At 35.2% G+C, this 72,089-nt stretch overlaps 2 protein-coding genes and 1 pseudogene across 2 annotated transcripts; 2 read left to right on the plus strand and 1 right to left on the minus strand.

Moving 5' to 3' along the window:
* The first annotated feature begins 24,421 nt into the window (after positions 1 to 24,421).
* LOC143633014 (uncharacterized) lies at positions 24,422 to 25,978 on the plus strand. The gene is made up of 3 exons (XM_077101395.1): positions 24,422 to 24,535; positions 24,647 to 24,713; positions 24,839 to 25,978. The coding sequence occupies exons 1-3, from the start codon at positions 24,458 to 24,460 to the stop codon at positions 25,645 to 25,647; spliced, it is 954 nt and encodes a 317-aa protein (XP_076957510.1). The 5' UTR covers positions 24,422 to 24,457; the 3' UTR covers positions 25,648 to 25,978.
* Positions 25,979 to 31,387: 5,409 nt separating this feature from the next.
* Positions 31,388 to 32,008, plus strand: LOC143633025 (uncharacterized). The gene is made up of 2 exons (XM_077101404.1): positions 31,388 to 31,699; positions 31,820 to 32,008. Exons 1-2 carry the CDS (start codon positions 31,388 to 31,390, stop codon positions 32,006 to 32,008), a joined length of 501 nt encoding a protein of 166 aa, XP_076957519.1.
* A 15,720-nt stretch (positions 32,009 to 47,728) lies between these two features.
* LOC143633026 (uncharacterized) lies at positions 47,729 to 59,666 on the minus strand (annotated as a pseudogene).
* Positions 59,667 to 72,089: the final 12,423 nt, after the last annotated feature.

The raw sequence follows: 72,089 nt of genomic DNA on the forward strand, positions 1-72,089 counted from the left end.
TTGTGGCCCCAGTCTCAAAAATATTTTGATTCGAGCGAATGATAACTTTATATCTTCAATTCAATTGATTTTTAACAAATTAGTGTTTGTAATTTGTGAAGGCCGAAAATAATTGAGATAATATAAATCTATATAAATCCTTAGATTATAGTAAACCAAGTAAAATGCAAGAGAAAAATATATTGGAAGGTTATTAAAGTGTCAATTTTTTATAACATTTTTATTAGTTTTGTTAATAAACATGAGATGGGGAAAGTTTATTTAACGGTTAATACCAGCCTTATAGTTTTATCATCGTTTTATCTTGATGTTGCGGCAAGTTTATTATAAAGATCCCTATGGAAGAATATGCATTTTTAGGTAGTGTTTGATAAGCGAGAATGAGAGATGGAATTGAATAGACTGTCGCGGAGAAAAGAACAAAGAGTGTTTGTTTGGTAAAGGAAATGAAATTACCCTACTTAGCCCCTTCTATAACACCCAAAATTCATTTACCCCTTGTTTTTTTCCTCATTCTATTCATCTAACCACCACCACCACCCTCCCACCACTGTCGTAACCGCCCACCCACCGTCACAATTCACCGTCACCACCAACCACTACCACTACCATTGCTTGCCACCCATCGTAGCCAACACCAACCACCCCCACCCACCACTAACCACCACCACCGCCACTCGCCACGCCAACCACCGCCCATCACCATCACCACCCACCACTACCACTACTGTCACCGTTACCATCACCACCACCTCCACCGCCTTTGCCAACCACCACTTGTCACACCCCGCCAAAGCAGAACGGCGAAGTGTAACGTTCATGGTTTTTCATAGTATATGATTATTGCAGACGTAAACATGTATTGGATGCCATTTATTAATAAGGTTCTACAAACCAAAACATTTATTTAAAATCCACAATATTTAAGATTTCTAAAAACATGACCCAACAAGTTGGGTTATATGAGTAAAAATCTTCAATGTGTATTCGAATTCGCATGCATATTTATCCTACTTATTTTCCTTGGTGCCAAGTTCAATTACCTTAAAAACATACTAAAATTTGCCAACAAAAAGTTGGTGAGTTCACAAGTTAAGTTAGTGGAAATATAGAAAACAGTTTCTTTTGTAGACTTTGATAATGATAATAGTAATTATGATAAGCAAAACAAGGTTGGTCGATTCTCACTGTCTAGCTAGGACCATGAGTATGAAATATACGAGCCTATAACCAAACCACGACAAGATAATAACGATGCCCATAAAATGTAGGTGGACAATATGCATTCATTTGATCATGCGGGACATAGCTTAGCGCGACTAACCATGATAGGGGGTGTCAATCCAATAGTACTCATGGTTATAAACATAGCTACTGGTTACAGTAGAAAAGTGGGACTTAACGAGCTCCGATACTTGATTATCTCATATAAACATAGATCGGGTTATGCCTCTTGTTGTTTTGTTATCGTGTGATTCAATAGATAGTATGTTTTCCCCCAAAATGTAAAATAGAAAAAGGGGTCGTGAAAACTCACCTGAAAGTAATGATCTTGGGTCTAAATGATGAATCGGGTTGATTTGTATCCTAAACATGTATGGACACTTTAGGGTCTAGCGACATTCATTATTGCGTTGGTCATGTTCATCCAAGTATTTAATTTAGGGCGTGTGTTAACAAAACGTTTGACTCAAATAAATCATGGGTGGTTAACTTCACAAAGGATTTCCTTTTCATATGTAAACTCTTGTAGGCACATAAAAGGATATACTTAGTATTAATGACAACTATTAACAAGCTTTACTTATGCTACAAGGACCATAGTACAAATCAGAATTTCCAAGTTTAGTGTAGTCCCCGTTTAAAGTGTAACATGTATTTAATAGTTTCTAAGTTTTGTACCATATGTAAGCATGTGTCTTAGGTTTCAAAAAATGTAATATTCATAAATTTATCATATGTTTAAAGTACCCATGGTATATATATTCCAAAGCAGTGGTGGACCCAGGATTTTTTGCCAATTGGGTCCCAGTTTTTTCGGTTTAAAACATTTTAGGGTCGGTCGTTATTCGGGTTGGGTCAAGGCGAGGAACATAATAAAAGACGGACATATGGTGCAGTTGGAAACGAGTAAGTAGAAAGAGTCTAGATTAGAAACTAGATAGAATATAGACTTTTAATTCATTTTTATTCATACACGGAAAACATAAATGTAAGTTATATATATATATATATATATATATATATATATAGGGGACCCAGGATTTTTTGTCAATTGGGTCCCAGTTTTTTCGGTTTAAAACATTTTAGGGTCGGTCGTTATTCTGGTTGGGTCAAGGCGAGGAACATAATAAAAGACGGAAATATGGTGTAGTTGGAAACGAGTAAGTAGAAAGAATCTAGATTAGAAACTAGATAGAATATAGACTTTTAATTCATTTTTATTCATACACGGAAAAAATAAACGTAAGCTATATATATATATATATATATATATATATATATATATATATATATATATATATATATATATATATATATATATATATATATATATATATATATATATATATATATATAGGAGATGGATCTTGCGAGAAGTGATATTACAGCGAGAAGTGAATCTCATCCATTGATTTTGTTTTATCAATGGTCATTACTCAAAATGGCACTCTTGTAATTTATTTTCACCATTTTAATGAACTTTAATACCAAAATGGGTATGTTAGTAATTTTTATATACCATCATTAAAAACAAATGTGTAAATCATAATTAATTAACTAGTTAATTAAATCTTCTCATTAAAGCCACAACTAAATATCTCTTTTGAAAATCATTTAATATTTTTGGTGTACTATCATTTTGAAGGCTTACAAATGCTTCATCTAATCTTATGGACGATGAATATCCTTTTATTTGCAGGTGTACAGTGAAGAAACTGGTAAAAACCACTTGTATCCATATGAAGTGTAGGTACGTATGTACACACATACATACGTAGGTACGTATGTACCTACGTCCCTATGTGTGTACGCCCCTACGTACGCACAGACACACATACATACGTAGGTGCGTACCTACCTACGTCCCCATGTGCGGATAGACCTACATGCCTATGTACGTACGTCCCTACGTGCGTAGGTACCTATGTGCCTACGTATGCACATGCCTTTGTAGTTATGTAAATACATACATTCATAAAGTGTATGGCGTACGTATGAGTTTCATATAATTGGAAAACATGATAATTTTATAATAATTATTAAAAATTCATGTAAAATATATGTGTCATCTAACAAACAAAATAAAGTAAATAAAGGTTAATATTCAAATAAAATTTAAGTTTCAATATTCTATTTTTTAACTTACTAATAGTAATTAATAGTTACCACAAAAAGAAAATTGTTCACTTGACTAACATGCCCTTATAATTAATAATTAAATAAATAAGAAGAAAAATTATGATTGGTTCTGATCACTTCTCACACTTCTCGCCCTAAAAATACTTCTGAAAAGAACCAAATCATATATGTATATATATATATATATATATATGACCAAAACATGAAAAATTAACTCTAACACAAATAAATGATTAATTATAATATACATAAACATGATAAATAATAAAAGAATATGCAAGCATGTTGAGGCTTGAACCTACAACCTCTCAAAGAAAAAACAAGTGATTTCTCACTAGAGCAATTGAACCTTTATGGTATGGGTTTCAAGTATTAATTTTTTTGGGGTCCTTACAAAATTTAATATACCGCCTCTAAGTAATTTTTAAAAAACATTGATGTCCCGGGACCCTAATCGGACCTATGTGGGTCCACCCCTGTTCCAAAGAAAGGTCAGCAATGTACTTTCTCCTGTGTACTTTACGAAAATAGTGTTTTTAAGGTTTCTAGAATTGATATTATGTCAAGGGCTTATATAGGTTTAATAAACAGCTCATATTATGAAATTTATAAAGAAAAACCAAGTCTTTTAGCCTAGTCATGAATAAGTTAAGATTTTTTTTTATTAGGACATAGTAAACTATCCAAAATTGACAGCTTTGACCTTTGGTCATATAATCGGCTGTAGAGGGTTCATTTAATATCCAAATTTCATAAAACTTTTTGGGTTAGAAACTTAACTCAAGGTAGTATATTTTAGGCTTAAAAATTGATCAAAAATTGTTTTGATATGGCCGAGATATAACCTTGTGAACTCAGACCTGGTTTCTACCAGCACTATTTTGAGCTTTAGTCAACTACATAATTTCTCTTTGATATATAATCATAAGCCTTCAATATAACATGTTAGTAATATAATACCATGGAATATATTTAGTACTCTCCTTAACACAAAATATTCATTACAAACCGACTATAGTCCTGGTTTTGCTTTATAAAGTTATAAAAGTATGTTGTTAACATGTAGTTGGATCCTTAAGTTTTCTTTTAATTACAACCACTTGGATGAACAAGGTATGTCATAAGGAATGATTCTAAAGAGTGATCTTACCTCCAATTACTTTGTAAGAATGTAGGAACGCAGATCTTGAAACCTGTCTACAAGGTTGCTTACTTGGTGCTAGATAGATTTTTAAAGAAAGATGAAAAAGAACAAGTTAGGGGCTGTTTCTAAGCACGATAAATATGGATATCATAAGGGATGAACTTACCATATAATAGTCTATTCTTAGAGCTAAAAATAAACATGAGAGAAAATGGTTGATATAGGGCTGCACTTAGTGATGATGTTGGTGTATTCAAACTAGTGTGTTCTTGAGGGTTTGCATCAACCCATAGTTATGAGATAGATATGGCTGAAATGTGTGTTTTGTGGTGTGAAAAATGTGACATTCTTCAGTTTAGGCTCCTGACTGATATTGATGACAACTTGATAATTAACTCTTATATGACTACTTGAATGCATATTGAATGAAATGCTTGAAGTTAGAGTTGATTATTATGTGAATATGTGATTATGTGATTTAATTTAAGAATATTGTTCTACGATTTCGTGGTTAGTGATAAGACCAAGATCATGAGGCACCGTGAGACTAATATGTGATAAGTTTCTGGAGTGCAAACGACAAAATGATTGAATTATGAATACTAGAGATGTGCTTATGCACTATGATCATAGAATGAAACATGTGGTTAATGAGTGAATATCACGAGTTAAGGAATAGTGTGTTAAGAGAAACGAATGCATACACACATGGACTATACGATTGTATATGCTTATATGATAGAAATTTTATGTTACTTGTATGGCTAATAATTATGGAAAAATTATTACAAGTAAATAACCAATGTTTATGTCATCCCAAACATATAATATAACAATGCGATGTATAGAATGATCTAGATATAACTTTGAATGGTAATTCGCGTTAAAACATACATAATAGAATTAACACCATACATTGTATACATTGTAAATAAAGGACATATAAACGAGATTAAGAAAACAATGTCCATACCAATTACAAGTTATGATGCAACTTTATGAAATTATGACATCTAAATTAACTAAGGCTAACCAAATAAATACACAAGGAATGTCGTTTTCGGTTGTTTTAGTGTATAAAGAACAAGACTAGCCAGGTTAATGTGCCACTATTAAATTATGTGTACACAACACCTTGAACCAACTCAATTGATTCCCTTAGACTCAACTAAACTAACCCCTACTACAAGTAATAAGAGAGATCTATTTTGGCTAAGTCAAAGGCATACTTTATGCTTGTATCTTTCAAGGAAGTCTTGAATGTGTAAAACTCAGCTTAGGGTAAGAAATAGGATCCAGATGTGACACCAATATAGAAAGATTCTAATCCCAAGACACTAAAACAAGCTACACCCTTTCCTTACCTGGATATCCAAACCATCGCTATCCTAGGCATAAAAGGAAGCATCAAAATTTGGTTTTATGATGTAAGAAGTGTAAGTAAGATGAATGCATGTGTAATAGCATAAATTATGACTTTTTATTATATCATCATAAATGACACCCATGAGCGGAAAACATGTCTATGATAAGTCCCTATTTACCTAGGAGAAACAAACAAGCACAAACAACTCACCAAAACCCACGGTTTTGAGAATATAAAGAAGCACAAAGTGTGACATTCGTCAATTTTGGGTCTTGTTTGTATTTGTTTATTATGTAAACCGACCCGATTTGTAAGCCGAAACTTATGTTATAATAAAAATGATGGATTTATGTTACAATATTGTTTCACACTTGTTGGGTCTTGAAAACATCCTATTTTTATTTTTATTTATTTATTTATTATTTTTTTTTTGTTTTGTGTTTTTGTCTTGATCCATTTTGCATGAAAACTCTTGTGTCTCACACCCATATTTGACCACCAACATTACCCTATATATACACCACCTTTCCTCTTCATTTTCCCTTGCTACAACTCAAAAAAAAAAAAAAACTCTCTCAAACATCAAAGATTCAAGGTTATCTTCTTAAGTGTTCTTGAAGGTTTTTAATCTTTCATCTTAATTAGTTTATGTAGCCTTATTAATACTTGTTTATGGTTGTGCAACATATATATAATATACACCCCTTGTTTACCTTTGGTAGTTACTTCTCCAATTCCGTTCGGTGAGGTTTCGGACCTCATAAGGCAAGACTTCATGGAGGACTTCGTGTCCTTGATATATATACATCTAATATAACTTGTTCATACATATTAATCTTGCTTATTTTAGTTTGTTGGTCATGTTTACAAGTTCCATGGTTATGGGTTTTTAAGAGTCTATGCTTCGGTTTAACCGTAAATAGCTCTAAACCGTAAACCAAACTTTGTTACTAGTTTTGTTAAATAATTGTTTAAACATACTTATTGTTAGATCTAAGTTTCTAAAATCATTTTTACAAATTCTATGGTTATGGGTTTGTAGAATCTTACCTCGGTCTTAACCCGAAACACGATCCGAACCGTAAGTCGAACTTTTGTTTAAGGACTTTATTGTTAACTTTTGGTTGTAAAACTTAAAGTATTTTTATTTGTACATTATTATACAAGTTCTTTAGTGTTTGGACATGTGGAAACCATCTATGAACTTGTTGTGAGATGGAAACCGAACCAAACCGATTCTTACTCGCTTAAGACACACAAGTGTGTTTTTTTTAGCCATCAAGACTTGTATATTTCTTTAAAAATAGTTACAAATTGATTTTTAAATATTTTCTTAAGTACTTGGAAATGTTGGATCCAACTTGATCTCATAACAAAGTTTGGACCGACAAAACCGAACACTCGCTTAACGTGCGTTATTAGTTCTAAAACAATGGAACTACATACTTGGTTAAGTCTTATTAAATTTTATTGAGTTATCTCATAACATTCAATATTTTGGAAAGTTGACTTTGGGTTTGATCAATTATCAAGACCCAAACCGACAACCCGAACACTCGATAAGAAAAACCGTTTTAGTATCTTTATTCCAAAGGGATTTGCATTCTTGCATTTTACCCACCTTATTACTTAACATAGGTTGAGTAAATATTAAGGTTAGATACTTTAACCCGGTTTCGAGCAAACTTACATTTTTAAAGGGTTATTATTATAAATTCTTAAATAGTTACATTTTAAAACCTTGAACTTTAATTATTTACGTTTCTCAACATTTATTTTGTTTAAAGACCTTCAATACAACCTTTCTAAATTCAAGACTTCTTTTCTTTTCAGGCATTGTGCGTTAAACTCGTCGTTCCAACAAATCTCCAAATTATCATCTTTCAAGTTTACTACTTGAAGGTGAGTACTTCATACCCCATTTTCCATCTTTTATTTTGGGGGTGACATTTCATACTTATTCAACAAAATGCTTTATATTTGAATCTTAAACCACAAACGTAGTTGTATACTTTACCTAAATAATTGCTCGATTTGGTGTTCTATGCTTATATGCCTATGTGTTTATCGCTTTTGGTTGGTGGAACTATAAAATCCTAGACTATTTGGCTTCCCCTTATAGCAAGGTATCGTTAACGTAATGCAATTAACGATAACTATAAAATCCTAGACTATTTGGCATCCCTTTATAGCTAGGTGTCGCTAATATGTTTAGCGATATCTATTTATCCAAATTACCACTTTTATTTATCGTTTCGTATGCAAGTTTTGTGGCTATCTTTATTATATACTAATATGATTAAACTTATGAATTGCTCACCAACCTTTGTGTTGACAAACTTTATTTTGTGAAATGTTGCAGGTTTGCATCTTGGTTGATTTATGATTGTGAAGAAAACGACATCAAAGACCTTAGGATATTAGTAAAAATGAACAATATCAAATTTGCCATATTTTGTGATATCTTGTTTATGGTTATTTTATGGATAATTGTTATGTGACATTTTCGATGTTGTGAAATGTAATGAGTTTATTAAATACTGTCACTTTAATTAGTGTCATGTGCTTATGGACAATCGTTACACCTTGGCATGTTCCGCCGCCTTTGATCGGGGTGTGACACAAAGTGCAGTTGTGAATAAGGACCCTTGGATCAGATTTTAGATCCACCAATGAGATGCAAGGAAAAGGATCAAGCTCTCCTATAACTACAAGGCCTTAGTTCACTTCATTCTTGCACCACACCTCACTAAAACTATTCTACCTCCATTTCTGCTTCTGTTTAGAAAATAATTCTAGTGGAAAGGATTATAAATCTCTATCCACGAACCCAAATTCTGATCTACCACTTGGAGATGAAGCTCACACCTCTTCCTTAAAACCTCCAACTGGAATCACTCAATTTGGATGAGTTTTAGACCACCGAACCATCTGTGAGATAGAATTGCGCAGATCCAGAGCTGCACACCTATCTTTTGTTCATCTCTTTGTTTGAAGTACCAAACGAACTCCGAATCACTTGATTCTTTTTCCTAAGTTCTTGGAATTCATTTAAGTATAGCATATCCATAAATAAAAGGCATTGGAGCCTTTTTGAACCCCCCAACCTTGCCTCACATGATACACCTTTCTGCATATACTTAGCCTCTTCATTTCGGTTAGCAAGAAAGGATCGAGCCAGGAGAAAGAAGAAAGGATAACTAGGAGGTGCTGAACAAACTCGTGGCTCATCATCAACACACCTTAAACCACCTTAGTTGATCCAAGTAGATTGTGCACCTTGTTAGTCTTGAGGAATATTCGGAATCAAAAGAACCAAAAGGTGAGTTCGTAGCCCCCTTTTCTCTTTTTAGTTTTCAACTCAGAGGAGAACAAGCTTAATATAGATATAAATTGTTTTATTGATACGTGAATACTATATGAGTTATATTACTATACTGTTTGTGAATACGTAAACTTTGACTGAAATGCATACATACATATATATATTTAAAGCTTTGGTCGGGATTATAAGGATTACCTATGTTTTTGAGAAAGAAAATTAGTTATGTAATTGATTCAAAATTATGTGAAGGATATGCTCAATGTCGGATGTTTATACTTAAGATGAATGATGATTGAATGATTGCATAAGTTAGAATTATTGTTTTAAGTCCCCTAATTTATTGTTATGTAACAGTTAACTCTTTGTTGATATGAGCCGGTGTTGATTGGGATAGTACTATTGGGGACACCCACCCCATTCACGGTTGGTCGCGCAAACTATGTAAATGTGAAATTATTGTCATTTTGTGTTTGTGTACTAACGTTCCGTGATAAAGCGTTAGAGCTAACTGGCCCGGAAAGGCGCTAGCGGGGGCAGAGACGAATCAGCTAGGTTACAGGCTTATGCTAGATTTTGAAAGAAGTTATTTATTGCATATTAGCATGACATATAATGAGCATAGAATCCATACATAATACGAAATGATATTTTATTGGATTTTGAAACTATATTATTTATATTTTGAGTTGGATTTATGATGAAGGAATTTGAGGATAAATAATTAGTATTTAACCTGGAATTGTGACATAGACATGGGAATGTCAATTTCACGTATTTTTTGAAATGAAATTGTGAACATAGACATGGGAATGTGATGTCACATATGTTTTGAAATGGATTTTGAACTTAGACATGGGAATGTCAATGTCTCGAATGTTTTGAAATGGATTGTGAACTTAGACATGGGAATGTCAATGCCAATGCCACGAATGTTTTGAAATGAAATTGTGAACATAGACATGGGAATGTCGGTGTCACGCATGTTTTAAAGTGAAATTGTGAACATAGACATGTGAATGTCAACGTCACATATGTTTTGAAATGGATTTGTAAACTTAGACATGGCATCCAGGTCAAGTATGTTTTGAGATGAAATGCTGAACATTGACATGGAAATGTCAATGGCACTTATATTTATGAATTGGGTTTTGAGATCATGAATGGTGAAACTAAAGTTATTCTTTATATAATGATGTAAACGTTTTTAGAATAAATGTGTTTTGCTAACATACACGATTTAATGAAATTGTTTTATGGAAGAATTAAATCAATGTATGAAAGCTACTTTACCAGAAAATGTAAATGTTTTTACTAAAGATATTTTTGTGAAAACGTAAATCTACGAGCTCACCAACTATCTTTAGGTTACGTTTTCAAGCATGTTTTTCAGGATATTCAAATAGAGGACTGCTTGCTAGGATTATATGAGGAAGATTTAGAATTAGTACTTAGTTTCTTGGTTGAGCATCTTGTAACAGTTCTATATTTTGTAAGAATTGTAAGTTTAGAATGCATGTTTTGCATTCTCTTGTAAACAATGCGTTCTTAATGAATCAACATACTATGCATTCCCTGTTTCCGCCTTAGTGGGGTGTTACAAAAAAATGGTGAGTCAAGAGCTATTTATATAGGGTTAATTATTAACTAAGGTTTGTGGCTTAACTAGATGGGTTTACATGTTGGAATGTGTGTGTGTGATGAGGAGATTTTGCTGGACAGATTTGGAGAGAGTGACTCTCAAGAATGAATTTGTCATGTGTTGGAAAATAGTTGGCATGTATTTTCCAAGTACCATCAAATCTAAGTTTTAACTAATCTAGTAACTTTGTGTGGTGGGGATTAAATGTTTGAGGATTATTTGGTGTACTTGCAACATAAAATCGACGGGTATGAGCTGTTTTGGAAGATTTTAGGATCTTCTTTTACACTTGACTATTTTAATACAAGATCATGGTATGAAAATGTGGGGTTCTAAATTCTTAATACAAGATCATGGTATGAAAATGTGGGGTTCTAAATTGAAATGTTTGATAATATTTCATTTATCGAATGTACTAGGCTGTGAGAGTGGAAGGGGTGATATGCATGGGATTAGAAAATATACATTCAAGCAATTTATTAAGTGTAGGTGACACAAAACCTTGTTTGTAGGTTTCTTACCTGGAACAAATTTTTGTGCATTAAGGAACTAGAAGTTTTTGTGTTAATTTTTACATGGTAGAAGTGGTTATATACTTAAGATGACCAAGGTTTCAAACGGGTTTATAAAGTGTGGAACCAAGTCTTGTTAGTATCCATGATTTCGTTCGGTTTATATGGCTTTTTGGGGCTGAGTTGAAGTGAGGGAAATAAGTCAATAACCGGTTTGCAACATGTTTTATAATAACTATATTGGCACGGCGTATGCATGGGATCGCAAGGGTTTGCATGGGGTTTAAGTAGGTGGTCCTATGTAAGGAATTTCATCCAAAGGGTTTCCATGGTTTTAAGGCGGTCTCTAAAAGAATTCAAATTAAAATTGATATATCCTCGATCTTATGTTTGGACATAAATAACCAGGAAAATATTTTTATAACAGTTTTGCTTGGCGTTATTTTCATAACAGGTTTGCTTGGCGTTTTGTAAACTAGAACCCAAACAATAGACTCATGAATTTGCTTAACCCCCCTTTTTTTGTACTAATCGTGATTATGTATATAAAAAATTAACGTTGGGTTATAAAATAAAATATTTTATACCCTTCATCTTAGCATATATGAGCATACTTAGTGACGTTGAATTCTAAAAAGAGCATAATAAAACGAGTAAGAATATTAACTTTTGAGTGATGCACTAATAATTTGTCTAGCATAAATTATATAACAAGATTTCGTTGACAAGTTAGTACAGATTATTGACCTGAAATTTTTTGGTTGTCACCACTCATCACCAATTTTTTTATTCCTTCATTTTGATCTGTCTATCAAACAATACAAAGTAATAATTTATTTCATTCTTACATGGTAACCAAAACAAGAGAATGAAATTATAAATTGATAATGATCTATAAAATTACATCGTTCATTCCATTCCTTTATCAATTTTATTATCCCATACCAAATATACTCTTAAGGTTTTTACTGCAGGAGCCATAATAAACTAATTATTTATTTGGTTCGCATAATGCAATAGAATCAATATATGAGAAATAAAAGCAACATGTTAAAGAACGAATCCAAACTTACATTTAGTGTCGATTTTGAAGGAGGGCGGGTGGCTAATGGCCACCGGCCCGATCACCCGGCATACCCGATTTTTTAATTTATACATATTTTTATACAAAAAAATATCTATATTTAATGTTTAAATCCAATTATTCAACTCATTTAAGTCTATGTTCATAAAAACCAAGTAAGCCCATCTAAAAATTTAGTTGTTTAAACCCAACTAGGGGTGTTCATCGAATCGAATAACGAATTTTCAAGTTAAATCGAATCGAATAATCCGAATAATTGTTATTTTTCGCTAGTATTCGTATTCGATTAAAAGTTGAACTATTCGATTCGTATTCGTATTATATGCCCAATTCGAAATTCGATTCGAATTCGTATTTGAAACTCGAATTCGAAAAAGTTCGATTTTAATTCGAATAAATACGATCTAATTCAAGTTTGCCTATGCCAAAAATTCGAAAACCATAATCACAATTGCAAAACAAACATATAAATTTAAAGTATCTACAATACCACATTATAATAAATTCAAAACTAAAATAATCTAAAATTCAAAAATATTCAAAACGAGAAGTAAATGGCACCCATATTAGTATGAGCTAAGAAACAATAATGTTGCCTATTGGTTTTAATTAATTTGTAATTGGATATTTATTATTTATGGATTTGACATTAATAAATATAAATAATTATATATACACACACATATATGTATATATAATATATGTATATATAATTTGAATTCGAATTTCAAATCGAATCGAATAATAAATCATAAATTCGTATTCGATTAATATACTCGAATACGAATCGAATCGAATTCAAATTTTTTAAAACCGAATTCGAATCTTAATAATCGATTTTCAAATATTTCGAATGCGAATCAAATTCTAAACACCCCTAAACCCAACAAAAAAAAATTTTACTTAAGACCCAAAAATTTTTTAGTAATCAACCTCAAGAATTTTAACAATTCTTAAAGACGGTCATGGTTAGATTGCTTCAATGTTCAAGGTCAAGGAAAGAGTTGTGCAGCTCATCATTATGCCAATTTATTGGCATATGAATGTCACTTTAAGGAGTAATCCATGTAGGGTTTGAAGTCTGAAGTAATACACGTGTGCTTGAAGATCCAAAAAGGAAGAAAATATTCTACTTGGCACGATAAAGGTTGGCCTAACATGAAACAGAAGTATGAACACATCACATGCATGCTATAAATTGAAGTCACCAAACATTATGGTTAGCAAATCCACTCTACTAGTATCAATAAGACAAAAGAATATATATAGCTTTTTTATTATAAAAAATCCCTAAAGGCAATTGCACCATGGACAGAACTGATGCTATTAAAACGAAAACGGACACTATGTTTCTCAGCTCACTAGTATTGCCCTATTTTTTTATCTATGCCTTTTGATTTCTTCCTTGAATTAATTAAGCGATACCCTTTTATTGTAAGAGATTGTCAAATATTTGGTTTTCCAAATATACTAACGTTACGAGAGTATCACCGCCCTTTTCGTTTGTTTTCTTGAACTATGCTAGTGGCATGAATCTTGAGAATATCGCAAAACTTGAATGCATACACCAGGGAATCCTGCATCAGCTAGTCACAAATTACCATATTACTGATGCAACATAGAAAGGTAAGAAAATGTGATCAATTGATACCCTTTCTTATTCTCATAACGGACACCACTAAATTTCATAAATAGCCTTCCTTTATAGAGCATCTAACGTGGCAAGTCCACCCATTTTCGTTTTCCATCCAAGAAGATTAACCTTCATCGGGACCCACCTATTCCAATCTCTCAGACTGTGCGTTGCGGTCACTTTAGTGGCCTCGTGAGTGGTTGGAGCAAGCCACGTCATTGGCGCACACCGCAACTGGTTGCCGCGAGCGAGCCAACGCGATGGTGGTGGCGCGGGATAAAGTGGACCGATGGGGATAGAATGTGTTGCGGGATTTGACCATTGAGATTAATAGTTTTTTTTCTATAATTACCTATATAAAACTATCACACACCAGAAAACCTACAAAAAAATGCCCACCCAGTCTGCTTATTCTCTCCAATATACCTAATTACAAACCAAAAATACAATGGAATTCCTTTTCTTCGACCGACTCTTCAGAGGAAGACGGCCTTATTTTTTAAGCCGGGAGAATAGCAGTTAACTTGTTGGCTGAACGGTTTCAAGGACGACAAAGACTTCCAAGACAACCACCTCTTCGTCGTGATCGAGTGGGCGCTAATGAAACTTTGGTACGTCACTATTTTAGCACTGATCCCGTTTATGACGAAGAACATTTTAGGCGTCGTTTTCGAATAAGTAGACAACTATTCATGTGTTTATTAAATGATTTGTCGGATCAATATCCTTATTTTCAACAAAGAGAATATGCGAGGCGTAGACCGGGTTTCACGACCATCCAAAAATGTACAGCTGCTATTCGTCAACTAGCGTATGGAATTTCGTCATACGCAATGGATGAATACCTATAAATGTCTTGAAAGGTTTCGCAAGATTCACTTCATTTTTTCTGTCAAGGTATGCATATATGCATATATGTTTCGTTTAGTTATATTTTATATATTGTCCGAGGGTTTACTTGACAATGTTTATACACCGAGATATTTGTGCAAACCTACTTTGTATGATACCCAACGCATTTACGAGGTGCACGGTGAAAAACATGGTTTCCCCGCAATGCTCGGTAGCATCGACTGCACGCATGTTGGATGGGATATGTGTCATACAGCCTGGCAAGGACAGTTCCACCGGGGTGATCACCCCGGCCCCATTATTATACTTGAGGCGGTGGCCTCCAATGATCTTTGGTTTTGGCATGCGTTTTTTGGTGTTTCCGGGTCAAATAACGACATAAATTTTATTGAAGAGTTACCGATATTCGATGACATTATTGACGGAGTTGAGCCGACTCAATCGTTTTATGCGGCCGGGGTTCAATTCAAGAATGGCTACTACCTGGTTAATGGGATTTACAATGAATGGTCGACGCTTGTTCAAGCTTATGCATCTCCAATTGAAGACAAACAGAGTACTTTAACAAGAAGCAAGAATCGGCGCGTAAAGATATTAAAGGGCGTTTGGAGTTATAAAGAAAATTTTTCATTTAATTTCGAGGCCACTACGGTTTTGGTTAAGGGAGAAAATAATGGATGTCTTCTACATTTGTATAATTCTACATAACATAGTTCTTGAGGATCAAGGTATGGCTATTTATCACAACTACTAATGTGACGTCTCACGACCCGAATTAACAATCACCGATGACGAAAAACTCCAAAGCGTCTTATATATCAAGAACCGGGGGAGGTTCACGGAAACCTTCGTCATGAGTTGGTCGAGCATTTGTGGGCTAGACGTCCCGATGATCTTGTACTAAACTAGTATTATTATTGTTAATATTTTAATTTTAATTTAATATTAGTTATTAGTTTTCAAATTTAGAAGAAAAGATAAATAAATAAATAAGATAATTCGCTAAAGTCACCACTCGCCTGGACCACAACAGGCTCAGCAGCTTCAGCAGTGGCTTCAGCGAGTGTCCAGTCAACACTGCATGACACAATATTATTTGATGAATTCGAAACCCAATTTCAACAACAACACACAATCTCACAAAAGTGGATGTACATTAGTATATTCTTACCACACAATTCTTTTATAGAGAATCAACCATCCCCTTCATTACACCATTGCTACTTATCAGCTCGTTCCTCCAAAAGTGTTTTGAGTGAAATGAAAAACAAAATAATAAAAATAACATAATTTTACAAAGGGGGTTGTGCTGAGAACACCCCGAACAACCCCTAATACGTCGCGTATATATCTATACGTGGCGTATTAGGGTTTCTACAACCAAGACCTGCAAAAAGCAGTCCTAGGTTGTCACCTTGTATTATATATGCCCCGTATAGAGCTACACGGGTCGTATTAGGCCCATTTGAATTATTGGAGCCCGGATGCCCTTCACTCTCTCTCCTTTCTTTTTATTATTATATATACATGCGTCATGGTTCGGTGATGAGCATCAAACACACAAACAAACAACACAATTTTTGATAACATATACACACAATGTCGTGGTTCAACCATTTATTTCCATACTCGAATGAGGAGGAACCAGGTTACGCCATTGACGATCAGCCTAGCACGTCATGGTTACCGGACTTGAACCAGGTTTCGTTTTATATTTATTTAGTATGAAGTCGTTAGTTGCTTTTTTAACTAAGACATGTTACATTACGTTTTTGTTTGGTGTATGTCTGCTATGATATTCAGTCTGAACGATCTTACAGTCCGCCTAGCTTGCCAGCCTTACTAAATTTGAACCAGGTTTCGTTATATATATTTATTTAGTATGAAATCGTTAGTTGCTTTTTTAACTAAAACATGCTACATTACGCTTTGTTAGGAGCATATCGGATATTATATTCAGCCTGAACAGTTTTACGGTCACCCGAGCTCGCCAGACTTACCAAATTTAAATCAGGTTTCGTTATATATGTTTATTTGATATAAGTCGTTAGTTTTATTTTTAACTAACAAATGCTATGCTACTATTATCGTTATTGTTTATATTTTTATTATATTATTATTATTAGTAATAAAATATTATTATTATTATTAAAATATTATTGTTATTATTAAAATATTATTATTATTGTATTATTATGATTATCATTATTATATTAATATTATTATTATTAAAATTAAATTATTATATTATTATTATTATTATTATTTTTATATTATGATTATTATTAAAATATTATTGTTACATTATTATTATTATTATTATTATTACTGTTTGATTTCTAACTAATATATGTTAAGAGTATTTCGTGTCGGATTATGGAGGTCAGTTACTTGTTGTTTACGATAGTCAGCCGTCATATCAGTTACCTGCTGTCGGGTCGGATTTTGGAGTTCAATCTTCTTCTTCATACCAGATACCAGTAGTAAAGGACCCGTTTTGCGGAACACAATCTTCGTACCACGGGGGAAACGAGCATGATGAGGATAATCATGATGCTGAGGTAAACTTAAATGACGATGATGAGGATGCTGGGGGAAACCTAAATGACGAAGATAATTACGATGATGACTACATACGCGAGGCGACAATTTCGTATAAAACAGATAATGTAAGACACCGTATGTTTTGTTTAATTTACTATTATTTTATTGTACATTATTTAAAAAATAGCTTAAAATTGTTTCAGATTTTTGAGTCCCGCAATGAGTTGGAAGAATAGGCCAAAAAGAGAGGACGGGAGCATGGGTGTGTTATTGTGGTCCAGCGGTCAAGGAAAAACGGTGTGGACCTTGCATGTAATCGTAGAGGGGAACTGAAACTAAATGCCACAATCAGGCGTATCGGCAGTATTAAAAAATGTTGTTCGTTTAAACTCCTAGGCAGGTATGACTCGGCAGATGCATGTTGGAGGCTTGAAGTGTAAACGAGACACACAACCATGATCTCGTTGTCTATGAGGAGGGGTACGCGGAGCTGAGGAAAATGACCAGCGAAGAACTTGATCTGTTTGCGACGTTATACCGGAACGACGTGAAACCCCTTCAAATTCAAGCAGCCGAGGCCGAATAGTTTCCCGGTTGCCGACCCAAACTCAAGGACATATACAACTACTTGAGTAAGCTTAGAAATCAGGAGATAATTAGCGATACCCCCATGAAGGTAGTTGAAAACCTTCTTAGTTTTACTATATAGAGCCTGTGTTTATAATATTTATTAAATTTTTATTTCATCGAATGAAGGTGCTGGAAAACTTTCTCCGTGACAACGGTTTTGTGTACTATACCCGGGAGAATGGTGCTAACGACAGGACGGAGGATATTTTCTTCTGTCATAATAAGTCGCATAAAATGTGGCTTGTGTTCCCCGAGGTATTTTTGATTGACACGGCGTACAACACCAACATGTACAACTGGTCATTGGTTGAATTTGTCGGTGTAACGTCGACATCAAAGTCGTTTTGTATCGCCCACTCGTTTTTTATCAGGGAACAGGAGAGGAACTTCACGCGGTCTCTCGAGAAACTTAAAGGAATGCTCGATGATTGTTTGGAAGCACGCGTGATACTGGCTGATGCAGACCAAACCCTCATGAACTCCTGCGACGCAGTATTCCCTAATGCCACAAAAAATTTATGTAGGTGGCACATATCCAAGAATATAAAGAAATAATTTAAGAGTCTTTATAGAACAGATATAGGGACAGACTTCGTGTACTGATGGAAGGTCCTGTATCAGTCTCCGATGATACAAAAGTTCGACTATTTTTGCACGGGGATGGAACGTCATTTACGAGAATACGACAAAGAAGGAGAGTCTTTCATATCAGTTGACAGTTTTTAATAGTCTAGATAGACATCTTATTAACATTTTCCTTTATTTTGTCAGAGGCCTGGCATTAAATTCGTCACAACTGGTTGGATCCATACAAACACAAGTTTGTAGCTTGTTGGATTGAGGAACGACGAAACTACGCGAGCACACAACAAACCGAGTTGAGAGCCAGCACGCCAATTTGAAAAGGTACCTCAATGGAACCAACAATTCGCTCGACACCATTGCGAGGCGTGTCCTTAAAATGGTTAATGCACAGATGACAGAAATTGGTGGAACGTTTGAAGAGTCCCATTCTAAGGTCATGGAAGAACATCGACAGCACGCCTGGTTAAAAATGCTACTAAACGGGTGTCGATTAATGTTTTTTGTCTACTTGTAAACGAGTATCATTTGATAGACAAGATGTGTGACGACGGAGCTTCATGTGACCACTATTTGTTTACGTCTGCAAAGTTGCCGCGTGCTTATCGGCTGGAGGGATACATAGTAACGACAGATGTATTCCAATGTAAGGCCCCGTCACCGGTAACCCTACTTTCGTGTTGGATTTACTCATAAACGCAGTTCTAAATATCAGAGTTAATTAAAACATTCGCGGAATTTAAAAACTTTCATAAAACATTTCATAACAAAACACGTCTTGTCTTAAAACATCATTTTGTCTTTCAAAATAAACGAAACATTAAACTTAAACGTCTTGAGTCTTTCGATGCCAGCCTCTTATTCAGTGCCATGTGTCTCCTCAAGCGAGCTGCCTCATCCTACTCACCTGCGTGCATACTAAAAGTCAGTTACGCTGAGTGAGTTCTAGTTAATCACATAATCATACAATACATTCTTACATTTCATACTTAACCTCTTAACTTTCTTTCGTACACACCTAAGTGCATATACTTTCATTCTTACCTTCGTACTTTCTTTACATACATAATCATACGTTTTAAAGAGCCTTTCGCCCTCTAACCTCACAGATATTATAAGGGTCTGGTCCCTAACATCACAGATATTATAAGGGTCTGGTCCCTAACATCACAGATATTATAAGGGTCTGGTCCCTAACATCACAGATATTATAAGGATCTGGTCCCTAACATCACAGATATTATAAGGGTCTGGTCCCTAGTTCTCGAATATTCGTAGGGTTCGATTCCCTCTTCGTTACCATACAACCATACATCATACCTCGAGTATTATTAGGGCTCGGTACCCTTTTCGTAACCATGCAACCATACAACCATCTTTTCCTTCTTTTATTAACTTTATTACGTTCATACACATAAGCATACATATCATACTTACCTTATACATAGCGTTACAACCTGACAGTACGTGCAATATCCGAAGATCGTTCACGTACCATCAAGCAATCATTCATACATATCACATATATCACATATGGCATACACCTATCACTTAGGATAAATGTATTAACAACAAATCGAGTATGCACACAGCCCCGAAAACATAACAAGGAATGGGGCTAGAAACTCACCTGAACACGGTTACGTTCACCGTTAATCGTAATCCCTTTCTTCAGTTGTGCACGGCTGACTGTATAACAAGTATACGTATCAATTAACTATCACTTCTCATATTGCATTTCTATCTTTATATGACCCACAACGAACGGGGTCCGGGGGCAGCGCCCCTGGCAGCGGGGTCTAGGGGCGGCAGCCCCTAGCAGGGTCTAAAGGGCAGAGCCCCTGGCTGGGGTCGAGCTGCCAGGTCAGCTTGGAAAAATTTTATTTCCATTAACTGTCTTAACACATTTTTCATTAGGTTTTTAATTTATTTCCTAATCGAACTTGACTTTAAGCGAAGTTAAACCTTAGGCGAACTTAGCTTTAAGCGAAGTTAAACCTTAAGCGAACTTAGCTTTAGGCGAAGTTTTCAGTTAGGCGAACTTGGCCGTAAGCGAAGTTATCAATTAGGCGAACTTGGCCTCAGGCGAAGTTACCAGTTAGGCGAACTTGGCCGTAAGCAAAGTTATCAATTAGGCGAACTTGGCCTCAGGCGAAGTTATCGCTTTGAAGGCGAAGTTGCCCAGTTCAGCCGCTGTTTGGTTTCTATCAAGCATTTTTGGCGATTTTAACACCCTTGTTATGGTTCGACATCACCCACTACGCTCCCCAACCGTTTTCGGTCGTATAAACACTATAAAGCTTGGATCTTTAAACTTCAAAGATCAAGAATCATACCTTTTTGTGCTTGTTTGGATCTCGTTTAACTTGTTTAATCACAACTAATCGCTCACTCTCTCTCGGATCACGCTCGTTCCTCTCCCTCGGCCGCCGGCGGTGTGTGTGGTGTGGGTGTGTTTTGGAGTGTTAGAGAATAAGATGGAATGAGTGATGTTTTAGGGTTTAGGGGATATTTATATCCCTTAAGCCCATGGACCTAAGGCCCATTCTCATTTAACCCATCTCAATTAATCTAAGTCCATGATCCGCTCCTTACTCGATATTAAATAATCAATAACGCGAAATCATTAAACATAACTTTCTTTATTCAACCTTAAAATTTTAGGATGTTACATCCAATAAAGGATATAGACTCATTCTGGAGGAGGATTAATTTTGATCCAGCTATCCGCAGAATGAAGAACCAGACTATGAAGCAGGAGTACAGGACAACAAAAATACGCTTTCGTCAATAAAGGACCATAATCAAAATAAAAGTTTGTTCTCGAAGCTCATATATGCTCTTCCGGTGAGATCAATTAAGAAAGAGCCTGAAAAAAGATCAGATCCTTGGGAGCGTCTCAAAAAACCAGATCCCCCGAGGCACAGCTCCTACACCCCCTCCCCAGATCCCCCGAGACACAGCTCATACACCCCCTCCTCATCAAAGGTGCCCACACGTGAAACCCCCACCCCCTCGCTATTTCGTTTGCTGTCCCAGTCTCTGTCGCGGTTTAAAATTCCGAGCATGCGACCTAAGACATCGAAACGTTCATCTATTGAGAAACTTTCGAGAGCTCACCTCGGGTTTCATTTAATGGATTCTCCAGTGCTTGTACCATTAATAGAAAGGTTAAGAGCGTTATTCCCAGCAGGGCACACCCGTTCGTCTCAAACATCACTGACATAAACCCAGACGGTAATTGTGGTTTCCGAGTAGTCACCGTGGGTTTGAGGATGCATCAGAAAAGGTGGGATGATGTTAGGAGTGGATTGATGAATGAGATTGACACAGACGAAGCGTGGTGGAAGTCAATGTTCTAAAAAGAGGGTGATGATTACTATGATATGGTTCGTTCCAAACTAAGCTGGTTCAATACGGTTAGACCGGCACCAGAGAGTCGTTGGTTCCACGTACCCCCTCATGGGCAATCTGGTTGCTCAGGCATATGGGTGTGTGCTAGTTAATCTAAACGTCGGTGACAATGAATCTTATTTTTCGTTGAGACACGATCCTGACATGATTTCGAATCCTCCCGAGAGCATACACCAACTTCCGGATGACGACCCGCGGGGCTGGGGGAGCGTGATCAGCGACGAGCCATTCGAGGTTGGGGATAGGGCCACGAAGGCCAAGATCTCCACCTTTAGGGACATGCTGCATAGGTACGTTTCCAATGTGTATTATATTATATTATATTAGTGTTGTGTTGTGTTATGTTATGTTAAGTTATATTCATATTATACTAGTATCTACATAGACTGATTGCGACGTCTATTACGAGTCGTAATCAGGGCCCGTTGCACTACAACCTCAGTGACTTCTTTTTTTTAGGTGTCTGCTGACCAGCACGGGCTGCAACCTTGCTAGGGGATTTAAAGACTATTTTTTTGGGTATTACCACAGGCAGGTGCGAGGGTCTTTGATGGGTGGCCCATACGTCACCCAGCTTGCGATCTCGTAAGGCCACAGACACCTGGTGGACGGCTTGCCTATCGCATCAAACCCTTCGTGCCCACTGGACCACAGCCGTTGCACCAACATGCACATTGTACATTCGTTCAACGGGCCCAATGACCCTTACGACCGACTGGTGGCCGGGATTGGGGCACGTGCCCCTTACGTCTCGGTGCCTTTAGTCTAGCCTCCCCCACTCGCGGCAGCGGAGGTGGAGATTTTCGATCAGCCTGTCGACGAGGGGGCTGGGGGCGGGGATGCGAATGCTGGTGGTGACGCACCTCCGGATTCGGACGCACATGAGGTATGTTTCATTATATTATCATTTTACAGTTGCTTTTAATTTGTCTATTTATTAAACTTTTTTTATTGTTTTGTTATTAGTCGCCGCCGCAGCACGTCCATGTACATATCGCACGGTGCGTTTGGATCCCGCCACCGACTCCCGGTTACAGGCCGTTGAGGGTCGCTCGCTACGCATGGAGCAGGGGATGCTGCAGATGTCGCGCCCGATTAGCTGGATTGTTAGCTATCTGGGAGCGCATCTAGTTGGAAAGAGATACATCGTCCCCCCCCCCCCCCCCCGGCTCATTTTTTTACCATGAAGCAAGCACATCGGGCGTCAGACGCGGACGGGGTGACGACGTGGAGCCACCGGTTAGGGATCGGGGGCCAGGCGTAGGGCCGATGATGACGTCAACGTCCATGACGCGACATTTAGGGCCCCCGACGGCATAGACTTCGGGGGGTTTATGTAGATTTTTATATTTTGTTTTATTTGTTGTATTTAGTTTTATTTGTACGAACTCGTGGTTTTGTATATCAATCGACTAAGTTTTACATCAGTCGACTCGTATCCTATTTCCGAACAAAAACCCTAAAACAATAGTTTGAAATTCGGAAAAAAGTATAACGCCGTTAAGTCATTTTTAACGAAGGACCATTGGGTGGTAACTTTTTTAAATTTGGGACCGCTAGCGATGATAAAATGAATAGGGATTATTATTGGCCAATACCAATTAATAGGCTTCTGCTGATTGGTCTTAAGTTGGGCTTATGGGTTTGTCTTATGGGTTTGTCATGCCTTATATATACAAGAGAGGATAATTAACGTGATAATAGGCAGCATCATCTTCTCCATTTTTCATCTCTTATTCTTAATGATTGACGGTTACAACTTCCTTCTTCTTTCTGAACGGATTTTGTATTAAGTTCTTGGTCTTCATTAGATAAGTATGATGTTAGTCTTTGTTTGAATGGTTAGATGTTGTTCTTTGGGTTAGTATTTAGTATTTCTACGATTAGATTGATTCTTGTTTCGTTTTATTTGGATTTGTAAAACTCCAAGAATTGAAATTATGGTTTTGTGACATGGGATTATTAAAATCCAATAAACCAAAATTAAAATACGTCGCGTATAGTCCTATACAGTAGAAAAACCCTTGGTGTGTATAGAATTTCTTCATTTCCTTGTTGGAAATGACGTTTTTACCCTCGAAACTGATGGCAGAATGTGAAAATAAAAGCGACATAGAAGGGCAAAAGGGTACATATGTAGCTATAAAAGGAGGAGTAGAGGCCAAAGTCTGTTTCAAAAAGGGTGAACGAAGCAGAGCAAATTCCGTTATCCATCCATTCATCCACACCAAATAAACAAATATTCAATCTTTTTTCGATCTCTCAATTCTTTAAATCCACAACCCATATCTTCTTCGATTCCCCAGATTTCTTGTTTCTTTTCTTCTTCGATCCACGAATCTCATTTCTAGGGTTTTTTTTCATCAGCCATGGTTTACGATTCGATCGCCAATGCTTTGATCCCCACCGCCGGTTCAAATCCGAAAGAATTCGCCAAGAAAAAGCGGGTACATTGATTTTATTGTCTTTAATTTTGTGGGTTTTCGTTTGATTGATGAATTGATTCTGTTTTGTTGTGTTTTGAATTTTTTATTTGATTTTTCATGTGGGTTTTGAAGGTTAATCGGACTGCCAAATTGAAGCAGTGCAAGCTTGATGTTCGTCGCGAACAGTGGCTTTCTCAAGGTGAGTTTTTTATTTTAATTTCTAGGGTTTGTTTTTGGGTTTTTAGATTGTTTCGATTCAATTAGTGGTTACTATTAATTTGTTGTTACGATTTAATTTGAATTGGTTGTTTGATTTGTTTTCAGTGAAGAACAAGGGTTTTAAGGAGGGAAACCGAGGGGGTGGGCGTGCGAAATCGCCTGCGTCCGACATGCAGGCTGTGAACGAAGGGGAAAACCGAGGGATGGCGAAATTGGTGATTAATAATCCCGGTGGTGGTGAAGAGAATCATTACAGTGATTGGGAGTCGCCGTCGAACAGCCCGACCAGTCACACCAGTAGTTTAGCGAGTAACCGTTCGGTTACGAATTTCACTGGTGGGAGTAGTAGCAGGAGCAGCAGCAGTAGCAGTGGCGGATGTTATTCGGAAAGCATGACTGAAGAGGATGACGGTGATGACGGGTGTTTGGATGATTGGGAAGCAATCGCTGATGCTTTAGCGGCGGATGAGATTAAGACCAACCATAACGACCATAACACTAATCTGGAGCCTGAAATCCGTAACTTGGAGTCTGTGGAGACGATGAAAGACGAGATCAAAACTGATCACAACGTCAATCATCGAGCGTGGAGACCGGATGATGCTTTTCGTCCGCAAGGCCTTCCAAATCTGCTTAAACAGAACAGTTTCCCGATGAATTCAAACACTGCATGGGGTTTCAAGAATGTCGGGTTTACACCGACTGCATGTCCAATATGCTGTGAAGATCTTGATTTGACGGATTCAAGCTTTCTTCCGTGCCCGTGTGGTTACAGGCTCTGTCTTTTCTGTTACAAACGGATTGCTGAAGATAACGGTAGGTGTCCAGGGTGCAGGAAGCAGTATGAGCCGTTTGAGCAGGGGATTGCGAGTTTTAAACTGGCTCGTTCTTACAGTATGATCGCGAGGCGTTAGGTTGGGTATGTGGGGTTGGTTTGAAGTGTGTGTTTTGAATGTTAGAAACTGATATTAGTTTTAGGTAATGTGCTAGTGTTTGGGAAATATGTTCTTGTGAGTTTGTTGGATGTTGGTATGTGAATACATAAGGGCATATATAAATCAAATACATCGTCGTCATTTCAACTGCTTTGAATGCTGTCTTGTAGGCATTTCTATAAACTTTCTTGAGTTGATGGTTACTAGTATATCGAGTGTTTATGTATCCTCTATGTGTTAATAAGTTTATTAGCATATGAAACAATAACATGGCAATGCTTGCTGAGTGACTTGTGACTCGGTTGGATCTTTTATTTCCATTAAACTAATTGTCATTGATATTGATATCTTAACCTGCTGGTCATGGTTCTCATTTCTTGTGACATCTATTGGGATGCTTATTTAGCAGCATCTTATTATATCCACTCGGTTTTTAAGTTTATAATGTGGGATGCTTTCTGGCCTGCGGATCTTCTTACATGTGTTTGCAGGTGTGGAGAATGATCGTTACGAGGATGCTTGCTGGACTCCGATAAAGAATGAGTATCACTCATCTGTAAGTTTTTGAGGTAAGAATGCTAAGCCCGCTGTTTCTTTAGGATTTTGTAAGAGAGAATGTGAGGTAGACGTGAATTGGTTTTTAGGATTTCATGAGATAGCGTGTGAGGTGGACTAGAATTGGTCTAAAAGTATACTGCTAAATGCATCATGGGTCATTTTGAATGATCACTTTAGTTTAATCAGCTTTATATCTATATTTCTGTTAATAGCATCTTCCCGTGTTCTGTTTCACATGATTTTTTATTGTTTGATGACAATTGTGGAATTAACCCTTACTAATCATCCGATTGAAGAATTGGGTTTACAAATCAGATCGGTTTGACTTGGGTCAACGCTATTAGCATTATGATCAGCATTATTATCGATAAATACATTACGTTAAATAACTAAATATATAAAACAACATTTGAAGAGAGAGTATCTACATGGTGTTTAAGCTTGGATCTATGATTGTTCTTAGGGTCTTAATAGGGTTTTAGTTATCGTTTGGGAGTTGATATTCATTTGTTATTTCTCATCATATTTTCACTTTTGAACTTCATTTTCCATGCTCTGGACATCCTGTTTAATCCGTAAGGGTGTCGCTCACCAACAGAGGTGTCTCAAGCTTCGATTTATATCTGATATCGTTGATTAGCATGTGTACTGACAAGGTCATGTGAGGTTTCTGGTAATGGATTCATAGGTTACCATACAAAAATGGTTCACGCATGTTAGCAACAAGATTCTCATGCTTGATTTAAAGCAAGCTTCATAGTAGATTTCTATCACCGTGTTCTATAAAATTGCAGATTTTGTCACATATCCTCAATGGTCTTTTGTTCGGTTAGGTTTGGTTTAGTCATTTCGATATCTTTGTTCATCTTTCCAGCTTCTTTCCACAGCTAATAGGCACAAGTTCGCGGCTGTGATCCACAAGAACATTGATTTAGTTTGGTTCAAAAACCGGAAAAGTAATATCAAGAAGGTGGGTTGAGTAATAGTTCTAGACATGTTGATTGTGTTGATCTAAAACTCTCTTGAATTTTAAAATTTTTATTATTATAAGAATAGCAAGTTATTCTAAGATATGTCGATTGCATATGCGATCAAAAATTGATTTGAATTGATCCTTTGCTCTTGAATTGAAACGAAGAATTGATCTGAAGTATGTTGTTTCATTGGTCACATATGTTTTTTGGTTTATCAATGTTAGGATAGTACTTCAGTGTCAGCGACTAATAATATGCACGTTGAGTGAAGTTAAGTTTTGAGTTCAAACCAATTTGAAATGTCTTTTTTACAAGTCTAGAATTGTTTTAAGAACTGGCCCGCAGACTTTGGCAAGTAAACACCCTCGGGACTCCGATTCGATAGTGTCTTAAAATAGTTTGCAACCAACATTAGTGTCACTGAAAACAGATTACAATCAGCATTAGTATGGCACATTGATGCATTAAAATACGGGTGCAAATGGAATAAAATGAAAAGCACAGAATAAAAAGGTAGCAGACTTATGCAGTTATGCGGGTGGTCACTTTCTTACATGTTGAACATTAGGGGTGTTTGGGATTTCTTATGAAAGCTTCTTGTAACTTTTCAATAAGCTAATAAGTTAGAAAAGTGTATCTTATTAACTTTTCTCTTTTACATCAAAAACAATCCCAAACACCTTATTCTTTTTTAAAAAGTTAATAAGTTATAAGTTGATAAAAATAAGCAATCCCAAACACCCCTTTAGTATGCGTTCTTGTTACCAACGTTTAATTTATGTTTTATACTAAAACTCTCAAAACCCAACAACCCAAAATTAATATGCGTTCTTGTTACCAACTGTCAAGTGTATTTAAATTTGGGTATTGGTGATTGGTAGGCCTAATGGCGTACCACAGAGTCAAAAATAAAACAAGATTTACACTCAGGACGGATACTCGTGCATGTGATTAATAAAACAAGATTTACACTTTCAGGTAGCGTGTGGTATAAGATGATATATAACTGAAACCTATACCCATTCATCCGAAATATTTTTATTTTCAACTTAACCTCTGTCTAGTAATATTATGATAGCTTTATTATGTGGAAAATGAACGTTTCTATTCCAATATATTTGATGAATGATGATATTATTTACACCGTCTGTGATGAGAATGAACTTTACATATTTTAGCCATTTAAAAAATTCTGGTTATATGATGGAATGCATATAATTTTTAATATTTTAATTTGTTGAAGCTGTTAAAAACATAAAATTATATAATAATTAATGGTAAAAATAAGAAATGTATTTGGAAATCACGCTAGTATTTTTAAATACGCTATTAGGCAAACCCAATGCTTCACGGTAATTACCCTCAAACGTTGTATTGCCATCCTAATAACTTAACAACACACATTCGACCACTTTTTTCTTTTTTTTTTTAAGTTGTCAAAGATCAAAATTAGAACCGGGCGATTACAGGCCGGATCGAGTATACCAGGCTACGTTGATTAAGCATATTCCAATTTGTTTCCAATCTTAGTCACCATGAGAATTTGGGTTAGGTCTAGTTTGTGATAGGTTATGCATAGAAAGATACAAATTATGTTTGTCCTGTCTTATATTTGGATTGCACATGTATTATAAGTTAGTGATGAATTGAAATGCATTATCATGAATAATTCATATTCAGCCATGGCCCAACTAGAGACCAACCAAACACGGAAAGATTGATACTGATCCATTCTATATCGGTCCGGTCTTTAGTTTTGATTTTCAAGAAATTTTATATTTAGGTTTGGTTTATCAATATTTTACATTTAATTTGCTCTATGATACTGTAAAATCTTGTTTATAGTGTTTGCTAAACGAACCACATTTGTTAAAAGTATAAAGAAAAAAAATTGGCACAACCTACATTGTAGCTCACTTGGTTTGGGCTTGTTGAGGTGAAGTGGGTGGAGATGGGGTTCGGTCATGGTAATCAGGTTCTGGGGACTGGTCGGTTTTACGAGTTCTTGTTCGGCCCATAAGTTGGATCAGGTTTTAAGGATGGAGTTTTTCAAATGTTGTAGATCCGAGAGCTTCATCGGTTTCAATATGAATTCTTGAGCTCCCTCATCTAAACATCTGTTTTTATCACAACAAAAAATACACGTGTTAAAAATGGCCTAATCATATACTCATTCACAAAGGAATTTATAGAGGTAGGGTAGTAAAATGACCCGCAAGCCCAAGAAAGATATATGCAGATCACCAATAACACCCGCGGGTCATTAATAATACCCGCAAGAATGATCCGCTAACCACAAAGAGCCCCACATGAGGAAGAAACAATGAAGAGTTCTTAGTTGGCAAGGAAGAGCAGTTGTAACAATATAATTCTAGAAGACTGCCTAAACAGTCCTTGTCAAGGACGTTTCCCCTTTACAAAGAATACAAGGGAGGACAGCCAATGGGAAAAAGACAACAACCATGCACATGGCCAGCCTGTCACATCCTATAAAGGTGCGACACGTGTCTATTCAGGTAGAAAAGAATATTTTAGATAGTGACAACTCTACCAATCACCTTCCCCCATCCTCCGGCTATAAATACCTTCATCACCATCATGAGGTACTCATTCACTCTTCATATAATACATCAATCACTCTGTACTTTCTCTCCTTACAGAACAGTACTTATTCTCATGCCGGAGGGTGGTTACGGGAAGACCCCCCCTCTTGTCCTTCCCGTAACGAGACTCACGGCTGTCTGTTTTTGTAGGAATTCACCAGAAGTTAGCTTAAGATCTTAGTTAGTATCATTCTAGATTTGGTCCATACTCGTACTAGGTGGAAATACATATTCGATTCCCACTGAATTAGATCCGTGTTTCTTCAGAATTTTAAAAAGTGAATGATATTTCTCGGTCATTCACACAAGTATAATTGTGAAATGATCTTTTACTCTTTCATTTCTTAGTAACCTTAAAAACTGGTAAAAATATCTGAATTTAAGGGATAACTAAGATACATACCTGGGTAAGCGATTGATTAAAAGAAAAAAAAGGGAGCAAATTATGTTTTTGGTTCGTGTGGTTTAACCTATTTAAATCTTCTGGTCCAAAAATGGAATCGGTTTGTATACGAGCCGACCACGGGCAAAGGAGCGCTCACTCAATTTGTTTAAAATTGGTTAGACTAGTCGCTATGGGCGCCATGGACGGGGGAGAAGGGCGCGGTGGGGCTGCAAACACCGCCGAGGGGCGCCGATAGGCGGGGCGCGGAGGGGGGAAAGGTGGAGGGGAAGATGGGCGCGGAAGGGGGGTGAGGTGGGGGGGCCCACCACCAATGGTCACTTTTTTAGCCGTTAAAAAAAATTAAATAATATAAAATACTATATATATATACCATTCACCCAATCTCTACAAACATCCCATTCTCCTATTTAAACTTTATAAAACTTTCTCTCTAAATATGTCTTCCGACTCATCTTTCACACCCGACTTCCAGCCCGATATCGACGATATTTCCAATTCGGATTCAGAGGATGAAGCGATATTTAGTGTCGTTCTAGAGGTTGCCCAACTCGTAGTCCAGCATTGCGAAAGCTCACAACCACTAAAAAGACGGCATCATCTTCAACGGGATCGCATAGGTGCGCATGACCGGTTGATGAAAGATTATTTTTCGCCGGACGCAACTTTTGATTTGGAACGATTTCGGCGCCGTTTTCGGATGAGTCGCCAACTATTTTTACAAATAGTTAGTGATTTAGAAAGCGTTTATGCATTCTTCCAACAACGGGCGGACGCAAGAGGTAAACCGGGATATTCAACAACGCAAAAATGCACGGCGGCAATTCGTCAACTAGCGTACGGCGACGCCATGAAAGAGTACTTACAGATGTCGGAGACATTGGCTCGTTAAGCGCTTCACACATTCTGCGAATGTGAGTATTAATATTCTAATTATTCATTTCAAAACCGTAACATTTTAAGCATGAATTTCATAAAATTTGTTAAACTTAGGTATTCCACAACTATATGTCATAAAAAATATTTGAGGAGGCCGACTCAAAGCGACGTACAAAAAGTATACGAGGTGCATCATCAAATACACGGTTTTCGCGGGATGCTTGGTAGTCTCGATTGCATGCATTGGGAATGGGAAGCCTGTCCTGTTGCTTGGCAAGGTCAATATCATCGGGGTGATCATGATGGCCCAACAGTTATTCTTTCAGGTAGCATCATTTGATCTTTGGATATGGCATGCGTTTTTTGAGATGCCATGTGCAAACAATGATGTAGCTGTGGTTAACGCGTCCCCTATTTTTGACCGTCTCACAGACGGAGTCTCGCTCGACATCTCATTTTCCACGAACGATGTCAACTACGAATACGGATATTATCTAGTCGACGGTATTTATCTGGAGTGGGCCATGTTAGTTCTTAGCTTTACGTGCCCGACTGACGAAAAATGTCAGTATTTCAAGAAAAAACACGAGTCGGCAAAAATAGACATAAAAAGGGCATTCGGTATATTAAAGAAACGTTGGTCTATCATTAGACAACCGGCTCGTTTTTTACAAATGGATAAGTTAAGAAACATAATGTACACTTGCATTATCTTGCATAATATGATATTGCAGAACTCGGGTAGAGCAATTTGCCAAGGCGAGTACAACGATGAGCCAGAGCCGATTTGTACACTAAACGAAGATGAGAAACTTGCTAATTTATTAAAAACACGAAAAAGGGAAACGAATTTCAGCCTTCAATCAAATTTGGTTGAACATCTTTGGAGTAATAAGCAAGATGACGGCGAGGACGGCGACTAAAAATAGCTTTAATTTTTTTATAGTTTTTTTATTTAATTTATTTTGTATTTTAGTATTATTGTATTTTTTTGATTATTGTATTATATATTATTGTATTGGTTTTTTTTTAAAAAAAAAGAGAGAAAAGGTTGGGCTTCGAAACCCCCTCACCATAGAGGGGCATTATGCCCTGAGGTTTCGATGCCCTCAGTGCCCACGTGACGCAGACGTGGCACTCTGAAGGGCCTTCGAAGCCCCCCACCATAACACGCAGTCTTATAGTTGTATAATATGTGAAATCAAAATTTTATTTAATATAGTTTTAATAGTGAATAATAAAAATAATATTTATTATATAGTTTTTAATAGTTAATCATAATAATAACAATAATAATAATAATATAAGGATAATTATTATATGACTAATAAAAAGGGAAAATTCCCAAAACAGTTTATTCTAGAGAGAGAATCTCCAAAATAGTCCAAAAATCTTGAGTATTCCCCAAATAATTTGGACCGAGGAGACACATTAAGATAAGATCTTTATTATAATGGAGCATGCCAAACTTTTAAAAATATTGAGAGAGCAGACCAAATATTGAATAATGTTGATGGAAAAGGCCAAATTTTTGAAAATATGTGGGAGCAAGCCATATTTTTTTTTGTTAACTTTTCTTCTTAAAAAACGGCCTTCCTAGACAGTATTTTTATGTTTCCTACCTTGTCCGTACAAATTTTCAAAATCTTGGGAAATGTCCCTTTTTAATATCGTCTTGGGAGACTCATTTAAAAGAAATTTGTTCTAAGGAGACGAGATTTTTTTCTTCAAAATCATTATCTTCATCTTCCATTCTTCATGTTATATATATGGGATGGTTCAGGCGAGAAATGATAATACTGTGAGAAATACGAGAAATGAATATAAGTCACTAGTTTTATTTTAGATTTTAAATGTTTAAAGATAAATAAATAAAGTATAAATGCATTCTCTCTTTTCAATTAATATAACTAATAAACCATAAAAGCTATCTATTCAATTAAAATAACTAACCAAATTATTATAATTGGAAAATATTAAGAATTCATTTATTTTTATAACTTATTTTTTCTCTCTTGAATTTTTATCATACACAAGTACAATTTAATCATACATTAAAATTTATTTCTATCTAAAACCAATTTCTTCCAACTTAATACATAAATATTCATCAACACGTAGTTACATTGTGATGAATAGTACAAAAACTATCTTACACGTGCTTGCATTAAATATCAACAAAAAAATATACAACCTACACAAAAACATATAACCAACACTTGTTTTAAGAATAAGAAAACATATAACTTACACACGAAAAACATATAACCTACACACAAAATTCAGCATCAATAAAATACATACGCACATGAAAACGTATAACCTACACACGAAAAACATATAACATACACACAAAAAATTTATCATACACAAATACAATTTAATCATACATTAAAATTTCTTTCTATCCAAAACCAATTTCTTCCGACTCAATATATTAATTGTTTTGGTCAAAAATTGACAATAGTGATTTTGTAACCAATTTAGTAAATCGGGACTAGGTGCTTGTAAAATATGTTTGAACACAGAGATTTGTTGCGAGGAAAAACCCTGCTATCCTTAGGATAACAAGAAAAAAACCCGGGTGGTGAAAACTATCACCACCGGTTTATTAATAATAAAGGTGATTACAAGTGTGGAGCTCAAACTTGATCGTGATTACAGAGAATGCGAGTACTAGTAAGTTCTCTAGTGCTAGAGTGTGTGTTATGATCAATGTTTAGAGATCTATTTATAATAAACAAAGTCTAACAACTATTGCCTATAATTTAGGAAACTTTTGGACTAAATCTAATTAGCCGTTAATCTCTCAATCAACACATTTCCTTTTCTGCCACGATCTATCAACTGAAAGCGTGAGCCTCCGGGAGATCAAGCAACGGTCTTTGACCTGGTAAACATCGAAAGTAGAAAATATTGTGTTAGTTGTATAACGTAATTGGGATACCTGTTACCTTGGAGGATACCGCATCCTGGATTCATTCTGAATATAATCTTTGCTGAGGATACTGAAAATCTGTGCCCTAACAATTGTCCCCAAATTTTATCGGCTGTAGAAATGCATTACAGCTGTAAACTTTTTGAAATTTGAATTTTAAATCTTGCGCGATGGATCTTTAGTGCACGTGTCAGCCGTTTGATAACTCGCCAAACCCTAGGCCGTCCTTATAATTACTCAGATAAATAACATATCCATCAATCATCTCTTCTATCCAGGTAACTTCTCTATTTTATTTCTTCTTTATCTTCACGAAATCATGAGTCCAAAGCTTTTACCTTCTGGTATTGAGGATTTTGTGCCTCAGAATCTCCTCGCAAGCCCTGCGAACGAGATATGTACTTTTGGCAACACCGATATCACGAATCTTCGATCTCGGGGTTGTTTTCCTGCTGGAACTGTTTTCAGACCATTTGATGTTTCTCTTTCTTCTTATTTTGTTTCAAAAACCTGGATTTGTTTTCCGTTTTTGCCGTTCAAAATCAGTTTTTCCTACCCATTTCCTGCCTTTACCACCGAGTTCTTTTCCAGAACTTGTCTTAGTTATGCCCAAACCATGCCCATGGTTTAGAGGACCTTGTTCATTTTGGAGAGATTAATCGCCGACCACGCTCTTGACTTTACCCTTTCTGAGCTTGCTTCAGTATATGATCTTCGTAGCCACGGATCTTCAAGATATCTTTTTAAAACCAAATCCGGCCGAACCCCACTTATCTTGAAAAATACCCAGAATAACGATCAGTGGAAGAGACAATTTTTCTTTGTTAGGAGAGATTCTCTCCCACAGCCTGATATTCTTCCTTATTTCTGGGTTTCCAAAAGTAGGATACTTTATTCTGAATGTATATGCTATTATCTTTGTAACTGATATTTGTGTTTTTTGCAGCTTTGAAGTTCTTCAAGATTGCCCCTCCCACCAGAGAAACCGAGGATAAGCTTGCCTCTTTCTTTCTCATTGAAGAGGAAGAGAGAACGTTTTATTTTCAGTCAAGCTTTCAAGAACCATCTCCGTCCGCGAGTTCCATTATGTCTGGTAAGATATATTCGAGATGTTAGTAGGATTTTTAAGGACCAGAGATACTAACCTATGTACTCGTAGGCAAGTCTGCTCCTGCTTTTGCTCTTGAAGATATTGACAGCATAGTATCCACCCGAAGCACTATCAAGAAGGAACCCGTTTCCAGCTCTATCCCTCGTCCAGAAGGCAGCCGAGCGAAAGGTTCTAAGAAATGGAAGAGTCAAGAGACCAGCGAATCCATTCCTGTACACGACGTTGATTTCCACGATGCCGTGAATAAGACTCAGCAGGTATCTTTTCAGTTTGTCATGATCTCCTATATCTTGAGGATAATTTATATTGAGGATTCTTTTATCCTTGTAGGGCCTTGAGTATCTTTCCTCCCGGTTTGCTGCCATGAGCCTTGAACTCCATGAAGCCCATACTCATATCTCTGAACTGATGAAGATAGGGGTCACAAAGACCAGTCTTCTTGATAAGAAGACCAAAGAGCTGGACGACATGAAACTGGAGCTGTCACTGGCCAAGAAGGAACTGGTCCATCAAGAGGCTGAATATGCTTGGTAAAGGTTTATGAGGCTATGGAGGGGGCAAAAAAGTCTGTTGCTGTTTCAGTATTCCAATCCCGGCTCAGGATGGCTAAAGAAGCAAAGGAAGCTGGTCTGGACAATCCCTTTTGGGATGTAGCTGGTTGGGAAAGGGTCTTGGCTGAGCTGAATAGGGAAGCGGTGGAGGAGGTTGGTCCGAGCGGAGCGGAGAAGGTTGCGAAGGAGGCAATGGATGTGGCGATCAAGGGAGCGGTGAAGGCGGTTGGTGATGAGGTGCAATTGGGCAGTGATGGCAGTAAAGAAAAGGCTTGAGCCCAGTTTTTATGTGTTTGTGGTTTGTTATGGGTTGTAATGGTTGTTGAACAATTTTTATTTTCCTGTCTTGAACAAGTAAGCTTAGGATAATAGGATACATGGGTGGAGGGATCTTGACTTTCCAAGACGAAGCCCATGTTATCTTGACTTTTGAACATATGACAATATTCGGGTGGAGGGATCTTGGCTTTTCAAGACGAAACCCGGGTGTTGCCTTTTAATTTTCTGCACTTATGATTAGTAATAATATAATCTTTTGGCTTTAAGCATTGTGTTTAGTAACTTATAAGTTTTGGTTGGAATATTACATGTGTTTAATTTTCTGAAATAAGTTACTTCGAGAATAGTGTATCTTGAAAACATGTTTCTTGAATATTTATAGTTTCAGAAAAAGTATCTTTTAAGACTTTAAAAATATCCTGAGGATCATATATCCTAAACATAAAATACTTCTACGTTTTTAGAAAACATAATCAAAAGACTTATTGATATAAAATATCTTAAGGATAATATATCCTTGTGTCTTGTGTGAGCTATCACAATCAAACCAAAAGATCATACCTTGAGATATAAATTGAGTGAAAGAACTAAGTGTAAGGAGTACCTTCATGGAGATCATTTATAAATCTAGTTAGCTTACATATGATGTCCCCAATTGTTGAGCTTTTTGAAGTATCATGTTTCTGGAATTTTGCTAAGTCAAAAACAACTTTGTAATATCTCTCCATTTAGTGATTGTTCAACCTTCGATCTGTCAAAACAAAGTTAGATAATCCTGGCGATGAAGCCCATTTACTGGCGATAAAGCCTTTTTACTGGCGACTAGGCCTTTACTTGAGAGGCATGAAAATGTCTAAGCTTGAGATAACACTGGGGAAAGTCCCAAACGTATGGGCATGTCAATGCCAAAACTTGAGATAACATGAAAATGTTATAAACCATAGATAACATGAAAATGTTATAAACCGTATGTGTGACACGTCTGCCACTTATCTTACGGATTCAGTATATAGCCAACAACAAACGGATTATCAGCTGGTCTGGTCCGCCTGCCTCAAACTATATCCGAATCATCGTGCACTCCAGGCGATCGTTAGAAAGGTGAAGACCTTTAAACCTTAAGAGATATCCAAGATATCTTATTCGTGCGCTCCTGGCGTTCGTTAGAAAGGTGAAGACCTTTAAACCTTAGGAGATATCAGGGATATCTAATTCGTGTGTGAGGTGATCAGCCTCTATCTGTTGTGAAGATAACATATCCTTGGGATAACTGCAAAACACTAAACTCTTGATGAGGGGTGGGTGTTGGCCTGGCTAACACCCCTCCGATGCTTAAGTCAGTAAACTTGATAATGAGATAATAAAGTTTAAATAAATAAGAATTTAAATATAGGTTTAGGGAACATACGTTTAGCCTGAAATGTTGAGGATACGAACATACCAGTCAAGGATACTAACAAAAATATGCCTTAAGATGGATAGCATTCCCAGCCCTTGGTGTAGGAATACCTTCCATAGTGATTAACCTGTAGGCCCCTTTTCCTGCTTCTGAATCAATCAAGTAGGGATCTTCCCACTTTGGAGCTAGCTTCCCATCTACTGGGTTAGTGGTATTCTGAAATGCCTTTCTTAACACCAAATCTCCTACTTGGAATCTTCGAATCCGAATATTCTTGTTGTAGGACTTGGCTATCCTTTGTTGATATGTTGCTATCCTGATCTTGGCGAGATCTTTGAGTTCATCAATGGTATCTAGGTCTTCAGTAAGTCTTTGGTTATTGGACTCAGTATCTTGGATGCTGGTTCTTGCTGTGGGGATCACCATCTCTATAGGGATAACGACTTCGGCCCCAAACACCAAAGAGAAAGGTGTTTGTCCCGTTGCATTTTTTGAAGTGGTTCTATCAGCCCAAAGAACAAATGGTAGCTCTTCAGCCCATTTTCCCGTCTTGGATCCTAATTTCTTCTTCAAATTTTTGATGATAATCTTGTTACTTGACTCTGCTTGACCATTGGCTTGCGGATGTACTGGAGTTGAAGTCACCATCTTGATTCCCCAACTTTCACAAAAGCTAGTTGTTCTGTTACCGATGAACTGCGATCCATTGTCGCAAACAATCTCTGCCGGAATACCAAATCTTGTGAGGATATTGCGTTTGATGAATGAGATCACATCCTTTTCTTTAACTTGGACAAATGCCTCGGCTTCGATCCATTTGGAGAAGTAATCAGTCATGACTAGCATAAAGACTTTTCCACCAGGAGCCTTGGGCAGTTTTCCCACAATATCCATTCCCCATTTCATAAATGGCCACGGGGATATGATAGGATATAATGGTTCAGCTGGTTGATGCAAGATGTTGCTGTGTCTTTGACAAGCATCACATTTTCTGGAGAAGTTCATTGCGTCCTTCTTCATTGTTGGCCAGAAGTAACCTGTCCTCAGTATCTTGGATACTAAGGCTCTGCCCCCAGTGTGGTTTACACAATCACCTTCATGTATATCCTTGAGAACTTCTTGTGCTTCTTGATATTCCAAGAATCCTGCAAGTGATTTTCTATACAAAGTATTATTTAGGATAATATACTGGGTTACCTTCATTCGGAAAGCTCTTGGATTTTCTCCTTTTGGAATCTCGTTATCCTGAAGATACCGCATTATGGGATGGGTCCAGGATATTGGATTATCTTCAGGATTCGAAGTCTCCAGGACTTCTTGGTTCTCCTTCGCTGCTGGAGTCAAGATATGCACGATGGGTATCTTAACATCATCTGGTATCTTGAGAGCTGATGCCAAATTTGCTAAGGCATCTGCTTCGGTGTTCTCTTCCCTTGGTACCTGTACTATATCAAATGTTTCGAAACACATAGCTAATTTCTTAACTATTTCTAAATATTTTACTAAGTTTTCTGCATTCACTGCATAAGAGTCATTAAAATGGTTAGCTAATAACAAAGAATCAACACAAACTTGAAGATACCTGACCTTCATATCCTTAGCTAACTGCAAACCAGCTATTAAGGCTTCATATTCAGCCTCATTATTAGTAGTTTGAAATTCACAAGATATAGATAGAGGTATTATGTCCCTCTGTGACGATTTTAGCAGGATACCTAGACCTGTTCCTCTTATGTTGGAGGCACCATCGGTATGCAAAGTCCAACTTTCCTTGATCTCCAGTTGTTGAACTTCCTTTTCTACTTCCTCAAGTGTATCCTGGCTAAAATCAGCCACAAAGTCGGCAAGTGCTTGAGATTTTATGGTTGTCTTTGGTTCATACAAGATATCGTATGCACTAAGCTTCACAGCCCACTTTGCCATCCTACCTGACATTTCTGGTTTTCTCAAAACAGCTTTAATAGGATAGTTAGTTTTTACATGAATAGAATGAGTTTCAAAATAATGTCTTAATTTAGTAGAAGCCATTATAAGTGCTAAAATAAACTTTTCAAGATAAGAATACCTAGATTCAGCATCTATTAGACTTTTACTTACATAATATACTGGATGCTGTTGACCTTTGTGATTTTTGACTAAGACGGCACTTATTGCACTTCCAGAAACAGCTAAGTATAAGGACCATGGTTCACCATCGACCGGCTTCATTAGGAGCGGTGCTGAGGATAAGTATTCCTTCAAGGATACCAATGCTCTTTCTTGCTTCTCTCCCCATTCAAATTTTTTATTCTTCCTCAGGATATCATAGAAGTCTTTACACTTCTCTGAAGATCTTGAGATGAATCTGTTGAGAGTTGCTATTCTACCCGTTAACATTTGGACATCTTTGACATTTCTTGGGGATTTGATATCCAGGATAGCTTTGATCTGCTCAGGGCTTGCTTCTATTCCTCTCTTGGTAACCATATATCCAAGAAACTTTCCTGCTTTGACACCAAAATGACACTTGGCTGGGTTCAGCTTCATGTTATATTCATCCAGGATGTCAAATGCTGTTGCCAAGTCTTTGAGATGATCCTCCGCCTTTCTTGATTTTACCACCATATCGTCTATGTAGACTTCCATCGGGTCCCCCAGTTGGTCTTTGAACATCATGTTAACTAGCCTCTGGTATGTTGCACCTGCATTTTTTAGTCCAAAAGGCATTGCAGTATAACAGTATATACCTGTGGGAGTCATGAAGGCTGTATCTTCCTGATCTAAAGGCTCCATTTGGATTTGTTGAAATCCTGAGGATGCATCCATGAAGGTTAGCAGCTCGTAGCCAGCAGTTGCATCCACCATTGAGTCAATGTGTGGGAGTGGGAATGGGTCTTTTGGACAGGCCTTAATCAGGTCTGTGAAGTCCACACACACTCTCCATTTTTCATTTTTCTTCTGGACAACAACTAGATTGGCCAACCATTTAGGATATTGGACCTCTCTTATCATCTTGGTTTTGAGCAGCTTCTGCACCTCTTCTTGTATGATAGCGTTTCTCTCAGGAGCAAACTTCCATCGCTTTTGATGTACCGGCCTGAAAGATTTATCTATACCAACTTTATGAGTAATTATAGATTTAGAGATACCTGTCATATCTTCATGTTTCTAGGTGAAGGTAGAAGCTCTTTTCTTTAAGAAGGATATCAACTCCATCTCAATATCCTCAGGAATACTTGTTCCTAATAATACCTTGATTTCAGTATCCTAAGGATCCAAAGATACTTCCTTTACATCCTGCTCTCTTGCTTGCAGGACCTTCCCTGGTTGTTTCTGTAATTGATATGCTTGAGTAGGCTTTGTAGTCCACTTCATTGATGAAGCATAACATTCCTTGGCATCTTGCTGGTCGCTTTCAATCTTGATAACCCCACAAGGACTTGGTAGTTTCACAAATTGATGATAAGTTGAGGGCACTGCCTTCATGTTGTGGATCCAGGGCCTGCCTAATATCACATTATAACAAGATAATGAGTCAGTAACACAAAATTTTTGTAGAAAGTTAGTTCCTTCAATATATATTGGAAGTTTGATTTCTCCCAAAGTGTTCTTGGTTTTGCCACTGAATCCTACTAGAACTGAGGATTTTGGGATAATCTCTGTTTCCAGAATATCCATCTTCTTTAAGGCATCCATTTGGATAATGTTCACAGAGCTTCCTCCATCAACGAGTATCCTGCGCACAAAACAGTTAGCTATACATAAAGTGATGACATAGTTGTATCCTTTTTTTCCATTTAGCTTTTTGTGACCATGTAATAGAGTCGGTATCTATATATTCATCTAAGGATATATCTTTCATTACAATAGTTACATGGCAGGTCGGTTTTTGTATCGCAAAACTACGCCCGCGAGCTCGATGTTTTAATCTCTTTATGATCGTACCTTTATTTACTTCGGCTTTACTAATAACTAAATTGGCTTCACTCGAACCCATATTGGAACTAGCATTTGCTGCTGCCGAATAAACTAATTACCAAACCATCATGGTTGGGGTCTACAAGATCACATCGGTCCTCCTCGTTGAAGGATATGATCCTTTGAGTTGTTAGAGTGGAAGTGCGGAGAGGTCTTTCTCCGTTGTCCATCTTTGTTTCTTTTGAACGCTTCTTAGCTGCTGAATATAAGGTTCCACAGATGTCGGATCCTCCCGAGATAAAGAATACAACCTTAGCTCCAGGTGGAGGAGAAGGTGCCCTTTCAGGTATCTTGACAGGATCCTGACTCTTGTTCTTGTTTTTTCTAAAAAGTTCCTTTAGGTATCTTTTGCTGAGAAGATATCCTATTTCTTTCCTAAGTGCTATGCAATCTTCAGTGCGATGGCCGAAGTCTTCATAGAATGCACACCATTTGGACTTGTCTTTGTTGGATCCGGGCTTTTCATTCATTTTAGGCAATATGGCCTTGTCACCTAGATCCTGCATTGCACAAATCATACCACTAATACCAATATTAAAACAATATTCAGAGATTTAGGATACTCTTCATCACCCTCATCTTCTTCCACAGCGTTTATCCTGGGATTATCCTGCTTGGAATAAGGCTTGGGCCTAGTGTACTTCTGTGGAGTGTCTGACTTTCTATTGGTAGATTCATACTTCGGGATAACCGAGCTTCCATGAGCTTTCTTATCGTCCTCTAGCCGAATATATCTTAATGCCCTGTTTCTGACTTCATCAAAGTTCCTGCATGGAGTCATGACAAGATCATCATAGAAAGGAGAATCCTTCCTTAGTCCCATCTTGAAGGCTTCGACAGCAGCTGCCATGTCAAGGTTGGGGATCTCCAAAGCTTCCCTGCTAAATTTGGTTATGTAATCCCTTAAGGATTCATTATTACGCTGAACAATTCTATATAGGTCACCTGTCTCAAAAGATCTACTACAAGAAAATTGGTTATTGAACAAATTAATTAAATGAGAAAATGATGTAAAAGTGTTGGAAGGAATACTCAATAACCATTTGAGGGATGGCCCCGTTAATGTTGAGCCAAATCCCTTGCATAGGCAAGCTTCTTTGATGTCATTGGGGATGGCTACGTGTTCCTCAGGATCCATAGTGCCGTCGTAGAGCTTCATGCTGGGTGTCTGGAACTTCTCGGGGATCTCCACGTCACATATAGGCCAGGTAAACCTAGATAACTTATGGCTACCTGCGGGCCCTTCAGCTATGGGACGTATAATCCCTGGGATACTGGAAATCATATCCTTCATTTTCTGCAGTTCCCTGGCTATCTCGGAGGGTTATCCCCTTATCCTGCACATGTCCACGGTTAGTGTATAAATTAGCATTAAATAAACTGTTACCGAGGTCATGGTTAGGTCTCTGGTATCCTGAGCCTTGACGGCTAGTTCCTTCATTGAGGGTGTCCTCAGGATAAGGTGACGCCTGCATTGGGATGTCATCTCCAATATGCACTTCAGAGGACATCATGGGGGATCCTGACGAGAATATGCCGGCTGGCATGGTTGAACGAGGTTGCATGTTGATGAATTCTGGCCTCGTTGGTCTAGGTAATTTCGAGGATATCGGAAGATAAGTTCCTGCGTATCCTGATTGCTGCTGAGACGGAGTCCTTGTTGATTGTATCCCCAAGGATCCGGGATTCTAAAGGATGGTTGATCCTAGAGAATCAAAATCAAGAACCCTGGGCATGATTGGAGTAGCCTCCTGCCCTGGCTTTTTTTTTTGATTCCTTCAATCTCCTTAAATAGCCTTGAGTTGGTCTTTTCATGTTGCTCCATGTGTGTTTTGACCTGTTTCATCAAAGCAAAAATATCATTGTTAGAAATAACCGGATCTACCCGTGTAGAGTATCCCGCGAATGGTGGAAGTTCTCCTCTGGGCTGAGCATTCTTCTTCGGCAGTGGTGGAGGTCCTGGGTTGACATTTGAAGCAGCAGTGACCATCGGAGCAAAAATTGTACTGGTTTTTGGTTGTGAGGCCATAAAGAAGGGATGAAAGTAACTGAGAGTGTAACAAACGGTTTTGATGAATTAAAGCACCGATAGCCCCACGGTGGGTGCCAAATTGTTTTGGTCAAAAATTGACAATAGTGATTTTGTAACCAATTTAGTAAATCGGGACTAGGTGCTTGTAAAATAGGTTTGAACACAGAGATTTGTTGCGAGGAAAAACCCTGCTATCCTTAGGATAACAAGAAAAAAACCCTGGGTGGTGAAAACTATCACCACCGGTTTATTAATAATAAAGGTGATTACAAGTGTGAAGCTCAAACTTGATCTTGATTACAGAGAATGCGAGTACTAGTAAGTTTTCGAGTGCTAGAGTGTGTGTTATGATCAATGTTTAGAGCTCTATTTATAATAAACAAAGTCTAACAACAATTGCCTATAATTTAGGAAACTTTTGGACTAAATCTAATTAGCCGTTAATCTCTCAATCAACACGTTTCCTTTTCTGCCACGATCTATCAATTGAAAGCGCGAGCCTCCGGGAGATCAAGAAACGGTCTTTGACCTGGTAAACATGGAAAGTAGCAAATATTGCGTTAGTTGTATAACGTAATTAGGATACCTGTTACCTTGGAGGATACCGAATCCTGGATTCGTTATGAATATAATCTTTGCTGAGGATACTGAAAATCCGTGCCCTAACATTAATATCCATCAACACGTAGTTACATTGCGATAAATAATACAAAAAACTATCTTACACATGTTTACATTAAATGTCAATAAAAAATATACAACATACACAAAAACATATTGATGCAGGAGCATGGGGCCCATTAAATTGGCCCGGTCCAAATATTTTGTTTACTGTTATTTATAAATATGGTTACTAGGTCTCTTGTTTACTTAGTTTTTGAATATTGTAAAGAACGTTTGTTCTTGAACCTTTCGGTTCGTTTCTAACCTTTCGGTTAGATGAAGTCTATGAATAAACTATGAGTTTCTTGAGCCATTTGAGTAAAGCCGTGGAATCGGCATCATTTGGTATCAGAGCTTTGGTTTTTCAAATGGCTCTGCGTGAAGATTAATGATTTTCTGTTCGTAGAATCGCCGGCAGAGGCAACGAGGGAAACTTTGATGGTTCGCTAGCCCACCGAAGAGATAGGTTAGTGTTTGCAGATCCGCCGATAGAGACAGTAAAAGAATCCATCCCGACTTACGAGGTGCGATCGTTGAAGGAAACTGAAAACCAGGAGTTTCATGTCCGGGACGTGAGGCAGTGGGGAAGAGAAGCATCCTTTCGGTGATTGCAAATCTATCTATTATTAAAAAAACAAAACAAAGGGAAAAAAAGAAGGAAGATGATACGTGTTTGTTCGGGTAGGGTTTTTAGCTAGCTGGTTGAAGAACTCGACATCAGAAAATGAATGATCGAGATAAGACACGGGCAAGACTATGCGGCTGGCGACGGGGTTGCTATGGTGGATACGGTGGCCATTGGTGGTGATAGGGTAGCAATTGGTGGTGGCGAGGAGTTGGCTGGAGATCATGTATCGGTCATGAAAGTTCCATTAATTGACCGAGAATCATGGTGGCCAGCATGTTGACTCGTAAACTTCGGCATCATTTGGCAATAAACATTCATAATTCAAAATGAGATAATGTTGGGGTTACCAAAATTAAAGATAATCATAACGAAATTTGTGGAGATAAATTATTATTTCCAAAATATGGGACCTATAAATAAGGTTGGAAATATTGAGCCTAATTAGGAGAATGCAAGCAATCACATGCATTCTATATGTGGGCGGGCTTCATGAAAAATAAATAAATCATAATTAATAATAATAATAATAATAATAATAATAATAATAAAGCCAAGAGGTGTGGTGGCCCAATGGTAGAGACAAAGTCTCTTAACACCAAGATCTTGGGTTCAAGTCCTACTACCAGCAAAGAAATTTACCTTAAAAAAAAAAAAAGAGGTGGCACATAAGATGTTCGAATGTTATTGGGTTGATTGCTTTGGACCTGGGCTTGCAACTCATGACATGGATATAGGCTAGGGATAATTATCAAATTATGCTTGATCATTGTAGCACGACTTAAAAAATCTGGCGAGTTCGTGTGCTGAAGACAACTGGGAAAAGGGTATCGTACAAGACTCGTCGTCGAGTCTTTTTCTCAAGAGTGGGAGTATGATGCAGGAGCATGGGGCCCATTAAGTTGGCACGGTCCAAATATTTTGTTTATTGTTATTTATAAATATGGTTACTAGGTCTCTTGTTTACTTAGTTTTTGAATATTGAGAATATTGTAAAGAACGTTTGTTCTTGAACCTTTTGGTTCGTTTCTAACCTTTCGGTTAGATGAAGTCTATGAATAAACTATGAGTTTCTTGAGCCATTTAAGTAAAGCCATGGAATCGACATCACATATGACCTATACTTTTTCTAAGAATAAAAAAACATATAACCTACACACGAAAAACATATAACATACCCACGTATATGTGTATCTTTGTGTAGTTTGTATAATTGTTTATGTCGAATTACATATGTAAGTTATATGTTTTTTGGTATGTTGTACGTTTTTTATTGCTCAAAACAAGTGTGGGTTATATAATTTTAAATAGGTTGTAAATTTATTGGTTATATTTAATGTACATATTTGCATGATATTTTTATTATTATTATTTATTACAATAATTTTTCTAGGTATATCAATTTTGATATTTATTGTTAAAACTTACGTATTGATATATGCTAATAAATTGAGTAAAAAGAAATTGTTTTTTAATATAAAGAAATAGTATTATATGAATAATATTGTATTTTTGCTGGATAACTTTGGGTATAGATCGGGTATTTGAAAAACCCGATTTTGGGTATTAGAAAAACCCAGTTCCGGGTATGTAACCGGTTCCGGTTTTCGGGTATTACCGGGTATAAATCGGGCTCGATTCCGGGTACGAGTTTTGGTATTGAAATGCATACCCTATCCGGACCCTACGGATATGGTCGGGTACAGGTTTGGGTATAAAAAATCCAGGTATAACAAAAACCGGTTCCGGGTTTTTTTTCGGGTCCGGTTCCAGGTTCGGGTTTTTTATGCACCTCTAAGGCCTAATAAGATGGAAATTACCAACACCCCTAGTGGCGCACAAAGTTACTTTTTCGTACGAGTAGGTTTGCATTGGCAACAAAAATGAGAGTTGAGAGTGTCGTTGATCAAATTAGTGATATGAATTATTATCGGTTAATGAGAGATGGTTTTAACTATAAAAAATTAAAATAATAATTTAAATTTATATTTTATTACTTTTTAGCATGTATTCCCAAACACACAAGTGATTAATATTTTGAAAAATGTGTGGGTAAGGGGCCCAATAAGATTTGATAAATCCCTTGAAAACAAATCAATTGGTAGGAGTAGGGGCCTCGTTAGATTTCCTTTATTTCTAACGTTACATTTAAACAACATTCTTAATAAGTCCGACACCAAACGTGCAACCACTTTTCCATTTACTTTACGTTGTCCAAAAATCAAAACTAACGTCGCCCAGGATTTTGGTAGGACCAGGCATATTGGATACTGATCTAGATGGAATCAAGACTGAACCTATTAATCATTTTCGATATAGTTTTCAGCCTTAACTCTGGGGTAAGTTATGCTTATGTTCGGTTTAGGTAAAATTTAAAAAACTTTTATTGGTTTTGTACGTAGGAAGCATTTAAATTATGTTTGATTACACGTATTTATAAGTTAATGATGAAACATTCGACCTATCTTATATTGGCCTAACTTATGACCAACCCAATCCAGAAAGACCAAGATCGGCCCGTCCTATATCGGCTCAGTCTTCATTTTACCATCCAAAATTTTCAAGTCTGTGTTCACTCTAGTTTCAACCAATGCATACGAGGGGTGTAAATTGTGTCGGGTTGGCGGATTGATATCTTCAACCCTAAGCCAACACATTAACTTACTCGTGTCATGTCGTGTTGTGTCGAACGAACTTAAATCATGTCTTATGCAAGTTGTGTTTCGGGTCAACCTGTTTTATGTTCGAATACCGAGTAATAGTTGATGATTTAGCAACAATTTAAACTATTAATTACTCCTATTAATTTACAACATTTTTGTTTGTAATTTGTGCTATTTTATTTGTTTGTGTGTAGTTATCTCCATTCCCAATTAACAAACTTAGGTTTATATATTTAGCACGATATGAAAACTAAACATATGGGAATAAAACTAAACATATGGGAATAATCGTGTTCAGTTTATGTCAATTGTCGCCCCTAAATTGCACGGCCCTATGAAAACCCGCCTCCAAGAAAAAGAATTCCTATACTAATTTGGTCTATTATACTTGAAAAACTGAAACTATGTTTATATTGTTTGCACGGTTGTCAAAAGTATTAACAAAAAGAATTAGTACAACCTCTTTTCTACCACACTACAATCTTGCTCGCTTCGTTTGGGCTTGTTGAGGTGATGAGGGTGGAGACGAGACGGGTTTCGGTCATGGTAATCAGGTTTTGGTGACTGATCAGTTTTATGTTTTCTTTTCTGGGTTCGGGTTTGACCCGTAAGTTGGGACCCGGTTTTGAGAATGGAGTCTTTCAAACGACGCAGATCAGAGAGCTTCACCGGTTTCAGTAGATAGTCCTTGGCTCCTTCTTCTAAGCATCTGGTTTTAACCAAACAAAAAAAGGAAAACACATATGTCAAGATATGTAGGTATTATGTATCTGAGAGTCAAGTAAGTCATACACCCACAATTTTCAAAAAGTGAATCAAGTAAAAATTTGTATATATGATTTGCAGGTTATTCATGCAAGTAAAACATTGAAATTAGCTTTTACATTTTTATTCCTTTATTTTTTCAAAGTTATTTGATTATAAAAAACAATTCATTATTAGTATACTATTATAAAATTGAGAAAAAAGTGTTTAAAAATCGAAATTAGTCAGCGATTAATCGGTGACTAGTCACTCAAATCAGTGGGCTGCTGACTAATTTTTTGCTACTCGGTGGCATTATCTAATCAGCCAAAATCGGCCCTTTCTTAGAACTTTATTTTTTTTTAAAAGGCAATCGGACTTTGGTGTATTATAATATATATATTAAAAACCAAATGTTAGTTAACACACAACAATTACTATTCATTAAGAGCATTCTCATCCAACCCCTTATTTTATGTGAGGGGTGTTTTTATAATTTAGAGAGTGATTCAGGGTGTTGTGAGTGAAGAGTTTTTATATTTTAAAAAAAGTAGTGATTTTTTGTATATTTGAAAAGCTACTGTTCATCCCCTATAATTTTTTAACATATTTTAAAAGTGGTTGTAAGTGAATGAAATAGAAAATATATTGATAAAAGGTATAAAAAGCATTATTTAATTGAAATAGAGAGAGAAAATGTAGTGAGTTTTAATGTAATTTTTGGTTTAAAGATAGAGATTGGGATGAGAATGCTCTTACTTCTTTACACCTAAATAAAACTTTTCTTTAAAGTCAATGGGTAGTTACAATCTCTCTGTACCAATATATAATTCATTTGCAAAATTAATAATTTCTTCCAATTGTAAGGTTTCTAATACTTTGATTTATTTATATATTTATTTTTTTGGCATATTTTATTTTTTAACTTTTTTTCGCAACGTAACGCTACTTCGTTCGAAATCGATCTATGTCAACTATTATATAATTTTAACTTTTTTTAAACGTAATTTTACTCTAAATTTAAAAACAAACGACAATGTTTCTATTACGTCTCGATATAAATTTAATTCAATGCCGAGCTCATGGAATGCACGACCAAAACACATGTTTAACTATAATATATTTTTATTTTCTTCACCGCAACTTAATTTTTTTACAAAGACAACCTTATTTCTATCTATGTTTTGATATAAACTTTATTATAACCGAGCCACTGTAATGCGCGAACAAACTCTTAACTTTATGTTTTATAAATGTTACATTCACAATTCACGGACTACCCTTAATTAACCCTCCTCCTGTCGCAAAGCACGAAGATATTTACTAGTTATCATTAAGAAGTGATTGATTATAATCATACCGGTCGATGCGAGTTAGACTGTTCTCTGATGACATGATCACCACGGGTATCTCTCTCAGTGCGGAAGAATTCTGCAAAATAACAAACCAAACTCTATATTCATATCAAACCAAAATCAAACAAGTGCAAATAATAATCAAATTAAAATATACAATAATAAATTCAGCAAACCTTAATCTTCTTCAACAGTTCAAACCCTGTCATTCCAGGCATTGAGTAATCCGTCATTATCATATTCACCTTCAAATCCTAGCATTCAAATTCCCCAAATTCCAATTTCAATTAAATTAGGTTTACATTGAAACAGTCGGAGGAGGTCTTCTCGTCATCTAAACCTAACATTTGCAAAGCTCTGCTTCCACTATCCACAACGGTGACTGCAATTCGCCGTGAAATTGAATATTAATAATCGAATTAAGTGAAATTGAAGGTATGAAACAGTACCTTTGAAAGAGGAGATCTGGAGAAGCTTCTCGATGAGTTTTTCACAAACATCACTCACTCTCTTTTAAGCGTTAAACAAACGGTTTGATGGATCGGTTGGAGACGGACAGTTGTATAATCATTTGTACATGTTTTAAATGTGATATATGATAAGGTTATGTAAATACCTAAGAGTCTTGTTTTCTTAACTCCGGTACATGTAATCAGCAATACTTACAAGTTATAAATACCTAGTGTAAAATATTATATGCAAACACGCAATAATGCATGATGTATAATTTTAGTTTAGTTTTATTCATCTAATAGTTTTGTATAAACTTATTATAAGACGCTCTGATTTTGTTCCTCGTAGTTAATTATTTATTGTTCGTTTTATTTAACCGTATTTTGTTTACTTTCTCTCTCGAATAGGGTGGTTATAATTTGTTTGATTATAAACTTGCCATAAACTACGATAATTAATTACAATATGAAATTCATATCAAAAGAGGAAATATATACATTGATAGCTATTTTATGTATGTTTTTATCACCAAACACACGTCTTCTAAATATACATAATACCTATTTCATGAGGCTCTAACCCGAACCACTTTAACGAGGATAAATATCTAACGCCACTAAGCTGAGATCCTAGTGATGATTACGGTTGCTATGTTACGCAAAGCGTTCGATATTAAATAGTCTAAAAGTTAAAGATTCCATATTCTTTAAGATACATATGATTTTAAATAAACTTGATATTTTTTGATGATCTAAAATATGCCCTATACAATTATAATTATATGTATTGTGATGGGATTTTGGGTATCTACTTTAAAACGTGCTCAAATGTATGTGTTCATGGTCAATTAAGCATATGTGTAATGATTTATTGGAGTATTCTTAATTCATTCTTCATCTCCATCTCTATAATTACACTAAAAACACCATCTTTTCTCTCTCATTTTTAATTAAATAATAATTTTTTTATATTTTTATCATTACTTTTTCTCTCTCATTCACTCACAACCACTCTCAAAAACATTAAAAAATTATAGAAATGAACAGCGTGTTTTTCTAAATTTAACCATGAACAGTAACATTTTCTCTCTTCTCCTCTTACAATCACTTTTAACCATCTCTAAAAAGTGGAGAACTCCCTCACGTAATATGGAGAATCCATTGGGAATGCTCTTTAAAGTTAAAAGGGTATTGCAGAACTTCTTACAATTCTTGTGCCACACTGGCTAGGAGTTGGAGAATAATCTTCAATGAATCTATTAAAGACGAAACTTGTGATCCAAGATCATAAGAGAGAGAGACAATGCTCCTCGGGATTTCAAGGATGTCGCACGATGACTCTGTTGCAAAGCGGGTTCAAGCCTTTAGGTAGTTTGGTATATCAAAATCACTATCCTAAAAGTTTTTTTAGACTATGGTTGAACATTTTAGTAAGAGAATATCAACTAAAAGGGTCATGGCAATGAGTTAAGATGATGGGTTGCGTAAAGGTGGTGACGATATATCAACTAAAACAATTATAAAGATACCTGTCCAGGTTAAAATGGTAGATGCACGTTGTGATAAAGTGTTACTCGAGCATCCATTAAGCTATTGTATACAGAATTACAAGGTGTCGTAGCTTATGAGAATCAATGCATGAGGACGTGTGTGCTTTGGTGTGTGAATGTTAGAACCAAATGTATGAAAAGCACATATACTAAAAACGTTTAAATGCGTCACTTTTGCCTATTATTAAAGGAGGGGTGGGGGCATGGCAAGTCAAACGCGAGGTCACCTAAACTCAAGCTTTGGTGAGTTTAACTTAAGAAAAACCGAGTTTGGTTAAGTTCGAGCTCTATATTTAAAGTTTGAGCTCATCTCATGAGTAGTTTTAAACTTGAGCTCAATTCCGGCTCGACTCATTCATCATTGATTAATTGTCTGGTATTTTCCTTACATGCATTTATAATTATCCTTTATAACAATTATAATTTATATATGTATAACATAATATAATATTCTTTAAAATTTTGTTACAATTTTATATGCAGTATAATATTACATAACTATATATATATATATAAGATTTCAAATGAGAACCACTTTGAGTTTTAAGAACTCAACGTAACAATTTTTTTTACACATACGTTATATATTACATATACGTAAAAAAATTACAGAAATTTTTACGCACCGAGTCAACTTTTTACATATGTGTAACGGACATTAAAATTAGTATAATCACTTACATCTTTATTCTCTCTCCTACTTTAATTTTTTAATCAGATTTAATCTCAACCACATAATCTAATCCATTTAATTAAATGTGTGGCTAAGAATGGAGTTCTTAAGTTCTTAAAACTCAAGAAGGTTCTTAAAATATCCCTCCAATACACACACATATAGGATCAGGATTATGTGAGAACTTTTTGGGAATTGAGAACTATAAGAACCATTTTGGACCACAAAAAACCCAAAAATAAAAAAAGTCATAAAACAAAAAAAAACACAAAAGTAAGAAAAGAAAAAAAACCAAAATTCTTATTTATCATCCCGGTTTATAATATGTACATATATGTACACATGTGTTTTTTTATACACATATGTATAATTTAAAGTAAATGATGATGTACATGTATGTACATTACGTAAACTAAAGATTAAATGAAAGTATACATATGTGTATAGATATAGTATGAATTAAAAAAAAACGACAAAAAATTTTTCTCGTTTTAGCTAAATTATACATAAATGTATAATATGTGCATATATGTACACATGTGTTTTTTTATACACATATGTATAATTTAAGGTAAATAATAATGTACATATGTGTACATTACGTAAACTATAGATTAAATGAAAGTATACATGTGTGTATAGGTATAATACGAATAAAAAAATTTGGTCTTTTTTTAATGAAACCGGAATGAAATATAAGAATTTTGGTTTTTTTTTTACTTTTTTAAAATTTTCGTTTTTTTTTTGTTTTATAATTTTTTAAATATATTTTAGAGATTTTTTTTAGTGTTCCAAAATGGTTCTTAAAATTCTCAATTTGCCAAAAGTTCTTTTAGGATCCTTACCCTATCATATATATATATACATATACATATACATATACATACACATATATACAGGGGAAGTATAGAATTAAAACCCATTTGAGTTGTGAAAACCTTATGTAACAACGTTTTTTTTTACACACGTAATATATGTTGTAACATTTAATACAAAATATCGGGAAAAAAATTGTTTTGCTATTTTTTTAACATTTTTTACTAATTTTTATATATGTTTTTAGGAGAGAGAAAAAGTTATATTTATATTTACATTTTTTATTCACTTTAATTGTGGACCATAAGATTCAAACTTTAATTAAAAACATATGATTGAGAATGAGTTTCTAAAGTTTTCATAACTCAATAAGTTTTCATTCTAACCCTTCCCTATATATATATATATATATATATATATATATATATATATATATATATATATAGAGAGAGAGAGAGAGAGAGAGTTAGGTTCAAATACGAAGTATCAATTTCTAAGAAGGATAGGAAGGAGCAATTTGGTCCACCCCATTGTAAGGTCCCGTTCCCGTAAGCCCTACTTTGGTGTTGGATTTACTCATAAACACGGTTCTAAATATCATAGTTAATTAAAACTTCGCGGAATAATTTAAAACTTCAAACATCACATTACAAAACATTTGTTTTTGTCTTAACATACAAATTTTCTTTTCATAAACACTAATTAAAACAGTCATGACACTTCATCGTGGATGCCAGTCTCTTCAGTTCATGTCATGTGTCCCTCCTCAAGCCAGCTGCCTTAATCTAATTGCCAGCATGCATACTAAAAGTCAGCTATGCTGAGTGAGTTCTAGTTAATCAATTAACATATATTACATTCATATCCTTACTCATACGTGTCCAAGGATACGTATTCATACCTTACCTGTTATTACCTCTTTCATACATACTTTATATACATGCATACATACTTACATACTTTCTTTCATAACCCTGTGGCATACCATAAGCTATTCTATCCTATACATCACGGATATTATAAGGGTCTAGTCCCTAACATCTCAGATATTGTAAGGGTCTGGTCCCTAACATCTCAAATATTATGAGGGTCTAGTCCCTATCATCTCAGATATTATGAGGGTCTGGTCCCTATCATCTCAGATATTATGAGGGTCTGGTCCTTTCTGTCTTGAATAACCATACATTTATCATACGTGCATACTTTACATGTCTTCTAGTTATAAATACATACATACTCGTTCATACAATTATTATGTAATAATACATTCAATACACCACCATACACATATCATACACTTGTTAATCAAGTAAGTGTATCATCTATCACATAGGAGTATGCACACAGCCCCGAAACATAACAGATAAAGGGGGCTAAACTCACCTGGAGTCGGTTTCTCTCACCGTTAATGGTAATGTCATTCCTTAGTTGTGCACGGCTAACTGTACAATACATTATGCGTGTCAATTATCCAATACTACTATTTCCTACATCTAAGTTAATGAAACCCTCAACTAACGGGGGTCCGGGGGCAGCGCCCCTGGTAGCGGGGTCTAGGGGCGGCAACCCCTAGCATGGTCCAAGGGACAGAGCCTGGGATTTCGCTTCGTACGGGATTTCGCTTCGCATGCGATTTCGCTTCGCATGGGATTTTGCTTCGCAAAGCATGCGATGCGAAATCTCTGCTTGTCTCCATTTTTACCATTTTAAAGCCATTTTCCTCCATGACTCTTCCTTAGGGCCTGATTTTGCCATTTCTATGGGTTTTGGGTCGTACCAACTTTGTATACCCGTGTTTTACTTTGTCCAAACCTCATCTTTTGTCATATAACGAACCCATTAACACTCGACCCTTCAAGTTTACATTTTTTTCTAGCTTCTCACGACCCAATCTATCATTCTATCAGTTTGCATGTCGAACTCAACCACAAAACTTAACCTTTAAAACCCAAAACTCACCTTTTGCTTCGGGTTTGGTTTGGATCTGGGCTAACCCGAGGATTTGGTGGTAATTCTTGTTGCTTGATGGCGTTCACACACGAGGTTCTTCCTTCTTTTAGCTTGGGATTGGATTCGGGTGCTAGAGAGAACGTGAGTGTGTATGCTTGAGGGTGTGTGTTGTGAAAGGGAGGAAATGGTGAAAGGGTGGAGGGGTTGGGTTATATATAGGGGGCTATGGGCCCCACAACCCTCTCACACTTTCACATCCAATTATTATCCAACATTTACACACAATCAAATTAACGACACATACGTAATAATAAATTTCCTTTTATTTATTACTCTCAAAAATACTGATGTTACACCCATACATTTTCAAAAACCCATTTCTTATACTTCAAAACCATATCTCTCAAAAAAACCACCACCACCACCATAGCCATAACCAGTTTCGACATCCACCGTCGCGGGAAAAACGAAAATTTCAATAACTGCCACCACCCAACCTTCGCCGTCCAGTGTCGCCTCGTCATTCCGACCACCTGCAACCACCACACATCAACCACTGTTGCTGCTACCTGTAACCATCGCCAGCTGTAACTATCGGCACTGCCACCATCCATCGCCACCGTCCACCGCCGACGTCAGCTCTCCTCCGTCATCATCTACTGCCATCATTCCACTGCCCACCGCCATGACAACCACCATCACCGAGCTCCTACATCTTAAAAAACCCAAACACACTCTCCCCGTTTTTCCGATGAAATCACTACCACCAATGTACATATCTGTATCTACACCTCCACGATGACCATCATTTCCGATGGCCACCCTTTTCTCCACCTGTAACCATCTCCGCCCACAATTCTATGTTGAATCTGATCTAATATTCAGGGTTCCATATAATAAAAGACAAACTTTGTAAAACACAATAGAAAAAACAGTGATACATAAAACACAATGAAATGGAAGAAACAACATAAAATACAATAGAAAAAATAAGATTTGTATAACATAATGAAAAATATAAAGTAAAAAAATAAAATTTGTAAAACACAATGGAAACACATAAAATAAAAAACACATTATGTTAAAACACAATAGGGTTTACAAATTGATACGGTAAAAAACACAATAATGTTAAAACACATTATGTTGAAACTACACATGGTCACACAATGGAAAAAAAACATTAAACGTTATGTTAAAACACAATTTGATAAAACACAATATAATAAAACATAATTTTATAAAACACAATTTGCAAAACACAATTTGATAAAACACAATGGTCATACCTATAATACAATGTATAAAAAACCCACTAACTTTTTTTAATTTTTATATAACAATATGATACTCATATTCAAGATAAAAAAACGCTCGTTATCAAGGTGTTTTTTTATTAAAAAAAGATGTTGTATAAAAAAGTTATGGACGCTTTAAAACGATAGTGGGGAATTGACATGTGCCTTGTATGTGAGGAGAGAATGTCAACATTTATGTGTTCTTTCTTTTTTGCCATTCCTCTTATTTCGCACCTAATTTCTCCCCAAACTAATCTCAACCCTTTAAATTTAAAATTAATGATCTAGATTACTTCTTAGTCTTCCTACAAAAATCATACTTCTTATATTAACTTGACCATATATATATATATATATATATATATATATATATATATATGGTAAAGTTAAAATACAAAGGACAACAAAAATGAGAAGGGTGAGAAGGAATCTAATCCATTGATCTTAGATTTGAATGGTGGAGATTAATTTAAGAAAATAAATTGATAAAAAGGGTATAAAGGTAATAACCCACTTTTGTTGATTTTCTCTTTCTACATGCAAGACACATGTCAATTCCCCTATCATTTTAAAACGTTCATAACTTTTTCATGCAACATTATTTTTTTTTAAAAATTTCACCATAATAACAAGCGTTTTTTAATCTTTAATATGAGTATCATATTGTTATATAAAAATTAAAAAAAAATAATGGGTTTTTTTATATTTTGTCATTGGTTGTTTATTATGATTTTTAATTGGGTTTTTCTATGCATTGTGTATAGATTTTGGTCATTGTGTTATCAATTAATACTCATATTAAAGATAACAATTAAAACAAAGATTACCTCATTGTGTCTTTTTGTTTGTCATTGTGCCTTTGTGCTCATCATTTGTCTTTCTACTTATCATTGTGTTTTAGTCATTATGTTAACGTTCATGTCATTGTGTAATATGTAGTTTCCATTGTGTTTTACGTTTCATGTCTGTGTTATATATATTCATCATTGTGTTTTACATTTCAGGTCATTGTGTTATATGTATTCATCACTGTGTTTTACGTTTAATGTAATTGTGTAATGTGTATTCATCATTGTGTTTTATGTATTAGATAATTTATTGTTATTTTATCATTATATTTATGTATTATTATTACACAACCGTATTATTAGCATTTAAAAAAACACAATGATGATTTGAAAGACACAATGATGAAAAAAACACAATGACAAACAAAAAGACATAATGACGAAAAGACACAAGACGAAATGACACAAAGACACGATGACGTAATTTTTTTTTAATTTTTATATAACAAAGTCATACTCATATTAAAGATAAGAAAACACTTGTTATTATGGTGAATTTTTTTTTTAAAAAATAATGTTGCGTGAAAAAGTTATGGACATTTTAAAATGATGGGGGAATTGATATGTGATTTGCATGTGGAGAGAGAAAATATGTACTATTACTCTTATACCCTTTTACCTCTGGTCCCCACTTGGCACATGTCAATCAACTATGGCTTCTCACACTTCTCATTTTTGTTGACCTTTGTAGAATAACTCAACCCTATATATATAAATATATATATGTACACAATAAGAAAACTATATAAATAATAGGTCCTTTTTTACGCATGAGACTAATCGAGCTTGATAAGGAAGCGCACTATCTCGTTTATAATATGAGGTTAATAGAGGTTCAAGCTTTTTTATTCTCGACTTTGTTTAGCTTTTAGCGAGTTACTCTCAAGCAGCTCACAACGACTCGAATCTTTTAAGATCATACATGTATATTCTTTAGTAGTTCTTAACGATTAATAAAAAATGTACGCTTATATTTCTTGTATCAATTGATCAAGAGTTTGAACGACTCCCTTACAAGTATCTGAAAGAATGAAATTAGTTATCCATAATAATAATTATGATAAAATAACAGATATTCATGAGTACATTGCACGACTCGTATAGCAAATCCATGACAATATGCATGCCACCTGTTAGTAACGGTGATCAGGGTCGTCTCCGAGAACCTTTTAAAATTTTGGGGTCTGGGACGAGTAAATCAATGGGCCTCTGTAATTGACTTTTCAATTATTTGATTGATAATTTGACAATTTTACCATTAAGATTGACTTTCAAAAACCCAAAAACAAACAAATAATAATAAACATGTTACTAAAATAATTTATAAGAAACAAATGAAAGTTTTTTCTATTAAAAAAAGAATACATTCTTAAAAAAAGAATATTAAGAATTGAACTCATGACTTTTATTTCCATAATCTAAGAAATTTTCCATTCAACCAAAGAGTCATTTTAAATGCTTTTATGTTAAAACAAAACTATCACTACAAAAAAAATGCCATATAGTGACGCACAAAAAGTGTCACTAAAAAGCAAAAAAGTGCCACTAAAGACCCATGTAAGAATGTGTGGCACACATAAAAAGTGCAACTAGAAGCTGTGACGCTAAAGCCTTTTGGTGGCGCTTTTTTGATCTGCCACACAATGTTTTAAGGCTTTTAGTGGCACTTTTGTTTTGCCACAATATAATAAAAGTCTTTTGTGGCACAATTTTTGTGCCATTAAAAAGTAATCTTAGTTTTATCTTTATGCTACTTTTAGTGACATTTTTGTTTTGCCACAATATAAAAAGAACTTTTGTGGCATACATTTTGTGCCAGTAAAAACGATTTTATATTAAGTATATGTACTAATTTTAGTGGCACATAATTTTGCTATAAAAATCACATGATTTACAACATAATATAAAAGTTCGATAAAATTGTAAATGTAGAAATCATAATTTTATAACTTCAACAATAAGTTCAATCCAACACACATTCCAAATGTTAAAAAAAACCAATGCAATAAGCAACATATTCCAACCAAATGTGACAAGATGAGTCTAAACATTCTTTTAGGTGAGAATTTCACTTTCACGAAACTTAGCTTCAAAGCTTCTCATGATATCTACCCTGCCATCATCAATAATATAAACAAGCATTAGTATTGATTAAAAAAAATATAAAACTTCTTTTTCTATGAAAGTCATTTTACTTAATTCAAAAGAAAAACATGTATAAGAAAATGGTTCAAATACCTAACAATTAGAAAGAAAAAAAACCCTAACATTTTGCCTTAATTGCAAAAGTTGACAGAAATTTAAAGATCAATTGTCTAAACGTTTTTTTTGCCCTGTAAAACACAAAGTTTTGGATGATCAGTTTAGGGTTCATACCACGGTTACAATATAAGCATGTCCATTAATTTGGAAAAATAAAAAAAAAGTAATAACTTAAAAGTAATTACCATTATCATTAGGAATTCTTGAAGATGACATTCGTTAACCGATGAAGTATTGTTATTAACCAAAGAACCAACACCAGGGACCTAAAAGATATGAATGAAACAAATGCTATACATAATTATATATAAAAGAACAATTAATGGTTCGTGCATGTAATTACCTGTATGTTCATGTTGCCTAGAACCGAAGACAAGTTTGCATTGGAAATATGTTCTTGGATTATTACCGCCATAGCATTGACTACACTCTTTAATTGATCAATAGTTTGTGAATCTGTCGAAGAAGCGCCGTTACTTTTTTCCGCCGGTATCCTTCCAACTAATCAAATGTATCCTTTTTTCTCCGGGCCTTTTACTTTTGAGTATTCATCGATTCTAAAATCATTTGGATAAGTAGGTGTGATTGTTGAGTCATTTGCAATATCTTTTAACGAATCCTAAGAGTGTAATATAATAAGTAATCATAAAAATAAAAATAAACACATCGATAATATATAGGAACATTAAAATACAATACCACAACGTGAGCAGCTTGATCATAACAATGCTACCATTTTTACGAGTGCGAGTTTTTACTTACATTTCTCCTCGTGTTGGATGTACACCGTTATTTTTTGCTTCCTGTAATTTAGGTTTGGTGGTTATTAAGGGAAATAAAAACCCATAAATAAAATAATAAGTGTCCAGAATAGCTAGATTAATAATACCATTTCATGACTTAGTCTAGCAAAAGACTTTGTCCCACTAACATGGGGCTCTTTCATATTTGAGCGGCTCGATCTCTTAGCATCACATGTTTCCTGTGGTAAATGGCAAATAAATATACGATAAGGTCATCGTTTTTAGCATAAGACTAATCAACATATCGGACCAAAGCAACCCGACCAAATTAAAAAGAAATCTAATTAGTTGAACCATCATATCAATAAACGATACACTTAAATGGTTCGGTAGTTGGATAAAGTTTTTAACACCCAATACCCAAATAACCTAACTCGATTAACCGAAACATGATTAATTTATCCAAATCTTTAATATACAATATGAAATCTTTTATCTAATTCCAATATTATATGTATTATATAAGAAAATTAAAGTTACACATCATTGTTACCTGAAAATCTGGAGTGAACCAATGAGTAACAAGTTCTTAAATTGAGCTTGATTCAATCTGCTGTCATTTTTAACTTGTTGTCACACGATTTCATCAACCGTAAGGCTTGGATCATATGCACGATCCTTTAACGAACCTTTCCACGCTCTCCATTTTCTTCCCATGCTATGGAAGATCCATTTTTTTATCTTCTCTGTTTCATTTGGATGGATAACAAATTTAGACTGCAAAATAAAAACCCACCATTAAGTAGCCTTCACATAAAATTACCAATTTGACCGATTATAGTTAAAGAGTCATATGCTTAATAGCCTACCACATTAAAGGCTACATACAAGATGCAAACAATGAGTAAACATAGACTACAAGTTAAAAAAAAATTACATAAATTATCACATACCTTAACAAGTGAATACATGTCCTCTTTTTTTTGTATGGGAACCTTTCTACAGTCTGAATATTCAATGGATACATGCTCGGGCATCCTCACGAGCGTCCCAAGGAATTGAACAAGCTCATTACCTTCACCCCAACAGGTATTCTGAAAGTGTTGAATGTGACAACTATTCTTTGTGTACTATCCATCTTTCAAATTTCAGCTTTTTGTGTATAGCCTCTTGCATTTTTAGGAGCACATAACAAGTTTGAAAATACAAAACAAGTACAAAAACAATATTATATAGTTTGAACATATCTGCTATCGTTTTTGTTTTTAAAACATCATTACAAATTGTATATAGTATTTATTACCTTGTATTTCACTACTTTGATGAGCTTGAGTTTAAAAAACCTGGTGGTCATCAACATCGTCTTCAACATGGTCATCATCTACATGATCTTCAATACGTTCATTTAAGACGATGGAAGTGATATGCAACCTCTTACGCCTACCTTTACTATTGGCTTTTGACACAAAAGCTGATGCCTTTTGTTTTTCGATGCCTTGTAATTGTTTTGCAATATTGTCTTCATCTTCACAAAAGTCGTGATCATCCATTTGTATCTCATGTAGGTTATTTGTATCCATCATATTGCCCACGTCTTCATACTCATCATGTTGATCAACACCGTCTGCTTCAATACCCACTCTATTACCTTCTAAAAGCATAAAAGAGTAAATTCATATAAAAGATACTTTTAATTGAACAAACTTTAAGATTAACAAAATGATACATGGAAGTATCTCATCGTCCTCATCAAATAAATCAACACCTGTCTTAGCTCCTCCTTTTTCACCTTTGCTTATTTCACTCATGGGAACCGTTGGTCGTTGTTTAATCGGTTTTGTTGCATTAGAAATTGAAGGAACCTTTTGAGAGACATTGGAGCAACCACTCGATGTAGCTTCGCTTGTTTAGCAACTTTATTCATGGACATTGGTGAAATATATTGTCGATAGTGTTGCTAAAACATATTTATTTTTCATTAGAAAAAATGTGTACATCAAATAAAGTTTTACTTTTTGAACAATTATGGGTCTCTTGTGAGAGTGGACCTGGGCCCGTCGCCCTCATCGCCCTCCCCTTGAGCCGGGCCTGATGGTGATATAATATATCATTTCAAATATATATGTTTTTTTTTTCTTGTTATTTTTATGGTAAAATAGTTATGATATATTATTTTACAATTATATGGTAAAATATATAAAATTATATACGGCCATATGTCATTAACCAGTATGCTAAATTTGAAGGATAGGTTTTCGGCCTTGTTAAGTTATTTTGTTTATGTATATCATGTTGTATCTCATTTGTTTTGTTAAACATATGTAAAAGACAAATTTTTACCTTTTTTTTCCGTGCCGATCTACATTTGTATATCCTCTTTTTAAAAGCTCGCATGCTTCGTTCGCATTGAAAATTTCGTCATACGCAACACCACCCACTGCTACGTTTAATTATCATTATAACACACAAATTATATCAGCACCTTGTTTTAGTGTTTAAACAAAAAGGTGCAACCTCTAAATTTATGAGTAATTATTGTTATCTAAAAGATGTCATTTTCTCCTCCAACTTCAAACATTACCACCATTGATATCTTGACATGTATCTCATGCTCCTAGTCATCCTGGCCCAAACTATTGCATCATTGTTAAGTCCCAACTACCATCAAGGATCAATAATAGATCCCACGTTATCCATATTGGTTGGACATATGCGAACCTTAACTTTTAAACAATGTTTACGGAAGTAAAAGATTAGTTGAAGTTTAAATGTTTACCCCTTTAGATGAAAAAAGAGATGATGAAACTTTTATACATAAACGTTAGATCTATTTTTATTGTGTCTCTGCCATACACTTTATAATAGAATTTAACCCGATGATATCTTAATTTGGTGTTTTAAGAAATTAGAGGATTTAATGGAGAAATTTTATTTATTAGATAAAACTATTTTTAAAAACCATGATTCGAGTTGGGATCGTAGCAAAGATTAACAATATGTTTTATATAGAAAACAAATATTAAGATTTTAAATGAAAGGAAAAATGATGCCATGATGGTTGATGCATGCACATCATCATATTTGTTTGAATTGGGACAAGACAATCAGACATCTCTTGGTGGTCCAAAATATTGACAAGTCAACAAAAACATAAAAAAAATTTCTTATTTCGACATAATCATTAATTCTCACACTATTTAAGAAGTTGACTAGTTTATTTTTATTTTAAAATAGAAGTCACTTTCACGTGCTGTATTTATAGTTCATTTTATAACAGTGTGATTCCATATAACTTTAAAGTTGGCAGATGATACAAAATATGATTTTGGAATTGCCGGTAAACAAGATAAACTTTATCGTTATCATTTAGAAACTTTAGTAAATTGTGATTTATCATATGTCAAATACTATATAACATATTTTCCTTCCCGATTTCACATATAACTAATGCTTCGATCCACCTTGTCAAAACCATACTTGGCACGAAAGACATTGGTTCCACTGGCAAGAAAGATGGCGATTCTTCCATGCCAATATCGGTAGCAACCACTTCAACATCCTCTTCTTCAACCCTCATATTCGATCTTTTATTTATTTTTATTATTTATTTGTTTATTTATTTATTTTTTTGCAAAATTCCTTATTAAACAAACCTTATCTTTCCAAGATATAATAGCATTCTCGGATTTATGTGAGCGCATTCTTCACTTTTTAGAAGATGGTTTTGAGTGGTTGTGAGTAGAGCAGAGAAAAAAATTTACCGTTCATGATTAACTTTGGAAAAATATTGTTCACACTCTAAAATTTTTTAAAAGTGGTTGTGAGTTGAGAAAATAGAAAAGGTAATGATAAAGATATAAAAATATTATTTAATTAGAAAGAAGAGATGAAATATAATGATTTTTAGTATAATTTTAGAGATGGGGATGGAGAATGAATTGGGAATGCTCTAACTAAAACATGATTTGGCACTATTTTATTGTTAACGAGTCTTATAAAACTATAGAACACAACTAAAGCCGTCCACTTTGAGCTTGAGAAGAAAAACTATGGACCAAATAGTGTCTGAACTCTAATACTAGTAATCATGTTGCTCTCTTCCTAATGTTTATACCATAGTCACATAATTCGCAGTACGCTTCGGTGCGGGAACGGGATCGCAATTCGCTATGTCCCTAAAATTCAGTATGATTAGGGGTAGGCTCATTTCGGATCGCTTCGGTATGATGTACCATATAACATGGTACGGTGTATGTAACTTTTAATATATATATATATATATATATATATATATATATATATATATATATATATATATATATATATATATATATATATATATATATATATAAGCGACGGTTAAGTGGAGAAATCAAATTAGTGTGAGAAGTGAATCATGACCATTAAATATATTGATCAAAGGACTACATTTATTGTGACAGTTTGGTAATTAAGTGTGCAGGTTTAAGATTTTTTTTTAAATGAAAAGGGTACAATAGTCATTGTTGTGATAGGATCAAATAGGAAACTATGCAGTTTGTGTAGACACTTTCATATATTACTCAAACCGACATTTGACTTTCCATCTTCCATATCTTCAGAAGATTTGTAATATCAATTATAGCTACCCTTACATTGCGAGATATTGTCTTCCAATAGTAGAATCAAGCGGCTAATATCAAGAAATTCGTATAATTGGTTGCAAGAAATCTTTTCAATTTCCGAAAAGATTCTGGTTGACACGGCCTATAAAAAAACCAGTGTGTAGGTTGTGAAGGGCAATATACGTCTCATTCAATAACTTACATTTACTTTGAACATAAAGCAGGTCTAGAATGTGAAATGGTTACCAATAACACGAAGGATGGAAGTGATAGCTGTGGTAAAAATAGAAGTAGAGGTAATGGTTGTAGAGTATTTAGCTTTTAAACTAGTTAACTGTTGTTGAGGCATGTTTTAATTAGGTATTTATTTGATAACACAGTTGATAACCTATTGGAACACGATGTGGAATTGTTGTCCAGTAAAGGTAATTTTATAATAATTGATTGAATCAGCTTAGTCTGTGTGATTAACATTTTATTCCTGTGTTGTAGGAAAAAAAATAGGCGATGATAGGAGAATAGGTGAACGGACATCAAAAACAAAACAAAAGGAAGCTGTTAAAGATTGGGGGTTTGATCAAATCCTACAGTTGAATGTAGCAGGGATCCCCTCATGTTTAGGTTACTATGTTGTTGGCAGGTTTGATAGTGCAACGATGAGCATAAAGGTCGATAGTGGTATTATCAAGATCATGAATGAGAGGATTCATAAGCTGACTGGTTTGCGAATGGGAGGTGTTAGGATAGAAAGAAATGATGACAGAAAGGGTAATAGGAATGTTAGCAAACAATGGAGAGCCTTTCATAGTAATGTAAAAGAGGTAAGTGCAGCAATTATAGTTGATAAACTAGAAACGTACGACGATGTCGATTGGATGTTTAAGTTGGATTTTGTGATGTTGATCATCACAAGCATGGTTGAATGTCAAGGAAATGGGAAATGTATGATGTCATCCTTACGTTTTTCAAGGAGGATACGGATGTGAGAAGTCTGGATTGGCGTAATCTAATTTTTAGGAGTTTGAAAGATTGTAAGGAAAAATAGAGTAGGGAGGATCCTGATGATTATTTCCTAGGTCTGCTTACCATTCTAATAGTTAGTTCATAAAATAATGTTGTGTAGGCTCTCTTTAGTTCATTATACAGAAAGTATGTGTTTTATAAATGACGTATTAATTTGTTTTTTCCATTATAGTTATTTTACGTAGACTCAACAAGTTGCGAGTCCCTACAAAGTGTACGTACTAATATGGCTTTGGAAGAATGGATTTTTGATAGACTGAAAGATTGGGAGTAAAAGGAACTGCAGCCTTGAGGGCTTGGAAAAGGGGCAATTAGGAAGATGTTTGGTGAAGAAGAAGGAACAAACGGTGAGCAAAGTAAGGAGGTGGACAGTGTAGCTATACATCTAGGTGATGTGAAGGTAAGTTTAGAGATACATGAACTGTTTATGTTATAGTTGTCTGATTTGTAACTTGTGTCGTAATACATCGTAAAGAAATTTTAATACTTATTAATGTATTATTTTGATGTAGGAGACCGTTGAACGTTTGGAATCCTTGGTAATGGTGATTAGTGAAGGGAAAAAATAATTTGAGGGAATTCTTGGTGAAGCCTTAGTTAACCACCCAGACAATGTTGACATCAGGAAACTATGTGATATGTACGAGACCATTACTGGTAAACCATTTAAGACATCCTCATGTGTAGAAGTTGAAGGAGATAAGGAAGTTGTTGTGGATGTAATAAAAGAGCAAGAAAATTTAACGCAGATGTGGAATGATGACGAGTGGGTGGACCAAGTTGTTAGGACTGTTGATATTGTCGAGTTAAAAAGAAAAGAATCAAGTTATGTCAAAACATATGACAATGCTTTTGGTCCGTCATTCAGTATAGGACTTACCCAAGAGGTTGGAAGTTCTAATCTGAAATCACCGGTAAACAATAGAGAAGGTGGTGTGAATTTGGTAGGTGACGTTGTGTGTAGGACACCTGCTGATTGTGAAGTTAGTGAGGGTTTTGATAGTGAAATGGACGAAGTTCTAATACTAGTTCTGATGATGTCCGCCATTAATGGAGCTTGATTTTGGGTTTTCCGGCATGGAAACCGTTTTTCCAATGAAGATAACTAAATTTCCTATGGAATACGCTTTTCCGGTGCTACAGTAACCGCTCCAACAACTCATTCATTAGTTTACTGTTCAACATAGTCATTCGTTACCGGTTCTTGGCCATTCGTCAATGAGTCATTAACGTATAAGTTCATTCGTTATGATTGTTTAATGAATGAGGACTTTTCTAAAGAATGAGACCTCATTCGTTCCAAGTTAGCAAATGAGGTTATCATTTTAACGAATGAGATTATTTATAGCGAATGAGACCCTATTCGTTCAAGTTTAACGAATGAGGATCACTTTAACGAATGAGGGTATGTTTTAGCGAATGAGGATAAATGATTTAAGAATGAAGATGATTTTCACTTATCACATGGAAGATGGATATCCCTGATAAAAAATAAAAAATTAATAGAAAAGGTATTTTAGAAAAAAAATTTAATCGAAATTTTTCTAGGATATTCCGAATAAGTGGGACATTCTTCTTGAAAATTTTGACGACATATTTTCTGGCTGACATTTCTCGTGTATATACTGGCCGAGGATGAGAACACGATTAACTTAAAGCGAAGTTTGTAGTTTGTTTCAAGACCTTGCAAAATTTTTCAAGAAAAGGGGGTGATAAAAATTTCAAGGATTGTATACTGATGTCTTCCTAAGATTGCAAGGGTTTCTGGAGTAAATTATTTTAATTCGGGTGGTAATACATGGTTTATAGCTACGTTTAATTGAGTTCAAGACTCCAATTGTTGATTGATTAATTCGAGATTGAAAATCGAATTATGTAGGCTACGAGTGTCAGTCCGTTTACTTTTTTCTGAAGGACCGTGATTCTGACAATGTTAGATACGAGTATTCAGCTGATTACTTCTGTTGAAGGGGACAATTCTGTAACATTTGTTACTTTTCAAACCTGAAAACCCGACCTATATATATATATATATATATATATATATATATATATATATCAAGTTCGATTCTTGTATTTTAGGTGTCATTTGTTTGGGGTTTGTATTCACATTCATTACACCGACCCGATGTTTCGTTTCTATATATATCCTTGTTTATCGTGCATCATTAATATTTCAATCTCGATGATTTACGATGATTGTTCGTTCATTTCCTATTCATTTGATTCAATCAACGAAATTTACAGGGTTAACGCTTTTGCGTAAAGTTTTTATTAAATTTAAACGATTTGCAAACTTTCGATATAACATGAAAAATATTTAAGAATTATAACTTTTATTATAAATTTTAACACATTTAAAGTCCAAGGGTTAATAATATAATTATATTTTATTTTCTAGTTTAAAGAAACTTAAACCTGAGGGACCTTTATGTAAAGTGATTTAAATAATCATAGTATTATAATTAAAGTAACCAGCCCCATGAGCTTCACGTTTTCCGGTATCGTCGCCGCCGGCAAATCTGACGGCCTCCGGTGAGCCCCAAAACACTCCATTAACCTTGTCAATAAATCAATTAAATGGAATAACAACACTTAGACTAGCTATTAACCCCGTAATCATCGTTCATAACGTGTAATCGAACAATTAAACCCGTAACAATCGTAAAACTCGACGGAAGCGGCCATAAATCAATTAAGACAATCTAATCACTGTACGCCCCAATTACTAGTAAAAATAGGACATAAATCTTCATCTTAAAATCGTCCCAAACATCATATTAATCTAATATATTCTCTGCCATCCTTAACTAATTCGGCAAGGTTATTTTCCGGTGAGTCGCTGTTCGTCGTCAAACAAGAACAATCCCAAGTAATTTTTACATGCATTTGAATCGTCATAAACTGTAGAACAAAAGCCCCAACTTAATTCTAACGAACGTGGAACCAAATTACAGATTGAAGTCTTGGGTTTGAATGGTAAAGAAGATGAACTTTGTTATATATATATATACATATAAAATTTGTTCTATCCTCTAAACAACATTCACAGTTGGATCAGTTGTTTAAGATGCTATAGTGTGGTTGTGGAGACCCGGGTTCGAACCTAGATTATGTTTTAAGTTTTTCATATTTTTTTAAACTGTTTTCTTATATATATATATATATATATATATATATAACCAAAATAAATGTTTAAAAATCATGAAAAATTAAATAAAATCATTTTAAGATTAAATAAATTTATTATAAATTAATTTTATCGTTTTAACCTAAAAACCAATATTTCAAACCCGTCAAGTTTCGTTAAAACTCGTAAACCATTTATATATTTATTTATTGTTTGTTAAACCTTATAATTCGTAACGCTTTCATTTTTCAAAATAAAACATATCGTTAACACCAAATTTTTGTAAACATTATAACATTCAAACTCAGTATTAATATTGAAATTAAGAAATATTTATAAATCGTTAACTCGTTAATATTAATTCGTTCGTTAACTTTAAAATTCGTTAACTATAATTCGTTATATTATAATTCGTTGGTTTATTCTAATAACATAGTTAATTTCGTGAGATAAAAATCCATGCTTTGTAAATACCATAAGTCTTTTAATAGCATTAGTTTTAGTATTTAAATAAATATAAATCATTAAACTGCCAGTGAAGATTAATAATAATATTATAATACAAATGCCTTAAATTAATAAAATATATGATATAATAATATTTAAATTGTTTACGTTTTTTAATAAAGTTAACATAAATCATATTTAACGCTTTAACCATCCCGAATCTGTTATAAGCCCATTCTACCGTATCTAGTTCGTTCATTTCGATTAGATGTTTATTTCTTTTTATACTTTAAAATTAGGGTAAAACGACGGGACTTATCGTGAAACTAACAAGCTTGTTTAAAGCGTCCACCCGTTGACGCTTTCCCTTATTCCATGTGAGTTTTCATAACCCCTTTTTACTTTTACACGTTTTTGGGTGTAGCACGTTCCAAACTTTTATTTGTTATTTCATGTTTTACGTTGTAAACTAAAATACACACGCATGTCTTGTATGCATTTGTTTTCATATTATATTGCTTGTAAATTATGTGATTATATGCTAGTTATTTATTATTTTTGTTGGTGGAAGAGACTCATACACATACTCAAACGCAAAGTGGAAGGGTCCGATGGGACGTACCTACGCAGTCCATTTTTTAACTTTTGTTAATAAATTGCGGTATCATTATCATGATCTATACTCCAAGTAGCTCGGCGAACGGGGGTTCCTTAGTAGATTTGACTTATGTCAAGCGAACGGGAATATCATGTACTTTTATTTTTCTTTTACTTTATGATTGAGACAATACATCTTGACTCGTGAATTTTACACTTTTCGTATTATATACATATGCAAAACTTTATGAATTCTCACCAACATTATTGTTAACAAAATATATTATTTTAAATGTGCTGCAGGTTGAAGTTTAATTTAAGGATTGAAGACTAGATAGTTGGACCATTAAGTTACTAGAAACATATCATATTGAAATTTAAAGTTATTGTATTGTTATTTGATTTATGCAAAATTGTGTATTTGTGATTTAATAAAATGAAATAAATATAATTATTGTCGTTTTAATAGCGTTACGAGCTTATGAGTGATCTGTACGTTACACCCAGGCGTATTCCGCTTAAATCCGGGGTGTTACGAATTCTCGAATAGGTAGATCTTGTTGAAGAATGCAATATGAATCTTGTCCTTAAATTGAAGAATTAGATCATTTAGGATTGATTAATGAAGGTTGGATCTCTGAATCATATACCCAAAACAGTAGTGCATCCAAGCAAATGGGATGTAGAAGAGCTTAGAAAGTTTATATTTTGGGAAGAACGTTATCAAGAGAGGGAAAACCAAAGTGAAAGATTCTGAATAATAGGGTTGCTCATGAAGATGTGTGACAAGATCAAACGTAAAGCTATTTTTGCTTTACCGGTGTTGATGGATTGCTGATTGTTGAATGATTGAACCTTATCATATGCTAGTTGGATGATCGAGATGATCACCTGGAGTTGCTTACTCGAGGGGGAGATCTGATACAAGAAGCTACGAGTTGTGGTTTGCTTGAAAGACTTAAGACATTTGTCTGTCTGCACAAGCCCAAAAATCATCAGTCAAGGGGGAGTTATTTATTGCGACTAAATATTTTGCAGTTAAAGTATTCAACGATAAAGTATTTAGTGTTAAAGTATTAGACGTTAAAGTATTCGACAGCTATGGAAAAGGGGGAGTTTGTTAGTGCATGATTTGTAGTCCGTAGCTGATTGAATAGGCTAGGGGTATATTAGTCATTATGCTATGATGTATTATGGCTCATTCGTTATGGATTGTATAGCGAATGGGGTCCACTCGTTAGACTAACCCATTCGCTAATATGCTAGCGGATGGCAGCCCATTTGTTAGCCTATGAGCACATACGCTAATAGTGTATCGTATGTGGCTCATTCGTTAAGTTAAGAGCCCATTTGCTAAGAAGTTTAGCGAATAGAAGGTCATTCACTATGGGAAGCCTCACTCATTCGGTGTGTCTAACGAATGAGGAGGGTCCCTATAAATAGGCCTTCCCTAGAGAATGTGCTAAAAGATCCGTGCTTATTTATTCCTTAAGTAACGTTACCATGCCGGATTCTCTCTAGACTTATAGACCACCTTCGAGGTGCACATCGAGGCGGATTGTTAAATGTATGCATCCTTAACGTTATCAATAAAGTAATCTTTCAGTTCGAATGTTATTCCATGTTAATTTATACGTCTCGTTGATCGTTGATATATCCAATTGCGACCAGATCTTGGCTCGAATAACGTATTTACAAGGTAATTTTAGTTAGGGTAAGAATGGGTGAAGATCAAAAAGAGTCTATTATAAGAAATGCCAAAATGAATAACGAAACCCTGGAGATCAAAATCCAATTTTTAGCCCTTTTGCTTGTACCGGTTTACATAGCATCGATCACAATTCAAACAGATAGCACATAAACACTTTACTCCATTTTTCTAAATACCTGAAAGCATGTTAAAAACATGTCAACTACGAATAGTTGGTGAGTTTCATAAGTTTTAACGAAATTAGTTCTGCGTACCACACAGTTAGAGTTTTGTATGTACGCGCGCATGTAAGAAATGTTTACGTTTGTATATGTGCATCTGTGTCTTTGTATGTACATATGTATGTGTATAGGTTTATGATAAAAGTTTGGAATTAAGATAAAATCATGACTGTTCGTTCGTACTACGTGCCTTCATTTTCCGAGTAAAACCAACCACTGTGGCTCCCCTTCCGCCCACAACGGTTCCACTTAAGGTCAACCATTACACAGAATTTATATATGTATATATATATATATCTAGTATTTCCTACGCTATAGTATTTCCTATGCCTATCCACATAGTATGTATATAAATATATATA

Source organism: Bidens hawaiensis, unplaced genomic scaffold (assembly GCF_021521415.1).
Source record: "Bidens hawaiensis isolate Kalapana, Puna unplaced genomic scaffold, B.hawaiensis_p1.1 tig00006604_1, whole genome shotgun sequence".
NCBI lineage: Eukaryota > Viridiplantae > Streptophyta > Magnoliopsida > Asterales > Asteraceae > Bidens > Bidens hawaiensis.

Excerpts from the sequence above, each read along its gene's own strand:
- LOC143633014 (XM_077101395.1), top strand. The coding sequence starts at position 24,458 with ATGGTTTACGATTCGATCGCCAATGCTTTGATCCCCACCGCCGGTTCA. Across the intron at positions 24,536-24,646 it reads AATTCGCCAAGAAAAAGCGG|GTTAATCGGACTGCCAAATT; the intron begins GTACATTGATTT and ends TGGGTTTTGAAG. Across the intron at positions 24,714-24,838 it reads CGAACAGTGGCTTTCTCAAG|TGAAGAACAAGGGTTTTAAG; the intron begins GTGAGTTTTTTA and ends ATTTGTTTTCAG.
- LOC143633025 (XM_077101404.1), top strand. The coding sequence starts at position 31,388 with ATGGCCCAACAGTTATTCTTTCAGGTAGCATCATTTGATCTTTGGATA. Across the intron at positions 31,700-31,819 it reads CAAAAATAGACATAAAAAGG|AACTCGGGTAGAGCAATTTG; the intron begins GCATTCGGTATA and ends ATGATATTGCAG.